This window comes from Cynocephalus volans, chromosome X (assembly GCF_027409185.1).
Source record: "Cynocephalus volans isolate mCynVol1 chromosome X, mCynVol1.pri, whole genome shotgun sequence".
Lineage (NCBI taxonomy): Eukaryota > Metazoa > Chordata > Mammalia > Dermoptera > Cynocephalidae > Cynocephalus > Cynocephalus volans.
Genome location: NC_084478.1, coordinates 114,259,310 through 114,320,257, shown reverse-complemented (window position 1 = coordinate 114,320,257; position 60,948 = coordinate 114,259,310). Strand labels below are relative to the sequence as shown.

The window sequence follows — 60,948 nt, the reverse complement described above, 5'->3', positions numbered from 1 at the left end:
TGGAAATTTGTGCTAGAGCAGAGAAAACACCTTCCACTTTCTGTAACCCCAGTGAGTATTTAAGGATGTGAGCCCCTAGAAAGAGGGAGGTAAGATAATAGTTGAGGTTGCAAATAGGTATGGACGGTATAATCCCTTATGGTGGGAAGATACCTATAGTAATAGATCACAGAGGGGCCCAGCCCTTGTAGCCTCATTTAACCTTAATGACTTCCTAAAAAGTCTATCTCCAGGTAGAGTCGCATTGAGGGGTAGACCTTCAAAATATGAATTTGGTGTGGTGGGGGTGGGGGAACACCATACGGTCCACAGCACTTATGCTCACCATGAAACCAAAAATGCTTGCTTCAGGAGACAGTAAATTCTGTTCAGTAGAAGAACCAGATCAGAGGTTCAGTGTTACAGGTCATCAGTGGGCATCAGATATCTGAGTTGACGCTCAACTGAAGATGTGATGTGCTCAGTACAGTGCGTGTTAACAAGTGCCTCCCGCGCCCTTTCCATCCAACCCCAAGCTTAGGTGCCCCCTCCCATTCAGTCGGAAAACACTTTCCAGAAGGCAAGACAGCCCAGCTTGAATTTCAGTTCTTATTCAGCTTGAGTGGGTCACTTCAGACCCTGTGTTTGTCTTTCTTCACTCTGAGATAAGGGGCTTAGTCCACTGCTGAAGAGGTTTTCCTTCAACCGTTTTGTTTGGCGAAAAAGGGTACCCTTGTGTACTTTTCCTTCCTTAGAAGAAATGAAGTCGAGAGCCGCCAGATAATGACTGTATTTATTATTTCATTACTACATTGGAAATAAAAACAAACTGTGAGAAGTTGCAGAAGCATGCAACTTCATGAAGATAATGAAGCAATGGAGGCACCCATTGCAGAAGGTTAAACCTGGCTTATCCTGCTGGGGGTGAAAGGGCTACACACACAAGGGTCAACACTGGTGAGATTATTCGCAACATCTGCCATCTGGAATTTACACACCAACGGCAAGTTTGAAAGCACACTTCAGGAAACTTTGGTTCCACCTGACCTTTTAGCCAGGGAATAGAAATGAGAGGACAGCAGAAGATGCCTAAAATCGCTACAAACACAACGGTTTGCAAAAAACAAGCATAAAACCAAGGCTCTCGGGCAATGTTGAAATTTCCTCTTGGGAGGAGATCCCGTTTTACGATGTCTGAGCACACTGTTTCTCCTGCTGGATCGCTGAGGGGAAAAACAAAACAAAACAAAACAAATATATATCACTAAGAGTATTTTCCTAAGATTTAATTCAGTTTCTTACAAAACAGCTTTAGGTAAGTCATGGAAGGCTGCCATACATGCTTTTAATTGAGAATGCTAAGGCACTAACCACAAATGCTCACAGCGGGGTGCATGTGTGCACGTGTGTGCATGTTTACCACTCGAACATTCATTAGAATCTACTTCAATTGCAGTTTTTTTGGTTTTTGCTTTCATTCGAGAGGCAGATTTGTGTTGTTGACAGTTTTTCGATAGATTATTTGAGACCGAGGAGGAAGTGAAGCATTTTGCTCACGTTTATCTCTGACGATACCATTTGGAAGTTATACACTTTGAGATAATTTTCACTAATTTCGGAACTCTCAAATAACGCACACATGACAGAAAATGCCCCTCAGCTGTTGTGAATATGCTTGGAGTTTCTCCAGCTGTCTGTTACTCTGGAGGGCAAAACTGATCCCTTAAGTCTGGGAGCCTCAAGTGCACCCAAGATCGAAACTCGTTCTGCATCCCTATCTTGTCATCAGATTGGAGAAGGCCCAGACCGCAGAGCTGGCATGGTTCTTTAGGCATGAGATAATGGACTCAAATTTCTAGATGCAGAAAAATGCCAAATAACTAAAAGTAGACAGAAGTAAGGTTTTTCTAGTGCTAAGTCCAATGTTTAAGATTGGTTTCAATGTGTGTTTTAGTAATTTTCCAACAGGGAAGTGGTTTTTACTTCCCCATTACTACTAGGGCCTATCATGTGCGAACCATTTATATAATCCAAAGAAGGAGACAACTCTTTGATAGTTGTCATGGCTGCATAAAATAAAATGGTACTCTAATAATTACTTCCTCGATAGTAAAAATTACTAGAAGATAGGTTTATTCACGGAAGATACCAACTTTCACCATTGTCTGTCTCAGCTAGAAACCCTCCATGACTTACTTTCCTTTGAGGGAAGAGTATTTTTTTCCTCGGTATGAGTTTTCTTCAGTTTTGACTTGTCAAACTTCTCCACCTCCGACAAGTCTGGCTTATCACTCATCTTGACTAAAAGAAAGACCGAAAACAATTTCTTTTAAGAAACTTCCCTGGCAGAACTATCGTCAGACAAAGTAGTAACAGTCATAAATGTTCAAACGTAATAGTCATGTATATTTTACCTACTGATCTTCCACAGGAAAACACCAGCGCATCTTAGAAGAATTCTATTTTCATTACTTTGAAATTCACTTCAATACCCCTATTCTGATAAGCAGAAAATGCCCTTAGATCAGGATACACTAGAAACCAAGACGCTCTAGAAACCCGGAGCCAACATGTCCGACTCTTTTAAAATCACAGCAAAGGTACAATGGAGGTAAGAGAAGCACAGGAACAATTAGGGGTCGAAGAATATAATAAAAACTTGGTTCAACCAGTCAATGATTTTCTAATAGATCACAGCACTATCTAAGAATCTTCGCTGTCTGTTCAATTACCGGGGGGTGGGGGGGGGGGGGTGGCGACGGCATTTTTCTTGGAGGATGGGGAGCAGCACACAAAAAGGGGTGGCCGAAGTTGTACTAATTTCTTTCCATTTTAAATGCCCCCAAACAGTAGATTAAGGTGCTGCAATAAGAGAGGGGAGAGGATTTAATCCGGTCGTAACTGGTTACTCGTCCTATACTAGCCCCTTGTGGCAGCGGTTTGTAAACACTGTAAGAAGGGGCAGCTAATTAGGATCAGACTCACGACTTCAGCAGAATGGGATACGCTAAATACACAGAGTCTTATTTCACCACGTTTTCTCTGTCAAGGGCGAGGCAAGGAGACAAGGCTCAGAAGAGTCTTGCTGTGGACCTGATGAAATGCCTTGCGGCGGCCTCTGAACATTCTAGGTTCGTCCAGAACAAAGAATAAGAGACCCCAGAAACCGGAAGGCGGAGCTCTCCTGCTCATGTCTGTTCCCACCCTGGTGGGGCGAGACACGTCTAGCGACCAGAGTAGAACAGAGACGCCCCCAAGCGGCCAGTAGTTTCAAACACGTCCCCTCCATTCAGTTGACCTTACCCTATGACCCTCCCGTGCCAAGCGCTCAGAAGCCAACCTCAAAGCTGGGGAAACCGGGACAAACAAATAACAGGGCCGGGCGCACAGGCCACTTTGACAGGAGCATCTTGCTTTCATTGGAAAATAACTGTCATCCTGGTCGGGCGCCCAGCCGAAGGGCCACGGGAGGGGAGGGAGCGAGGGGCCAGGCCCAGAGGGCCCATTCCGGGCGAGCCCTCAACTCCGCTTCGTCCTCGAAGCCTCCGACCTGCACTTCTTCCGCGGACCGGCCGGCCGCTTTGGGGGTCCGCCCCTCGGGCCTTCCAGGGCCCGACCCCCGGGAGGGCTCGGCATCTCGCACAGGAGGCGCGCCGAGGGCAGACAGAGGCACGAGTCTCGCCCCGCGGCGCTGACGGGAAAAGCCAACCCCAATCCGGGCCCCTAGGGCTCCCGAAGGCGCGACAGCCCCGCCACGGAGTCCCTGCGTGCTCCCGTCCCCATCGTCCTCTGGCCCCAGCGGGACCGCACCACCTCACCTGAGGGCTTGAAGACGCCTGAAGGATGCCCCTGGGGTGGAGAGAGCTGCTCACTGCCTTCGTGGTGTGCGTTCCCGCGCAGAAACCCGCACTTACAAGGCCCGGAGCAGGCCCCGCCCGCCCCCGCCCCCACCCCTATCATTGGCCGAGGTGTCCGGGTGAAAGGACGAGTCGACACCAGTTGATGACCCACCGGAGAGGGCTCGTTTATTAGGCGGCACACAAACATATACATAGGGTTTTTAGGGAAAGCTGATTGGCTTAAGATACAGTCCCTACTTAGCATACCGCATGGGGCTTGGGGGGTGAGCTGATTGGTGTACGATTCGCGCCGGTAGGAAGGAGAATACGGAAGGAAAGGGCAACCAGCGCCATGATGGGGTGTGGCCGAGAAGGACTTATGTGATCAGGGTGTGATCCCTTGGGGCATTTGGGTTCTTACACCGGGCCTCATTTCCCAGCCCCTACCTCCGCTTTAGCCTTGCAGGCCCGTTCCCCCATGTCTTCCCTCTACTTAGGACCTCACCCCAGGAACAGGGGCTTCATGATGTCCTAGCCGACCTCACCTTCCCAGACCCCATCACGGCCCTCTCTGATTGGCTCAGGGACCGCGGGCTCACATTCCTTGCCTCTCCCACTGCTTTAGGCCCGAGGGTCCTTATTCCTTTCATCCCGAGTACACTCACTCCTCCAAGATAATAGGGGCCTCTACCAGAAGCAGGCACATTTTGCCCAGTTACCTTTGAAGGTCTGGAACTCTGAGATCCAAGCCAGATGAGCTGTAGTCAAGCTCGCACAACTGTTTATAGCCATCGGACCCTAAGTAGGCCATGATGACCAAACAGTGGTATGGAAGCGTTGCTCAGCGCTGTCTGTTCTAATCCTTGCCCGGGTCATGGAGGAGGTGAGCGTGGGTGGTTCAGAGTCATTCACTCCCACAGCTGGACGTCTCTACGACAATGAGGCTCTCCTGGGCCAAAGCCACATTTTCAACTTTCTCAGCCACTGAACAAGAGAACAGTCACTTGATAATAACCACAGGAGAATCTACTAAGGCTATCCGTCTTTATATCTCCAATCCCTAGCACTTTGTTTGGCCCACAAGTGACCCTCGATGTAGACATGTCCGTAGATTAAAGTAACATAATAAATGCGTGATTTAGAGTCAGAAATTAACCCTGATATCTGTGTATAGTCGATTTTCAGTACAGGTTCCAAGACCATTCAGTGGGGGAAAAGAATAATCCCTGTCACAAATGGTGCTGTGACAACTGGATATCCACATGCAAAAGAGTGAACTTGGACTTCTATCTCACACCATGTATAAAAATTCATTCAAAATGGATGACAGATCTAAGGGCTGACACTCAAAAACTCTTAGAAAAATCACATCAAGGTACACCTCCATGACCAGGCCCTGGCAAGCATCACTCTCCTGTCGCAGGAAGAGGCGGACAGCCTGAGTGAGGGCCAGCTCCTCCATGGCCGGTGGAAGAGCGCCTGCTGGAAGCGTGCTACCGCCAGCTGGCAACAGGCCACATAGACAGCCACTCCTGGGCGCAGCCCCGGGACACCTGCCACGGTCCTGTCGCCCTGGTGATACGCAGAGAGCGGCATCTGAGGCGGGGCCTGGCCTGACCGCGCTGTTGCTAGGCTACAGCTTGCGTATCCCGGTAGCTAAGGGCGTCTCCCAGCCTCTCCCTCTGAACAAGGCCAAAACTAAACTCTTGACCCCCTGTGACCCTAGTTCCGCCTTTGGGGATTTCTGCATTGTTCCCACCCATCAATCACTCCTCTCTCTGGCAGTCAACGTCCCTGCCCCACTTGAGCCCTTGACTTGAGCTCCCATGCCACCTGAGGCTCCGTCCCCCTCCATAACATAACCCCTTTTGACATTCATCCTACCAGGACACCTCAGTCTTGGCCTTGAGCTCCACCCCAATGAACACCATCGTTCCGGTGACTAGCTCAGGGTCCACGTGGGAGCCTCCTGTGCCCCCGTCCCAGACAGCACCTCCCACACGGGGACACCAACCCCCATTGTCACCACGAGAGTCTGCTCCCCTGTGCCCTCCCTGTTCCCTGACCCTCGCCACTCCCTGCCCGTCCGTCCAACATTGGGTGTCTCACACCCCACTCTGACACAAAATTTATAGAGCAAGCCTGTGGGTACTTTCAAACACTTTAATGACACAAGGCGCCGAAGGCACAAGACAGGCCAGGGCTGTCCCGGCTGGCTGTGACGGAAGGGGCTGGCGCCGGGCTAGCAGGAGTAGACGGAGGATCGGTGGGCTGGTGAGGCCCCCTGGGTGCCAGGCGTCCACAGCTAGGCTGGGGCCACCTGGGAGATGGTTGTAGTCACGAAGAAGCCACTGAGCAGCGCGTTGCTGTGCACGGCCACGTCCAACAGCTCCAAGGTGATGCATCTCCTGCTGCTCCTCCGGGCCTCGTCGCTCGCCAGCTCCAAGACCTTGGCCGTCACGTACTCGACGATGGCACCTAGAAAGACCGGCGCACACGAACTCTGGCACTGGGCGTAGTGGCCCTCCCGCAGGAGGCGCTCCGTGTGGCTCACGGAGAATGTCAGCTCGGCTCGGTGGGCGCGAGAGCGGCGGCACGGCACCTATTGAGACCGGACGACCGTGGACGGCTCGTCCTCCTGCTCGGCATGCCGGGCCTTGGAGACGACCGATCAATCTGCGAGGTCTGGCTCGACTGGATGCCTCTCAAGATGTCGGTACTTGGCCCGTACTCCGTAACCTAGCTACCGCGACCCGGCCCCTCATTGGTCCGGAACAGGCTCGTGGCCGCGCACACTGGTGACGTCACTGCCCTCCAGTTGACCCCGAGGGAGCGGGCCTGGGCCTACAAACGGCCGGCCAGGGCAGGTGCAAGGCACCCGCACGCTCTCGCCCCTGGGCCCTCCCTCTGTGGCAGCGCTCGCCTTCTGTAGGACCCGAACATCGCAGGCAAGATAAAGAAAGAGGGGTGGGGGACGGGTACGACATGGTGTCAAGTACATTCTTGATGTCGTGGAACAATCACAACCGTCTGCTTCCAAAGCATTTTCACCACCCCGCCAAGAAACCCCTGTACCCGTTAAGCACTCACTCCCCATGCTCGTCGTCCCCCCACCCCCGAGCACACACATACACACGCTCCCAATAAATAGCTCTTGGCAACCACTTATCTGCTTTCTGTCGACAGAGGTTTCCCCCATGTGGAGCTCTCCCTCCCATGGAACTCAACGCATGGCCTTCTGTGTCTGGCGGCTTTCACATAGTGTAATGTTTTCCTCATGGTACATCTACGTGGTAGCGTGAATCGGTACTTGCTTCCTTCCTTTTCACAGCTGAATAATAATCCATGGTATGGATGGACGACATTTAGTTTATCTATTTGTCCATTGATGGGCATTTGGGTTGTTTCCCCCTTTTGGCTATTGAGAATAGGGCACCTCTGAACGTTCATGTAGGAATCTTTGTTTGAACACCTGTTTCCATTTTTGAGAGACTACATCTAGTGCTATCCCTCCCTCTTCCAGGTCAGTGCTTCAGGGTCCATTAGCTGTCTCTTCGGTCCCTGCAGATCTTCCAGAGGCCCCACCCAGACCACAGGGCTGCTAAGAATGTTCCCACACACGTCTCCTTGTGTTCAGGCCACTAGGTAGTGTACCCAGCAATGGAACTGCTGCTGTCAGCAGTGTGTGCATCCTGCGCATTAATTAGTATTGCCAGATTGCTCTCCAAGATGGTCAGACCAATTTGTCCTCCTAATACCAGAGTGTGAGTCCCCACTAGTCACCAACATTTGATGCGGTCTGACCTTTCTAATTCTCACTGCTCCGACGGTGTGAAATAGTATGTCACTGTGGTTGTAGTAGGCATTTTCCAGGAGACTTGAGCGAGGTGGCACCTCTTCAATCGTGCTTCTTGTTGTTCTTTGTGATCGTTTGTGCTTGGTCTTCCGTAAAATGCCTGATCAAGGCTTCCTTCTTTTTAATCTTTTTAATCAGCACGTGGGCCATAAAATCCTCTCTCAGTAGCACTCACGCATGCCCCACAAATTTTATTCTCACGCATCAATAAATATTTTTCAGTCCCTGTAATGATTTGTCCTTTGGCCCATTATTTCTTTAGAGTGATTTGTGTCATCCCAAACATTTGGTTTTGACAACATGGTTTGTCATTGATTCTTAAATGTACTGTAGTCAGAGAATGTGATATGTATTTGATACTTCTGGAATCTTGCTTGATGGCCGAGTACATGTTCTATGTTCATAAATATACATCAGGTGGATAAAACACATTCTCTAATTTCCGGGTTCATATTATCGCATTACTCCATTTCGTCAAGCAAGCTTGGTAGGTGTTTTATTTCAAAGTCCTTGTTACGTTTCGGCCACTTGCTTACAGGTGGCTGCAAATGTCTATATTTGGTGGTGACCTTCGCTACTCCTTATTGTCATTCAGTCAAGTGTTGACTTAAATAGTTTGAAGCTACCCTACCCAGTATAGGTCATCTTAAATTTATAATACCTCCCACATGAATTGAACATTTTATCCCAGGGGGACTATCTTTATCCTCAAGGAATCTCCGTTGACTTCAAGTCTATTTTTGCAATATGATATAGCTATGACAGCTTTCTTCAGCAAAGACCTGACTTAACGCTTATTCCACCATTAAAAAAAAAATTGGTGGGTTATTTTCTCTTCTTAATATTTTTTCTAGCTACGTTGGTACTCGTAATGTGTTATTTAAGCAGTAAAGGCACTTCCCGTAGCTTGTCTACGTAGTAAACCACACCACTGGATCCTAGATGTTCACTCAGTAAGTGCCCTTTTTCCTCACGCCCCTCCTGAAGTGAGTAATCAGATGCACTTGATTCCACTTAGGATCTTGAACCTCAAACCCCACTTTTCTTCTCTCTTTCTCAAATTTCATTAATATCGCTAGAGTGAGCAGGACCAAAGCCATGTTGGGACCTAAAACCACATGGGCTGTAAAAGAATGTAAAAGGACACAGTTTTTCCTTGGTAAGCATTTATTGGGGTTCCCTCCTTTCCCACAGTTATGTGATCTGTTGAACTGTGGTTATGGGGCAAGATGACAGTATTTACGTGGATGTAAAGTTGTTTTCCAGTCGGCCTGTGGCTGCAGACTTGCACGTACTTTTCAGACCCTGGGAAACCAAGGAAGACATCAGTAAAGCTATGGTGATTCCACTCTTCCAGCAGGACTCTGAGAAAACAGCAATGGCAAGAGGAGAATCCAGACAGAGTCTTGTTGAGAACAGGGACACAGGTCTGGGGGATGAGGCCATCATCTCCTTGATCCCATAGATGGAGTCCGCTTTCTCCATTCTAGATGGCTAGTGCCACCTCTTCTGTAACAAACCAGGCTGGGGAAGAGGTCCCCACTGCCCAGGGCTGAGAGTTTCATGCTGCTATCCCAGAGGGTCCAGAGGGCAGAGCAATGATTAAAGAGGACTGTTTTCAATCCCTTAAATCTAATGGAATTAGCCCTACTATGGTGCAAACCTGCTTAGGGCCCATAAACTCTAGTTTTCTTCTGATTTCTCACATTTGGAATGGTAATGTCTATTCTATGCCTGTCCCGCTACTGTTTTTGGAAACTGGTAATTTGCTGTCTGTTTTCGCAGGTTCAGGGATAAGGATAAATTCTGCCTCAGCATCAGTCACAACTGGAGTCTCACCCGTAGCAGATATATAAGATTTGTAGATGAGATTTTGGACTTAAAGTTGAACTGCAATGGGTTAAGATTTGGGGGCTGTAGGGAAGGTGTGAATGTATTTTTCATGGAAGTACATTAATTTTTTGGAGGGGCAGAAAGCTTAATATTCTTTATTGAATTGTACCCTCTCAAAATTCTTGTGTTGACCTTGTGACCCCCCAGTACTTCAGGAGGTGACCCTATTTTGGAGATAGTCTCTATAGAGGTAACTGTGTTTAAAGTGAAGTCGTGAGGGTCGGTCCTAACCCAATATGACTGGTGTGCTTATGAAGAGGGGCTATTTGGCATCCAGAACTGTGAGATGATAAATATATATTTTTTAAGTCACCGAGACTCTCGAATTTATTTACGACAGCTTTAGAAACTAATATAATATCTGTAAATCAACATGATTAAAAGCATAAAACCATTCAAACAAAACAACAAACAGCAGTCAAGGACTCAGACCTATTTAATGACACAATTCCCCTCAACTGCAAGTCCAAACATTTCAGGAGGCTTCTAATTGGTTCAGCCTGGGACACCTCATCCAACAGGTCCCTCCCATCATCCCCATTGCACATAGACGCAAAACATGATGTTTTACCTTTCTAAAAAAAAAAAAATGTATATATATTTCCACACACATTATATTGCCTGGCAATGAACAGAATTGGTAAAATCTGAATGAATTAAACTAGTAACTTCAGTTTCTAAAGAAGGTGGATTAGATATTGTTTCTTGACATTTTTGACTCAGTTATTTCTCTCCTGTGTTTCAGTCCTCAAATATATATCCACAGTCACACACACACACACACACACACACACACACACACAAACACATAGTATTTATACACACACACACAAACACACATATACACATACACATATACATATGTGTCTGTATACATGTAAAAATGAATATATATGTGTGTACATACAAATATATACATATACATATATATATATATATATTTATATTTATATATACATTTGTTTTTTTTTTAATTTCTGGCCGGTGCTGGAATCCTCAAACTCATGGAGAATAAATAACGAACTGTAAGCATCCATATGGGGAACATAGTAGGAGCAGGACAAACATCCTGCATCAAACGTTTTTCGGCATTCTCAGTATTATGGAGTACATACAGAAACACAAAGGAGGACCCAACCGATCACAGAAATAACTAAGGAGAAAATTTCAAGAAGCAATACCTATCCCTAGGCTTTCTAGAAACTGAAGTTACTATTTTAACTCGTTCAGTTTTATCCAGTTATGTTCCTCTCCAGTCTATAATCTTTGGGTTTAGAAAGCACAAACCTTCATGACTTGCATTTATGCATAATAGGGATGATGGAAGGTCCAATCAGAGCAGCTCAAGCCCCAGTCTGTTCTCAGTCAGGCAATGAGGAACCTGTAGCCACGGAGTCATAGCCACCGGCTCACCATGGAACCGGGTTTCCCAAGAGAGCCAATCAAAATTTTCCTGGACTCTTCAGCCTTGGAGTTGAGGTGGAAGCAGCTCCTGATGGAATGGGTGTGATTCTTTGCCTGAGGGCTCATTTACTGTGAATTGTACTATATGGTTGTTTATTGTCTTTTCTTTCTTTCTTTCTTTCTTTCTTTCTTTCTTTCTTTCTTTCTTTCTTTCTTTCTTTCTTTTCTTTCTTTCTTTCTGTGACAAGTTCCTTGATGACCTCCATTTCTCTAATTCTTCTTCATTCTGTACTGGTTCCGTATTTGGGGTTCATTTTTCCACAAATACATTTAAGGAATAAATTTTCTCGAACTGTCCGATTTTTGAAAAGCACGTGATTTTAAACTATTTCTTGACTGTCTCTTACCTTTTGGGTGACTTACTGCAAAATTAGACCAATACCTTTTTTCTCTTTCAATCAAGGGCTGTTCTATGTATTCAGCAATGCTAGAATGTAGGGTACTTTTTCGGATCTAAGTATCATTAGGAGTGTGACTACAAACCTGGTAAATGCTGAATTTTCTTATGTAGGTCTAAATACCCCAGTTGTGTTTGATTTCACTCTTTACAAACGGTAGTTTTTTACTCCGTTATCCTGATTCATTGAGGGTTTCAATCAGAACCGGAGGCGGGAGGTGGACCGACACATCTCCACGTCCAGGAGCCCTCTGCTGGCCGTGCCACAGCCTTCCTGTGTGGGTTCTCTTGCTGTGAATTTCTGTATGGGACCAGACAGGCAGCTTGCAGGGCTCCAGACGCTCACTGTGATTGGTGGAGGGACCGCCAGCAGGAGGACCGTGCAGTCCCAGCGCACTCCGCTAGGCTCACTCACGCGCTCCCTGTGTGCCCTGACACCCAGTCAGAAGTCGAGGTCACGCATGACGTGAGGCAAGGCAGCGACTATAAAAAGGGCTCCCCGCCTGGCAGCAGCGCCATCGTCGGTGCCTCCTAGCTCTTGGGGGTTGCCTGAGGGATGGCGGAGCCTGCCTCTGCCCCGTCTCCGGAGGAAGGTGTCAGCACCCAGGCGCCTGAGAAGGGCGCTCCGACGGCCCTGAAACAGAAGAAGCCCAGGCGCCATCGCCGCCGCAGCCGCCGTCACACCCGCTGCCGCCGCGGCCGCCGCGGCGAGGACAGTTTCGCCACCTATTTCCCCAGGGTTCTGAAGCTGGTCCACGACGGCCTCAGCCTGTCCCAGCAGGCCGTGAACGTCATGGACTCGTGCATTAGCGACCTCTTCGAGCGCCTCGCCGAAGAGGCCGGCCGCCTGGCCCGTTACAACCAGCGCTGCACCCTCACCTCACAGGACATCCAGGCCGCCGTGCACCTGCTGCTGACCGGGGAGCTCCGCAAGCATGCCGTGACCGAGGGCACCAGGGCTGTGCTCAGGTTCACCATGAGCACATGAGCCGCCTCCTGCCCCCGGGCACGGCCCCCCAAAGGCTCTTTTCAGAGCCGCCTCAGATGACCCGAAAGACCTGTAACCACTTAATTTATCGTGCTATTTGTGGCTTCCTCAAAATCCGAGTAAATTTTCTGTTCTTCTGTTGCTTTTTGTTCTGTGTGGCCTAAAATAATTTTCTAGAGTTTTCCGTGAGTACTGATCTCCTACATATCCTCTAAGGAAAAGTGATTTTAAGAAATCAACACGATTAGGAAATGATGACTGCGCTATGGGTGTTTGTGGTTTCCGTTTGGAAATTCAGAAATCAAGTAGAAACATCAGCAAAGCACCAAAATGACGTTGGGAATTGTAGACAGGGAACAAAATGGGACTGACACAGATGAAATGTCTGTGGGACAAGGGACGACTGGGTTTGAGGACTAGAAGGGAACAGAACGCATGACTACTTTCTTCAGTAGTTGATGGACGAAAATGTGGCACCTCCTGGTGCGGTTTGCAGAGAAAACCAACTGAAGGGAAGAGTCAGCGCTTACGTAATTGACAAACTGTTGATATTCATTACATATAGAAATTATAATTTTGCTATGTTGGATTAAATAAAATATATTATTAAAACTTTAAAATAAATAACACATCCTAAGCATCTATATGCGGAATAGAGTATTAACAGGACGATAACACTCCAGTCAACCTTTTTTTCCGCATTAACTTTATTACTTAGCCCATTAGAAACACACGTGAGGAAACAAAACACAGCATAGAAAAAATTAAATCCAAGAGTTCCACAACAGTACTTACTCCTAGGCTTTCTAGAAACTGAAGTCACTACTTTACTAGTAACTAGCAACTAGTTCCTAGCAGCTAGTTACTACGAACTGGTGACTAGCGCTCCTGGACGTCAAGGGACCTGGCTGCCCATCCCCTACATCCAGTCCTTATTTAAAACCCTCAATGAATCTGGAACAAAAAGTGGAAAAGCCCAGGTTTTCATAGTGAAAACTAACCGATAGGGGATATTTTAAAATATGCAACCTGTGTAAAGTGTAAAATAAATCTATTCAAAACTCTTAGATGCTGAAAAGGAGAGCACATTTTAGAACTGGTGACTACATATTAGAGCTCCTGTGTAAAAAAAAACTTTTTCTAAATGCTTTCAAATTTACTTTTCAATGAAAACTCCTAACAGAGGAAAAGGGAATCGATTATGTGGCAATGTTTTAAAATCAAAAGATTCTGTGGTAATTTAATTCAATCACAGGACTTCCATACACTTGTGCACATATAAATTACAGAAATCGATCCAATTATATGATATACAAACTCGAGCGTTATGTATAATAAAAACAATGAAGGACAGTTATATTAGTGTTGACAATGTGGTTCACAGTAAAGAATGCTGGGAAGCCAGCAGCAAGCCACCTGCCACCTGCCAGAAAACTACCCACTGCAGGGAGAGGAGCAAATGGGAACAAGGAGGTCAAGGGGTACAAATCAGGAATTGGGCCAATGAATACGTCTGGAGATCCAAAGTACAGCAGGACGACTATTGTTAATAATGTTGTGTTTGATTCTGAAACTTTACCAAGACAGTAGATTTTAGATTCTCTTAGCATACAAGGGTAGAAGGTGATGAAGATGGTCATTTGTTTGACTGTAGTAATCTCTTCACTATGTATATGCGTACGAGCCAGAGCCATCGTGTCGTACACTTTAACTATAAGGAAGAAAGAAATAAAAAAAGGAAGACTAATACACATTGGCAGCACGCCCCCTGACCCCTGCCCTCAAACTGCCACGGGCACACCTTCGGAGGGCTCCAGGATTTACGGGCCGACTGGGGTGGCTCTGAAAACAGCCTTCGGGGGCGATGCTCGGGGGCGGGAGGCAGCTCAGGTGCTCATGGGGAACCTGAGCTTGGCCTTGGTGACCTCGGACATGGCGTGCTTGGCGACTGTGCCAGCATTGTGCTAAGCACTTGACGGGGAGTACCTCAACTACTTTTCACCACATCCCCTTGAAGGAAACAGTGTTATCATCTCCATTTCTATGGATGAAGAAACTGAACCACAATAGATTGTCACTTGCCCGAGATCATACCGGTTGAAACTTCCCAAGGCAAGGATCAAACATATTCCTATGCATTTGAGAGACGAAGGGCAAGATATTTTTCTCAGGTGTGAATATGCGATGGTTACATTCTAGGGCATTCCTAAAACTCACTTGCCTGTGCAGTTTCTTGAGAATTTTAAGTGATGACACTAAATGAGGTTTTTGACCCTTTGCAAAGATGAAGTCGTCGTGACATACGATTTGGCTGATTTTTGTCTTTGGATTAACTTGCAGCATATATATTATGGCTTTCCAGCTTTTTGCCATTTTCTGTTCTTTGCAATTAAGGACATGTCGGCCTATGTACACTGACAGGATACAGGTGTCAAAGCATGGACCAGGTATTTTCAAAAGATGTAGACATGCATAAGAAAATCCACTTAACTCCAGGCTTTTCTTTTTTCCCGTAAATGTAACTGCTACAAGAAGACCTTCGGATGGTTGGTTTTGCAAATAATAAATGGATTCAGGGCTCTGAAACCTCAATCCCGGATGCTTGGGAAAAAAACCTCCCTCTGCTTGGAAAGACAAGTGAACCTAGTCACTCACTACAAGATTAGGCCCATGTGATTTACTTGAGAAATGCAGGGCAAAACTACTTCCAGTGAGCAATCGTTCTTCCCGTCTTATTTCTGTAGGAGCGTTCACTTAGAAACTATGTGACTTCCCCTCCCACCACATACCTCTCACTTGCTCCCACTCAGTTTATCATTTACACTGCCCTGGGAGGAATCAATCCTTTAAAAAAAAAAATGACGGTTACCAGGTGCAACTAAAAACTGGGAGTTTTCGTCCCATCCCCAGCTCACCTGACATGCTTTCCTTTAGGCATCTGAAATGGGCCTAATCTTGAGCTGGATTAGTGTGCTAATGCACACGTTACTGAGTCTGTCGTGGACGTACAGCATCTTTATCAAGCTGCAAATGGCAAACTGAAAGGAGAGCAAATGGGCTGGATGACAGAATCGGGATCCAGGGACCTGATAATGGCTAAACTTGTGTCCGTCCGTCTAAAGTGCAACCGTTATGGGTCCCCATCTGTGTAACTTGGGTCCAAATGCTCTGAAAAGGTCAGCTGGAGAAGACTTGGACGTATGGGGGCAGGAAAACAACAGCTGACTTCAAATACTGGAGGATGGATTAACCACGCTGTATGGGTCTCCAGCATGCTCTCCTAGGATTATGGCATAGAAGTTACAGGCAGGCAGGGAAGCGTGTAAGCAGCATGTCAGTGTAAGGGACTGAGTAACTCTACTGGGCAATTGCTTCAGGCAGATGGTAAGGTAGTGATGACCAACATGGTGACCTCCAGGGCTCAAATCTTCTGGTTACCCTAAGCTCTGAGATTGTGTCACCTCAACCACACTTTACCTTAGTTGACCCACCTGCTGTTTTGCTTGTGGAAATTTGTGCTAGAGCAGAGAAAACACCTTCCACTTTCTGTAACCCCAGTGAGTATTTAAGGATGTGAGCCCCTAGAAAGAGGGAGGTAAGATAATAGTTGAGGTTGCAAATAGGTATGGACGGTATAATCCCTTATGGTGGGAAGATACCTATAGTAATAGATCACAGAGGGGCCCAGCCCTTGTAGCCTCATTTAACCTTAATGACTTCCTAAAAAGTCTATCTCCAGGTAGAGTCGCATTGAGGGGTAGACCTTCAAAATATGAATTTGGTGTGGTGGGGGTGGGGGAACACCATACGGTCCACAGCACTTATGCTCACCATGAAACCAAAAATGCTTGCTTCAGGAGACAGTAAATTCTGTTCAGTAGAAGAACCAGATCAGAGGTTCAGTGTTACAGGTCATCAGTGGGCATCAGATATCTGAGTTGACGCTCAACTGAAGATGTGATGTGCTCAGTACAGTGCGTGTTAACAAGTGCCTCCCGCGCCCTTTCCATCCAACCCCAAGCTTAGGTGCCCCCTCCCATTCAGTCGGAAAACACTTTCCAGAAGGCAAGACAGCCCAGCTTGAATTTCAGTTCTTATTCAGCTTGAGTGGGTCACTTCAGACCCTGTGTTTGTCTTTCTTCACTCTGAGATAAGGGGCTTAGTCCACTGCTGAAGAGGTTTTCCTTCAACCATTTTGTTTGGCGAAAAAGGGTACCCTTGTGTACTTTTCCTTCCTTAGAAGAAATGAAGTCGAGAGCCGCCAGATAATGACTGTATTTATTATTTCATTACTACATTGGAAATAAAAACAAACTGTGAGAAGTTGCAGAAGCATGCAACTTCATGAAGATAATGAAGCAATGGAGGCACCCATTGCAGAAGGTTAAACCTGGCTTATCCTGCTGGGGGTGAAAGGGCTACACACACAAGGGTCAACACTGGTGAGATTATTCGCAACATCTGCCATCTGGAATTTACACACCAACGGCAAGTTTGAAAGCACACTTCAGGAAACTTTGGTTCCACCTGACCTTTTAGCCAGGGAATAGAAATGAGAGGACAGCAGAAGATGCCTAAAATCGCTACAAACACAACGGTTTGCAAAAAACAAGCATAAAACCAAGGCTCTCGGGCAATGTTGAAATTTCCTCTTGGGAGGAGATCCCGTTTTACGATGTCTGAGCACACTGTTTCTCCTGCTGGATCGCTGAGGGGAAAAACAAAACAAAACAAAAAAAATATATATCACTAAGAGTATTTTCCTAAGATTTAATTCAGTTTCTTACAAAACAGCTTTAGGTAAGTCATGGAAGGCTGCCATACATGCTTTTAATTGAGAATGCTAAGGCACTAACCACAAATGCTCACAGCGGGGTGCATGTGTGCACGTGTGTGCATGTTTACCACTCGAACATTCATTAGAATCTACTTCAATTGCAGTTTTTTTGGTTTTTGCTTTCATTCGAGAGGCAGATTTGTGTTGTTGACAGTTTTTCGATAGATTATTTGAGACCGAGGAGGAAGTGAAGCATTTTGCTCACGTTTATCTCTGACGATACCATTTGGAAGTTATACACTTTGAGATAATTTTCACTAATTTCGGAACTCTCAAATAACGCACACATGACAGAAAATGCCCCTCAGCTGTTGTGAATATGCTTGGAGTTTCTCCAGCTGTCTGTTACTCTGGAGGGCAAAACTGATCCCTTAAGTCTGGGAGCCTCAAGTGCACCCAAGATCGAAACTCGTTCTGCATCCCTATCTTGTCATCAGATTGGAGAAGGCCCAGACCGCAGAGCTGGCATGGTTCTTTAGGCATGAGATAATGGACTCAAATTTCTAGATGCAGAAAAATGCCAAATAACTAAAAGTAGACAGAAGTAAGGTTTTTCTAGTGCTAAGTCCAATGTTTAAGATTGGTTTCAATGTGTGTTTTAGTAATTTTCCAACAGGGAAGTGGTTTTTACTTCCCCATTACTACTAGGGCCTATCATGTGCGAACCATTTATATAATCCAAAGAAGGAGACAACTCTTTGATAGTTGTCATGGCTGCATAAAATAAAATGGTACTCTAATAATTACTTCCTCGATAGTAAAAATTACTAGAAGATAGGTTTATTCACTGAAGATACCAACTTTCACCATTGTCTGTCTCAGCTAGAAACCCTCCATGACTTACTTTCCTTTGAGGGAAGAGTATTTTTTTCCTCGGTATGAGTTTTCTTCAGTTTTGACTTGTCAAACTTCTCCACCTCCGACAAGTCTGGCTTATCACTCATCTTGACTAAAAGAAAGACCGAAAACAATTTCTTTTAAGAAACTTCCCTGGCAGAACTATCGTCAGACAAAGTAGTAACAGTCATAAATGTTCAAACGTAATAGTCATGTATATTTTACCTACTGATCTTCCACAGGAAAACACCAGCGCATCTTAGAAGAATTCTATTTTCATTACTTTGAAATTCACTTCAATACCCCTATTCTGATAAGCAGAAAATGCCCTTAGATCAGGATACACTAGAAACCAAGACGCTCTAGAAACCCGGAGCCAACATGTCCGACTCTTTTAAAATCACAGCAAAGGTACAATGGAGGTAAGAGAAGCACAGGAACAATTAGGGGTCGAAGAATATAATAAAAACTTGGTTCAACCAGTCAATGATTTTCTAATAGATGACAGCACTATCTAAGAATCTTCGCTGTCTGTTCAATTACCGGGGGGTGGGGGGGGGTGGGGTGGCGACGGCATTTTTCTTGGAGGATGGGGAGCAGCACACAAAAAGGGGTGGCCGAAGTTGTACTAATTTCTTTCCATTTTAAATGCCCCCAAACAGTAGATTAAGGTGCTGCAATAAGAGAGGGGAGAGGATTTAATCCGGTCGTAACTGGTTACTCGTCCTATACTAGCCCCTTGTGGCAGCGGTTTGTAAACACTGTAAGAAGGGGCAGCTAATTAGGATCAGACTCACGACTTCAGCAGAATGGGATACGCTAAATACACAGAGTCTTATTTCACCACGTTTTCTCTGTCAAGGGCGAGGCAAGGAGACAAGGCTCAGAAGAGTCTTGCTGTGGACCTGATGAAATGCCTTGCGGCGGCCTCTGAACATTCTAGGTTCGTCCAGAACAAAGAATAAGAGACCCCAGAAACCGGAAGGCGGAGCTCTCCTGCTCATGTCTGTTCCCACCCTGGTGGGGCGAGACACGTCTAGCGACCAGAGTAGAACAGAGACGCCCCCAAGCGGCCAGTAGTTTCAAACACGTCCCCTCCATTCAGTTGACCTTACCCTATGACCCTCCCGTGCCAAGCGCTCAGAAGCCAACCTCAAAGCTGGGGAAACCGGGACAAACAAATAACAGGGCCGGGCGCACAGGCCACTTTGACAGGAGCATCTTGCTTTCATTGGAAAATAACTGTCATCCTGGTCGGGCGCCCAGCCGAAGGGCCACGGGAGGGGAGGGAGCGAGGGGCCAGGCCCAGAGGGCCCATTCCGGGCGAGCCCTCAACTCCGCTTCGTCCTCGAAGCCTCCGACCTGCACTTCTTCCGCGGACCGGCCGGCCGCTTTGGGGGTCCGCCCCTCGGGCCTTCCAGGGCCCGACCCCCGGGAGGGCTCGGCATCTCGCACAGGAGGCGCGCCGAGGGCAGACAAAGGCACGAGTCTCGCCCCGCGGCGCTGACGGGAAAAGCCAACCCCAATCCGGGCCCCTAGGGCTCCCGAAGGCGCGACAGCCCCGCCACGGAGTCCCTGCGTGCTCCCGTCCCCATCGTCCTCTGGCCCCAGCGGGACCGCACCACCTCACCTGAGGGCTTGAAGACGCCTGAAGGATGCCCCTGGGGTGGAGAGAGCTGCTCACTGCCTTCGTGGTGTGCGTTCCCGCGCAGAAACCCGCACTTACAAGGCCCGGAGCAGGCCCCGCCCGCCCCCGCCCCCACCCCTATCATTGGCCGAGGTGTCCGGGTGAAAGGACGAGTCGACACCAGTTGATGATCCACCGGAGAGGGCTCGTTTATTAGGCGGCACACAAACATATACATAGGGTTTTTAGGGAAAGCTGATTGGCTTAAGATACAGTCCCTACTTAGCATACCGCATGGGGCTTGGGGGGTGAGCCGATTGGTGTACGATTCGCGCCGGTAGGAAGGAGAATACGGAAGGAAAGGGCAACCAGCGCCATGATGGGGTGTGGCCGAGAAGGACTTATGTGATCAGGGTGTGATCCCTTGGGGCATTTGGGTTCTTACACCGGGCCTCATTTCCCAGCCCCTACCTCCGCTTTAGCCTTGCAGGCCCGTTCCCCCATGTCTTCCCTCTACTTAGGACCTCACCCCAGGAACAGGGGCTTCATGATGTCCTAGCCGACCTCACCTTCCCAGACCCCATCACGGCCCTCTCTGATTGGCTCAGGGACCGCGGGCTCACATTCCTTGCCTCTCCCACTGCTTTAGGCCCGAGGGTCCTTATTCCTTTCATCCCGAGTACACTCACTCCTCCAAGATAATAGGGGCCTCTACCAGAAGCAGGCACATTTTGCCCAGTTACCTTTGAAGGTCTGGAACTCTGAGATCCAAGCCAGATGAGCTGTAGTCAAGCTCGCACAACTGTTTATAGCCATCGGACCCTAAGTAGGCCATGATGACCAAACAGTGGTATGGAAGCGTTGCTCAGCGCTGTCTGTTCTAATCCTTGCCCGGGTCATGGAGGAGGTGAGCGTGGGTGGTTCAGAGTCATTCACTCCCACAGCTGGACGTCTCTACGACAATGAGGCTCTCCTGGGCCAAAGCCACATTTTCAACTTTCTCAGCCACTGAACAAGAGAACAGTCAGTTGATAATAACCACAGGAGAATCTACTAAGGCTATCCGTCTTTATATCTCCAATCCCTAGCACTTTGTTTGGCCCACAAGTGACCCTCGATGTAGACATGTCCGTAGATTAAAGTAACATAATAAATGCGTGATTTAGAGTCAGAAATTAACCCTGATATCTGTGTATAGTCGATTTTCAGTACAGGTTCCAAGACCATTCAGTGGGGGAAAAGAATAATCCCTGTCACAAATGGTGCTGTGACAACTGGATATCCACATGCAAAAGAGTGAACTTGGACTTCTATCTCACACCATGTATAAAAATTCATTCAAAATGGATGACAGATCTAAGGGCTGACACTCAAAAACTCTTAGAAAAATCACATCAAGGTACACCTCCATGACCAGGCCCTGGCAAGCATCACTCTCCTGTCGCAGGAAGAGGCGGACAGCCTGAGTGAGGGCCAGCTCCTCCATGGCCGGTGGAAGAGCGCCTGCTGGAAGCGTGCTACCGCCAGCTGGCAACAGGCCACATAGACAGCCACTCCTGGGCGCAGCCCCGGGACACCTGCCACGGTCCTGTCGCCCTGGTGATACGCAGAGAGCGGCATCTGAGGCGGGGCCTGGCCTGACCGCGCTGTTGCTAGGCTACAGCTTGCGTATCCCGGTAGCTAAGGGCGTCTCCCAGCCTCTCCCTCTGAACAAGGCCAAAACTAAACTCTTGACCCCCTGTGACCCCAGTTCCGCCTTTGGGGATTTCTGCATTGTTCCCACCCATCAATCACTCCTCTCTCTGGCAGTCAACGTCCCTGCCCCACTTGAGCCCTTGACTTGAGCTCCCATGCCACCTGAGGCTCCGTCCCCCTCCATAACATAACCCCTTTTGACATTCATCCTACCAGGAAACCTCAGTCTTGGCCTTGAGCTCCACCCCAATGAACACCATCGTTCCGGTGACTAGCTCAGGGTCCACGTGGCAGCCTCCTGTGCCCCCGCCCCAGACAGCACCTCCCACACGGGGACACCAACCCCCATTGTCACCACGAGAGTCTGCTCCCCTGTGCCCTCCCTGTTCCCTGACCCTCGCCACTCCCTGCCCGTCCGTCCAACATTGGGTGTCTCACACCCCACTCTGACACAAAATTTATAGAGCAAGCCTGTGGGTACTTTCAAACACTTTAATGACACAAGGCGCCGAAGGCACAAGACAGGCCAGGGCTGTCCCGGCTGGCTGTGACGGAAGGGGCTGGCGCCGGGCTAGCAGGAGTAGACGGAGGATCGGTGGGCTGGTGAGGCCCCCTGGGTGCCAGGCGTCCACAGCTAGGCTGGGGCCACCTGGGAGATGGTTGTAGTCACGAAGAAGCCACTGAGCAGCGCGTTGCTGTGCACGGCCACGTCCAACAGCTCCAAGGTGATGCATCTCCTGCTGCTCCTCCGGGCCTCGTCGCTCGCCAGCTCCAAGACCTTGGCCGTCACGTACTCGACGATGGCACCTAGAAAGACCGGCGCACACGAACTCGGGCACTGGGCGTAGTGGCCCTCCCGCAGGAGGCGCTCCGGGTGGCTCACGGAGAATGTCAGCTCGGCTCGGTGGGCACGAGAGCGGCGGCACGGCACCTATTGAGACCGGACGACCGTGGACGGCTCGTCCTCCTGCTCGGCATGCCGGGCCTTGGAGACGACCGATCAATCTGCGAGGTCTGGCTCGACTGGATGCCTCTCAAGATGTCGGTACTTGGCCCGTACTCCGTAACCTAGCTACCGCGACCCGGCCCCTCATTGGTCCGGAACAGGCTCGTGGCCGCGCACACTGGTGACGTCACTGCCCTCCAGTTGACCCCGAGGGAGCGGGCCTGGGCCTACAAACGGCCGGCCAGGGCAGGTGCAAGGCACCCGCACGCTCTCGCCCCTGGGCCCTCCCTCTGTGGCAGCGCTCGCCTTCTGTAGGACCCGAGCATCGCAGGCAAGATAAAGAAAGAGGGGTGGGGGACGGGTACGACATGGTGTCAAGTACATTCGTGATGTCGTGGAACAATCACAACCGTCTGCTTCCAAAGCATTTTCACCACCCCGCCAAGAAACCCCTGTACCCGTTAAGCACTCACTCCCCATGCTCGTCGTCCCCCCACCCCCGAGCACACACATACACACGCTCCCAATAAATAGCTCTTGGCAACCACTTATCTGCTTTCTGTCGACAGAGGTTTCCCCCATGTGGAGCTCTCCCTCCCATGAACTCAACGCATGGCCTTCTGTGTCTGGCGGCTTTCACATAGTGTAATGTTTTCCTCATGGTACATCTACGTGGTAGCGTGAATCGGTACTTGCTTCCTTCCTTTTCACAGCTGAATAATAATCCATGGTATGGATGGACGACATTTAGTTTATCTATTTGTCCATTGATGGGCATTTGGGTTGTTTCCCCCTTTTGGCTATTGAGAATAGGGCACCTCTGAACGTTCATGTAGTTATCTTTGTTTGAACACCTGTTTCCATTTTCGAGAGACTACATCTAGTGCTATCCCTCCCTCTTCCAGGTCAGTGCTTCAGGGTCCATTAGCTGTCTCTTCGGTCCCTGCAGATCTTCCAGAGGCCCCACCCAGACCACAGGGCTGCTAAGAATGTCCCCACACACGTCTCCTTGTGTTCAGGCCACTAGGTAGTGTACCCAGCAATGGAACTGCTGCTGTCAGCAGTGTGTGCATCCTGCGCATTAATTAGTATTGCCAGATTGCTCTCCAAGATGGTCAGACCAATTTGTCCTCCTAATACCAGAGTGTGAGTCCCCACTAGTCACCAACATTTGATGCGGTCTGACCTTTTTAATTCTCACTGGTCCGACGGTGTGAAATAGTATGTCACTGTGGTTGTAGTAGGCATTTTCCAGGAGACTTGAGCGAGGTGGCACCTCTTCAATCGTGCTTCTTGTTGTTCTTTGTGATCGTTTGTGCTTGGTCTTCCGTAAAATGCCTGATCAAGGCTTCCTTCTTTTTAATCTTTTTAATCAGCACGTGGGCCATAAAATCCTCTCTCAGTAGCACTCACGCATGCCCCACAAATTTTATTCTCACGCATCAATAAATATTTTTCAGTCCCTGTAATGATTTGTCCTTTGGCCCATTATTTCTTTAGAGTGATTTGTGTCATCCCAAACATTTGGTTTTGACAACATGGTTTGTCATTGATTCTTAAATGTACTGTAGTCAGAGAATGTGATATGTATTTGATACTTCTGGAATCTTGCTTGATGGCCGAGTACATGTTCTATGTGCATAAATATACATCAGGTGGATAAAACACATTCTCTAATTTCCGGGTTCATATTATCGCATTACTCCATTTCGTCAAGCAAGCTTGGTAGGTGCTTTATTTCTAAGTCCTTGTTACGTTTCGGCCACTTGCTTACAGGTGGCTGCAAATGTCTATATTTGGTGGTGACCTTCGCTACTCCTTATTGTCATTCAGTCAAGTGTTGACTTAAATAGTTTGAAGCTACCCTACCCAGTATAGGTCATCTTAAATTTATAATACCTCCCACATGAATTGAACATTTTATCCCAGGGGGACTATCTTTATCCTCAAGAAATCTCCGTTGACTTCAAGTCTATTTTTGCAATATGATATAGCTATGACAGCTTTCTTCAGCAAAGACCTGACTTAACGCTTATTCCACCATTAAAAAAAAAATTGGTGGGTTATTTTCTCTTCTTAATATTTTTTCTAGCTACGTTGGTACTCGTAATGTGTTATTTAAGCAGTAAAGGCACTTCCCGTAGCTTGTCTACGTAGTAAACCACACCACTGGATCCTAGATGTTCACTCAGTAAGTGCCCGTTTTCCTCACGTCCCTCCTGAAGTGAGTAATCAGATGCACTTGATTCCACTTAGGATCTTGTACCTCAAACCCCACTTTTCTTCTCTCTTTCTCAAATTTCATTAATATCGCTAGAGTGAGCAGGACCAAAGCCATGTTGGGACCTAAAACCACATGGGCTGTAAAAGAATGTAAAAGGACACAGTTTTTCCTTGGTAAGCATTTATCGGGGTTCCCTCCTTTCCCACAGTTATGTGATCTGTTGAACCGTGGTTATGGGGCAAGATGACAGTATTTACGTGGATGTAAAGTTGTTTTCCAGTCGGCCTGTGGCTGCAGACTTGCACGTACTTTTCAGACCCTGGGAAACCAAGGAAGACATCAGTAAAGCTATGGTGATTCCACTCTTCCAGCAGGACTCTGAGAAAACAGCAATGGCAAGAGGAGAATCCAGACAGAGTCTTGTTGAGAACAGGGACACAGGTCTGGGGGATGAGGCCATGATCTCCTTGATCCCATAGATGGAGGCCACTTTCTCCATTCTAGATGGCTAGTGCCACCTCTTCTGTAACAAACCAGGCTGGGGAAGAGGTCCCCACTGCCCAGGGCTGAGAGTTTCATGCTGCTATCCCAGAGGGTCCAGAGGGCAGAGCAATGATTAAAGAGGACTGTTTTCAATCCCTTAAATCTAATGGAATTAGCCCTACTATGGTGCAAACCTGCTTAGGGCCCATAAACTCTAGTTTTCTTCTGATTTCCCACATTTGGAATGGTAATGTCTATTCTATGCCTGTCCCGCTACTGTTTTTGGAAACTGGTAATTTGCTGTCTGTTTTCGCAGGTTCAGGGATAAGGATAAATTCTGCCTCAGCATCAGTCACAACTGGAGTCTCACCCGTAGCAGATATATAAGATTTGTAGATGAGATTTTGGACTTAAAGTTGAACTGCAATGGGTTAAGATTTGGGGGCTGTAGGGAAGGTGTGAATGTATTTTTCATGGAAGTACATTAATTTTTTGGAGGGGCAGAAAGCTTAATATTCTTTATTGAATTGTACCCTCTCAAAATTCTTGTGTTGACCTTGTGACCCCCCAGTACTTCAGGAGGTGACCCTATTTTGGAGATAGTCTCTATAGAGGTAACTGTGTTTAAAGTGAAGTCGTGAGGGTCGGTCCTAACCCAATATGACTGGTGTGCTTATGAAGAGGGGCTATTTGGCATCCAGAACTGTGAGATGATAAATATATATTTTTTAAGTCACCGAGACTCTCGAATTTATTTACGACAGCTTTAGAAACTAATATAATATCTGTAAATCAACATGATTAAAAGCATAAAACCATTCAAACAAAACAACAAACAGCAGTCAAGGACTCAGACCTATTTAATGACACAATTCCCCTCAACTGCAAGTCCAAACATTTCAGGAGGCTTCTAATTGGTTCAGCCTGGGACACCTCATCCAACAGGTCCCTCCCATCATCCCCATTGCACATAGACGCAAAACATGATGTTTTACCTTTCTAAAAAAAAAAAAATGTATATATATTTCCACACACATTATATTGCCTGGCAATGAACAGAATTGGTAAAATCTGAATGAATTAAACTAGTAACTTCAGTTTCTAAAGAAGGTGGATTAGATATTGTTTCTTGACATTTTTGACTCAGTTATTTCTCTCCTGTGTTTCAGTCCTCAAATATATATCCACAGTCACACACACACACACACACACACACACACACACATAGTATTTATACACACACACACAAACACACATATACACATACACATATACATATGTGTCTGTATACATGTAAAAATGAATATATATGTGTGTACATACAAATATATACATATACATATATATATATATATATATTTATATTTATATATACATTTGTTTTTTTTTAAATTTCTGGCCGGTGCTGGAATCCTCAAACTCATGGAGAATAAATAACGAACTGTAAGCATCCATATGGGGAACATAGTAGGAGCAGGACAAACATCCTGCATCAAACGTTTTTGGCATTCTCAGTATTATGGAGTACATACAGAAACACAAAGGAGGACCCAACCGATCACAGAAATAACTAAGGAGAAAATTTCAAGAAGCAATACCTATCCCTAGGCTTTCTAGAAACTGAAGTTACTATTTTAACTCGTTCAGTTTTATCCAGTTATGTTCCTCTCCAGTCTATAATCTTTGGGTTTAGAAAGCACAAACCTTCATGACTTGCATTTATGCATAATAGGGATGATGGAAGGTCCAATCAGAGCAGCTCAAGCCCCAGTCTGTTCTCAGTCAGGCAATGAGGAACCTGTAGCCACGGAGTCATAGCCACCGGCTCACCATGGAACCGGGTTTCCCAAGAGAGCCAATCAAAATTTTCCTGGACTCTTCAGCCTTGGAGTTGAGGTGGAAGCAGCTCCTGATGGAATGGGTGTGATTCTTTGCCTGAGGGCTCATTTACTGTGATTTGTACTATATGGTTGTTTATTGTCTTTTCTTTCTTTCTTTCTTTCTTTCTTTCTTTCTTTCTTTCTTTCTTTCTGTGACAAGTTCCTTGATGACCTCCATTTCTCTAATTCTTCTTCATTCTGTACTGGTTCCGTATTTGGGGTTCATTTTTCCACAAATACATTTAAGGAATAAATTTTCTCGAACTGTCCGATTTTTGAAAAGCACGTGATTTTAAACTATTTCTTGACTGTCTCTTACCTTTTGGGTGACTTACTGCAAAATTAGACCAATACCTTTTTTCTCTTTCAATCAAGGGCTGTTCTATGTATTCAGCAATGCTAGAATGTAGGGTACTTTTTCGGATCTAAGTATCATTAGGAGTGTGACTACAAACCTGGTAAATGCTGAATTTTCTTATGTAGGTCTAAATACCCCAGTTGTGTTTGATTTCACTCTTTACAAACGGTAGTTTTTTACTCCGTTATCCTGATTCATTGAGGGTTTCGATCAGAACCGGAGGCGGGAGGTGGACCGACACATCTCCACGTCCAGGAGCCCTCTGCTGGCCGTGCCACAGCCTTCCTGTGTGGGTTCTCTTGCTGTGAATTTCTGTATGGGACCAGACAGGCAGCTTGCAGGGCTCCAGACGCTCACTGTGATTGGTGGAGGGACCGCCAGCAGGAGGACCGTGCAGTCCCAGCGCACTCCGCTAGGCTCACTCACGCGCTCCCTGTGTGCCCTGACACCCAGTCAGAAGTCGAGGTCACGCATGACGTGAGGCAAGGCAGCGACTATAAAAAGGGCTCCCCGCCTGGCAGCAGCGCCATCGTCGGTGCCTCCTAGCTCTTGGGGGTTGCCTGAGGGATGGCGGAGCCTGCCTCTGCCCCGTCTCCGGAGGAAGGTGTCAGCACCCAGGCGCCTGAGAAGGGCGCTCCGACGGCCCTGAAACAGAAGAAGCCCAGGCGCCATCGCCGCCGCAGCCGCCGTCACACCCGCTGCCGCCGCGGCCGCCGCGGCGAGGACAGTTTCGCCACCTATTTCCCCAGGGTTCTGAAGCTGGTCCACGACGGCCTCAGCCTGTCCCAGCAGGCCGTGAACGTCATGGACTCGTGCATTAGCGACCTCTTCGAGCGCCTCGCCGAAGAGGCCGGCCGCCTGGCCCGTTACAACCAGCGCTGCACCCTCACCTCACAGGACATCCAGGCCGCCGTGCACCTGCTGCTGACCGGGGAGCTCCGCAAGCATGCCGTGACCGAGGGCACCAGGGCTGTGCTCAGGTTCACCATGAGCACATGAGCCGCCTCCTGCTCGCGGGCACGGCCCCCCAAAGGCTCTTTTCAGAGCCGCCTCAGATGACCCGAAAGACCTGTAACCACTTAATTTATCGTGCTATTTGTGGCTTCCTCAAAATCCGAGTAAATTTTCTGTTCTTCTGTTGCTTTTTGTTCTGTGTGACCTAAAATAATTTTCTAGAGTTTTCCGTGAGTACTGATCTCCTACATATCCTCTAAGGAAAAGTGATTTTAAGAAATCAACACGATTAGGAAATGATGACTGCGCTATGGGTGTTTGTGGTTTCCGTTTGGAAATTCAGAAATCAAGTAGAAACATCAGCAAAGCACCAAAATGACGTTGGGAATTGTAGACAGGGAACAAAATGGGACTGACACAGATGAAATGTCTGTGGGACAAGGGACGACTGGGTTTGAGGACTAGAAGGGAACAGAACGTATGACTACTTTCTTCAGTAGCTGATGGACGAAAATGTGGCACCTCCTGGTGCGGTTTGCAGAGAAAACCAACTGAAGGGAAGAGTCAGCGCTTACGTAATTGACAAACTGTTGATATTCATTACATATAGAAATTATAATTTTGCTATGTTGGATTAAATAAAATATATTATTAAAACTTTAAAATAAATAACACATCCTAAGCATCTATATGCGGAATAGAGTATTAACAGGACGATAACACTCCAGTCAACCTTTTTTTCCGCATTAACTTTATTACTTAGCCCATTAGAAACACACGTGAGGAAACAAAACACAGCATAGAAAAAATTAAATCCAAGAGTTCCACAACAGTACTTATTCCTAGGCTTTCTAGAAACTGAAGTCACTACTTTACTAGTAACTAGCAACTAGTTCCTAGCAGCTAGTTACTACGAACTGGTGACTAGCGCTCCTGGACGTCAAGGGACCTGGCTGCCCATCCCCTACATCCAGTCCTTATTTAAAACCCTCAATGAATCTGGAACAAAACGTGGAAAAGCCCAGGTTTTCATAGTGAAAACTAACCGATAGGGGATATTTTAAAATATGCAACCTGTGTAAAGTGTAAAATAAATCTATTCAAAACTCTTAGATGCTGAAAAGGAGAGCACATTTTAGAACTGGTGACTACATATTAGAGCTCCTGTGTAAAAAAAAAACTTTTTCTAAATGCTTTCAAATTTACTTTTCAATGAAAACTCCTAACAGAGGAAAAGGGAATCGATTATGTGGCAATGTTTTAAAATCAAAAGATTCTGTGGTAATTTAATTCAATCACAGGACTTCCATACACTTGTGCACATATAAATTACAGAAATCGATCCAATTATATGATATACAAACTCGAGCGTTATGTATAATAAAAACAATGAAGGACAGTTATATTAGTGTTGACAATGTGGTTCACAGTAAAGAATGCTGGGAAGCCAGCAGCAAGCCACCTGCCACCTGCCAGAAAACTACCCACTGCAGGGAGAGGAGCAAATGGGAACAAGGAGGTCAAGGGGTACAAATCAGGAATTGGGCCAATGAATACGTCTGGAGATCCAAAGTACAGCAGGACGACTATTGTTAATAATGTTGTGTTTGATTCTGAAACTTTACCAAGACAGTAGATTTTAGATTCTCTTAGCATACAAGGGTAGAAGGTGATGAAGATGGTCATTTGTTTGACTGTAGTAATCTCTTCACTATGTATATGCGTACGAGCCAGAGCCATCGTGTCGTACACTTTAACTATAAGGAAGAAAGAAATAAAAAAAGGAAGACTAATACACATTGGCAGCACGCCCCCTGACCCCTGCCCTCAAACTGCCACGGGCACACCTTCGGAGGGCTCCAGGATTTACGGGCCGACTGGGGTGGCTCTGAAAACAGCCTTCGGGGGCGATGCTCGGGGGCGGGAGGCAGCTCAGGTGCTCATGGGGAACCTGAGCTTGGCCTTGGTGACCTCGGACATGGCGTGCTTGGCGACTGTGCCAGCATTGTGCTAAGCACTTGACGGGGAGTACCTCAACTACTTTTCACCACATCCCCTTGAAGGAAACAGTGTTATCATCTCCATTTCTATGGATGAAGAAACTGAACCACAATAGATTGTCACTTGCCCGAGATCATACCGGTTGAAACTTCCCAAGGCAAGGATCAAACATATTCCTATGCATTTGAGAGACGAAGGGCAAGATATTTTTCTCAGGTGTGAATATGCGATGGTTACATTCTAGGGCATTCCTAAAACTCACTTGCCTGTGCAGTTTCTTGAGAATTTTAAGTGATGACACTAAATGAGGTTTTTGACCCTTTGCAAAGATGAAGTCGTCGTGACATACGATTTGGCTGATTTTTGTCTTTGGATTAACTTGCAGCATATATATTATGGCTTTCCAGCTTTTTGCCATTTTCTGTTCTTTGCAATTAAGGACATGTCGGCCTATGTACACTGACAGGATACAGGTGTCAAAGCATGGACCAGGTATTTTCAAAAGATGTAGACATGCATAAGAAAATCCACTTAACTCCAGGCTTTTCTTTTTTCCCGTAAATGTAACTGCTACAAGAAGACCTTCGGATGGTTGGTTTTGCAAATAATAAATGGATTCAGGGCTCTGAAACCTCAATCCCGGATGCTTGGGAAAAAAACCTCCCTCTGCTTGGAAAGACAAGTGAACCTAGTCACTCACTACAAGATTAGGCCCATGTGATTTACTTGAGAAATGCAGGGCAAAACTACTTCCAGTGAGCAATCGTTCTTCCCGTCTTATTTCTGTAGGAGCGTTCACTTAGAAACTATGTGACTTCCCCTCCCACCACATACCTCTCACTTGCTCCCACTCAGTTTATCATTTACACTGCCCTGGGAGGAATCAATCCTTTAAAAAAAAAAATGACGGTTACCAGGTGCAACTAAAAACTGGGAGTTTTCGTCCCATCCCCAGCTCACCTGACATGCTTTCCTTTAGGCATCTGAAATGGGCCTAATCTTGAGCTGGATTAGTGTGCTAATGCACACGTTACTGAGTCTGTCGTGGACGTACAGCATCTTTATCAAGCTGCAAATGGCAAACTGAAAGGAGAGCAAATGGGCTGGATGACAGAATCGGGATCCAGGGACCTGATAATGGCTAAACTTGTGTCCGTCCGTCTAAAGTGCAACCGTTATGGGTCCCCATCTGTGTAACTTGGGTCCAAATGCTCTGAAAAGGTCAGCTGGAGAAGACTTGGACGTATGGGGGCAGGAAAACAACAGCTGACTTCAAATACTGGAGGATGGATTAACCACGCTGTATGGGTCTCCAGCATGCTCTCCTAGGATTATGGCATAGAAGTTACAGGCAGGCAGGGAAGCGTGTAAGCAGCATGTCAGTGTAAGGGACTGAGTGACTCTACTGGGCAATTGCTTCAGGCAGATGGTAAGGTAGTGATGACCAACATGGTGACCTCCAGGGCTCAAATCTTCTGGTTACCCTAAGCTCTGAGATTGTGTCACCTCAACCACACTTTACCTTAGTTGACCCACCTGCTGTTTTGCTTGTGGAAATTTGTGCTAGAGCAGAGAAAACACCTTCCACTTTCTGTAACCCCAGTGAGTATTTAAGGATGTGAGCCCCTAGAAAGAGGGAGGTAAGATAATAGTTGAGGTTGCAAATAGGTATGGACGGTATAATCCCTTATGGTGGGAAGATACCTATAGTAATAGATCACAGAGGGGCCCAGCCCTTGTAGCCTCATTTAACCTTAATGACTTCCTAAAAAGTCTATCTCCAGGTAGAGTCGCATTGAGGGGTAGACCTTCAAAATATGAATTTGGTGTGGTGGGGGTGGGGGAACACCATACGGTCCACAGCACTTATGCTCACCATGAAACCAAAAATGCTTGCTTCAGGAGACAGTAAATTCTGTTCAGTAGAAGAACCAGATCAGAGGTTCAGTGTTACAGGTCATCAGTGGGCATCAGATATCTGAGTTGACGCTCAACTGAAGATGTGATGTGCTCAGTACAGTGCGTGTTAACAAGTGCCTCCCGCGCCCTTTCCATCCAACCCCAAGCTTAGGTGCCCCCTCCCATTCAGTCGGAAAACACTTTCCAGAAGGCAAGACAGCCCAGCTTGAATTTCAGTTCTTATTCAGCTTGAGTGGGTCACTTCAGACCCTGTGTTTGTCTTTCTTCACTCTGAGATAAGGGGCTTAGTCCACTGCTGAAGAGGTTTTCCTTCAACCGTTTTGTTTGGCGAAAAAGGGTACCCTTGTGTACTTTTCCTTCCTTAGAAGAAATGAAGTCGAGAGCCGCCAGATAATGACTGTATTTATTATTTCATTACTACATTGGAAATAAAAACAAACTGTGAGAAGTTGCAGAAGCATGCAACTTCATGAAGATAATGAAGCAATGGAGGCACCCATTGCAGAAGGTTAAACCTGGCTTATCCTGCTGGGGGTGAAAGGGCTACACACACAAGGGTCAACACTGGTGAGATTATTCGCAACATCTGCCATCTGGAATTTACACACCAACGGCAAGTTTGAAAGCACACTTCAGGAAACTTTGGTTCCACCTGACCTTTTAGCCAGGGAATAGAAATGAGAGGACAGCAGAAGATGCCTAAAATCGCTACAAACACAACGGTTTGCAAAAAACAAGCATAAAACCAAGGCTCTCGGGCAATGTTGAAATTTCCTCTTGGGAGGAGATCCCGTTTTACGATGTCTGAGCACACTGTTTCTCCTGCTGGATCGCTGAGGGGAAAAACAAAACAAAACAAAAAATATATATATCACTAAGAGTATTTTCCTAAGATTTAATTCAGTTTCTTACAAAACAGCTTTAGGTAAGTCATGGAAGGCTGCCATACATGCTTTTAATTGAGAATGCTAAGGCACTAACCACAAATGCTCACAGCGGGGTGCATGTGTGCACGTGTGTGCATGTTTACCACTCGAACATTCATTAGAATCTACTTCAATTGCAGTTTTTTTGGTTTTTGCTTTCATTCGAGAGGCAGATTTGTGTTGTTGACAGTTTTTCGATAGATTATTTGAGACCGAGGAGGAAGTGAAGCATTTTGCTCACGTTTATCTCTGACGATACCATTTGGAAGTTATACACTTTGAGATAATTTTCACTAATTTCGGAACTCTCAAATAACGCACACATGACAGAAAATGCCCCTCAGCTGTTGTGAATATGCTTGGAGTTTCTCCAGCTGTCTGTTACTCTGGAGGGCAAAACTGATCCCTTAAGTCTGGGAGCCTCAAGTGCACCCAAGATCGAAACTCGTTCTGCATCCCTATCTTGTCATCAGATTGGAGAAGGCCCAGACCGCAGAGCTGGCATGGTTCTTTAGGCATGAGATAATGGACTCAAATTTCTAGATGCATAAAAATGCCAAATAACTAAAAGTAGACAGAAGTAAGGTTTTTCTAGTGCTAAGTCCAATGTTTAAGATTGGTTTCAATGTGTGTTTTAGTAATTTTCCAACAGGGAAGTGGTTTTTACTTCCCCATTACTACTAGGGCCTATCATGTGCGAACCATTTATATAATCCAAAGAAGGAGACAACTCTTTGATAGTTGTCATGGCTGCATAAAATAAAATGGTACTCTAATAATTACTTCCTCGATAGTAAAAATTACTAGAAGATAGGTTTATTCACTGAAGATACCAACTTTCACCATTGTCTGTCTCAGCTAGAAACCCTCCATGACTTACTTTCCTTTGAGGGAAGAGTATTTTTTTCCTCGGTATGAGTTTTCTTCAGTTTTGACTTGTCAAACTTCTCCACCTCCGACAAGTCTGGCTTATCACTCATCTTGACTAAAAGAAAGACCGAAAACAATTTCTTTTAAGAAACTTCCCTGGCAGAACTATCGTCAGACAAAGTAGTAACAGTCATAAATGTTCAAACGTAATAGTCATGTATATTTTACCTACTGATCTTCCACAGGAAAACACCAGCGCATCTTAGAAGAATTCTATTTTCATTACTTTGAAATTCACTTCAATACCCCTATTCTGATAAGCAGAAAATGCCCTGAGATCAGGATACACTAGAAACCAAGACGCTCTAGAAACCCGGAGCCAACATGTCCGACTCTTTTAAAATCACAGCAAAGGTACAATGGAGGTAAGAGAAGCACAGGAACAATTAGGGGTCGAAGAATATAATAAAAACTTGGTTCAACCAGTCAATGATTTTCTAATAGATCACAGCACTATCTAAGAATCTTCGCTGTCTGTTCAATTACCGGGGGGTGGGGGGGGGTGGGGTGGCGACGGCATTTTTCTTGGAGGATGGGGAGCAGCACACAAAAAGGGGTGGCCAAAGTTGTACTAATTTCTTTCCATTTTAAATGCCCCCAAACAGTAGATTAAGGTGCTGCAATAAGAGAGGGGAGAGGATTTAATCCGGTCGTAACTGGTTACTCGTCCTATACTAGCCCCTTGTGGCAGCGGTTTGTAAACACTGTAAGAAGGGGCAGCTAATTAGGATCAGACTCACGACTTCAGCAGAATGGGATACGCTAAATACACAGTCTTATTTCACCACGTTTTCTCTGTCAAGGGCGAGGCAAGGAGACAAGGCTCAGAAGAGTCTTGCTGTGGACCTGATGAAATGCCTTGCGGCGGCCTCTGAACATTCTAGGTTCGTCCAGAACAAAGAATAAGAGACCCCAGAAACCGGAAGGCGGAGCTCTCCTGCGCATGTCTGTTCCCACCCTGGTGGGGCGAGACACGTCTAGCGACCAGAGTAGAACAGAGACGCCCCCAAGCGGCCAGTAGTTTCAAACACGTCCCCTCCATTCAGTTGACCTTACCCTATGACCCTCCCGTGCCAAGCGCTCAGAAGCCAACCTCAAAGCTGGGGAAACCGGGACAAACAAATAACAGGGCCGGGCGCACAGGCCACTTTGACAGGAGCATCTTGCTTTCATTGGAAAATAACTGTCATCCTGGTCGGGCGCCCAGCCGAAGGGCCACGGGAGGGGAGGGAGCGAGGGGCCAGGCCCAGAGGGCCCATTCCGGGCGAGCCCTCAACTCCGCTTCGTCCTCGAAGCCTCCGACCTGCACTTCTTCCGCGGACCGGCCGGCCGCTTTGGGGGTCCGCCCCTCGGGCCTTCCAGGGCCCGACCCCCGGGAGGGCTCGGCATCTCGCACAGGAGGCGCGCCGAGGGCAGACAAAGGCACGAGTCTCGCCCCGCGGCGCTGACGGGAAAAGCCAACCCCAATCCGGGCCCCTAGGGCTCCCGAAGGCGCGACAGCCCCGCCACGGAGTCCCTGCGTGCTCCCGTCCCCATCGTCCTCTGGCCCCAGCGGGACCGCACCACCTCACCTGAGGGCTTGAAGACGCCTGAAGGATGCCCCTGGGGTGGAGAGAGCTGCTCACTGCCTTCGTGGTGTGCGTTCCCGCGCAGAAACCCGCACTTACAAGGCCCGGAGCAGGCCCCGCCCGCCCCCGCCCCCACCCCTATCATTGGCCGAGGTGTCCGGGTGAAAGGACGAGTCAACACCAGTTGATGACCCACCGGAGAGGGCTCGTTTATTAGGCGGCACACAAACATATACATAGGGTTTTTAGGGAAAGCTGATTGGCTTAAGATACAGTCCCTACTTAGCATACCGCATGGGGCTTGGGGGGTGAGCTGATTGGTGTACGATTCGCGCCGGTAGGAAGGAGAATACGGAAGGAAAGGGCAACCAGCGCCATGATGGGGTGTGGCCGAGAAGGACTTATGTGATCAGGGTGTGATCCCTTGGGGCATTTGGGTTCTTACACCGGGCCTCATTTCCCAGCCCCTACCTCCGCTTTAGCCTTGCAGGCCCGTTCCCCCATGTCTTCCCTCTACTTAGGACCTCACCCCAGGAACAGGGGCTTCATGATGTCCTAGCCGACCTCACCTTCCCAGACCCCATCACGGCCCTCTCTGATTGGCTCAGGGACCGCGGGCTCACATTCCTTGCCTCTCCCACTGCTTTAGGCCCGAGGGTCCTTATTCCTTTCATCCCGAGTACACTCACTCCTCCAAGATAATAGGGGCCTCTACCAGAAGCAGGCACATTTTGCCCAGTTACCTTTGAAGGTCTGGAACTCTGAGATCCAAGCCAGATGAGCTGTAGTCAAGCTCGCACAACTGTTTATAGCCATCGGACCCTAAGTAGGCCATGATGACCAAACAGTGGTATGGAAGCGTTGCTCAGCGCTGTCTGTTCTAATCCTTGCCCGGGTCATGGAGGAGGTGAGCGTGGGTGGTTCAGAGTCATTCACTCCCACAGCTGGACGTCTCTACGACAATGAGGCTCTCCTGGGCCAAAGCCACATTTTCAACTTTCTCAGCCACTGAACAAGAGAACAGTCACTTGATAATAACCACAGGAGAATCTACTAAGGCTATCCGTCTTTATATCTCCAATCCCTAGCACTTTGTTTGGCCCACAAGTGACCCTCGATGTAGACATGTCCGTAGATTAAAGTAACATAATAAATGCGTGATTTAGAGTCAGAAATTAACCCTGATATCTGTGTATAGTCGATTTTCAGTACAGGTTCCAAGACCATTCAGTGGGGGAAAAGAATAATCCCTGTCACAAATGGTGCTGTGACAACTGGATATCCACATGCAAAAGAGTGAACTTGGACTTCTATCTCACACCATGTATAAAAATTCATTCAAAATGGATGACAGATCTAAGGGCTGACACTCAAAAACTCTTAGAAAAATCACATCAAGGTACACCTCCATGACCAGGCCCTGGCAAGCATCACTCTCCTGTCGCAGGAAGAGGCGGACAGCCTGAGTGAGGGCCAGCTCCTCCATGGCCGGTGGAAGAGCGCCTGCTGGAAGCGTCCTACCGCCAGCTGGCAACAGGCCACATAGACAGCCACTCCTGGGCGCAGCCCCGGGACACCTGCCACGGTCCTGTCGCCCTGGTGATACGCAGAGAGCGGCATCTGAGGCGGGGCCTGGCCTGACCGCGCTGTTGCTAGGCTACAGCTTGCGTATCCCGGTAGCTAAGGGCGTCTCCCAGCCTCTCCCTCTGAACAAGGCCAAAACTAAACTCTTGACCCCCTGTGACCCCAGTTCCGCCTTTGGGGATTTCTGCATTGTTCCCACCCATCAATCACTCCTCTCTCTGGCAGTCAACGTCCCTGCCCCACTTGAGCCCTTGACTTGAGCTCCCATGCCACCTGAGGCTCCGTCCCCCTCCATAACATAACCCCTTTTGACATTCATCCTACCAGGACACCTCAGTCTTGGCCTTGAGCTCCACCCCAATGAACACCATCGTTCCGGTGACTAGCTCAGGGTCCACGTGGGAGCCTCCTGTGCCCCCGCCCCAGACAGCACCTCCCACACGGGGACACCAACCCCCATTGTCACCACGAGAGTCTGCTCCCCTGTGCCCTCCCTGTTCCCTGACCCTCGCCACTCCCTGCCCGTCCGTCCAACATTGGGTGTCTCACACCCCACTCTGACACAAAATTTATAGAGCAAGCCTGTGGGTACTTTCAAACACTTTAATGACACAAGGCGCCGAAGGCACAAGACAGGCCAGGGCTGTCCCGGCTGGCTGTGACGGAAGGGGCTGGCGCCGGGCTAGCAGGAGTAGACGGAGGATCGGTGGGCTGGTGAGGCCCCCTGGGTGCCAGGCGTCCACAGCTAGGCTGGGGCCACCTGGGAGATGGTTGTAGTCACGAAGAAGCCACTGAGCAGCGCGTTGCTGTGCACGGCCACGTCCAACAGCTCCAAGGTGATGCATCTCCTGCTGCTCCTCCGGGCCTCGTCGCTCGCCAGCTCCAAGACCTTGGCCGTCACGTACTCGACGATGGCACCTAGAAAGACCGGCGCACACGAACTCTGGCACTGGGCGTAGTGGCCCTCCCGCAGGAGGCGCTCCGTGTGGCTCACGGAGAATGTCAGCTCGGCTCGGTGGGCGCGAGAGCGGCAGCACGGCACCTATTGAGACCGGACGACCGTGGACGGCTCGTCCTCCTGCTCGGCATGCCGGGCCTTGGAGACGACCGATCAATCTGCGAGGTCTGGCTCGACTGGATGCCTCTCAAGATGTCGGTACTTGGCCCGTACTCCGTAACCTAGCTACCGCGACCCGGCCCCTCATTGGTCCGGAACAGGCTCGTGGCCGCGCACACTGGTGACGTCACTGCCCTCCAGTTGACCCCGAGGGAGCGGGCCTGGGCCTACAAACGGCCGGCCAGGGCAGGTGCAAGGCACCCGCACGCTCTCGCCCCTGGGCCCTCCCTCTGTGGCAGCGCTCGCCTTCTGTAGGACCCGAGCATCGCAGGCAAGATAAAGAAAGAGGGGTGGGGGACGGGTACGACATGGTGTCAAGTACATTCGTGATGTCGTGGAACAATCACAACCGTCTGCTTCCAAAGCATTTTCACCACCCCGCCAAGAAACCCCTGTACCCGTTAAGCACTCACTCCCCATGCTCGTCGTCCCCCCACCCCCGAGCACACACATACACACGCTCCCAATAAATAGCTCTTGGCAACCACTTATCTGCTTTCTGTCGACAGAGGTTTCCCCCATGTGGAGCTCTCCCTCCCATGGAACTCAACGCATGGCCTTCTGTGTCTGGCGGCTTTCACATAGTGTAATGTTTTCCTCATGGTACATCTACGTGGTAGCGTGAATCGGTACTTGCTTCCTTCCTTTTCACAGCTGAATAATAATCCATGGTATGGATGGACGACATTTAGTTTATCTATTTGTCCATTGATGGGCATTTGGGTTGTTTCCCCCTTTTGGCTATTGAGAATAGGGCACCTCTGAACGTTCATGTAGGAATCTTTGTTTGAACACCTGTTTCCATTTTCGAGAGACTACATCTAGTGCTATCCCTCCCTCTTCCAGGTCAGTGCTTCAGGGTCCATTAGCTGTCTCTTCGGTCCCTGCAGATCTTCCAGAGGCCCCACCCAGACCACAGGGCTGCTAAGAATGTTCCCACACACGTCTCCTTGTGTTCAGGCCACTAGGTAGTGTACCCAGCAATGGAACTGCTGCTGTCAGCAGTGTGTGCATCCTGCGCATTAATTAGTATTGCCAGATTGCTCTCCAAGATGGTCAGACCAATTTGTCCTCCTAATACCAGAGTGTGAGTCCCCACTAGTCACCAACATTTGATGCGGTCTGACCTTTTTAATTCTCACTGCTCCGACGGTGTGAAATAGTATGTCACTGTGGTTGTAGTAGGCATTTTCCAGGAGACTTGAGCGAGGTGGCACCTCTCCAATCGTGCTTCTTGTTGTTCTTTGTGATCGTTTGTGCTTGGTCTTCTGTAAAATGCCTGATCAAGGCTTCCTTCTTTTTAATCTTTTTAATCAGCACGTGGGCCATAAAATCCTCTCTCAGTAGCACTCACACATGCCCCACAAATTTTATTCTCACGCATCAATAAATATTTTTCAGTCCCTGTAATGATTTGTCCTTTGGCCCATTATTTCTTTAGAGTGATTTGTGTCATCCCAAACATTTGGTTTTGACAACATGGTTTGTCATTGATTCTTAAATGTACTGTAGTCAGAGAATGTGATATGTATTTGATACTTCTGGAATCTTGCTTGATGGCCGAGTACATGTTCTATGTGCATAAATATACATCAGGTGGATAAAACACATTCTCTAATTTCCGGGTTCATATTATCGCATTACTCCATTTCGTCAAGCAAGCTTGGTAGGTGTTTTATTTCTAAGTCCTTGTTACGTTTCGGCCACTTGCTTACAGGTGGCTGCAAATGTCTATATTTGGTGGTGACCTTCGCTACTCCTTATTGTCATTCAGTCAAGTGTTGACTTAAATAGTTTGAAGCTACCCTACCCAGTATAGGTCATCTTAAATTTATAATACCTCCCACATGAATTGAACATTTTATCCCAGGGGGACTATCTTTATCCTCAAGGAATCTCCGTTGACTTCAAGTCTATTTTTGCAATATGATATAGCTATGACAGCTTTCTTCAGCAAAGACCTGACTTAACGCTTATTCCACCATTAAAAAAAAAATTGGTGGGTTATTTTCTCTTCTTAATATTTTTTCTAGCTACGTTGGTACTCGTAATGTGTTATTTAAGCAGTAAAGGCACTTCCCGTAGCTTGTCTACGTAGTAAACCACACCACTGGATCCTAGATGTTCACTCAGTAAGTGCCCTTTTTCCTCACGCCCCTCCTGGAGTGAGTAATCAGATGCACTTGATTCCACTTAGGATCTTGAACCTCAAACCCCACTTTTCTTCTCTCTTTCTCAAATTTCATTAATATCGCTAGAGTGAGCAGGACCAAAGCCATGTTGGGACCTAAAACCACATGGGCTGTAAAAGAATGTAAAAGGACACAGTTTTTCCTTGGTAAGCATTTATTGGGGTTCCCTCCTTTCCCACAGTTATGTGATCTGTTGAACTGTGGTTATGGGGCAAGATGACAGTATTTACGTGGATGTAAAGTTGTTTTCCAGTCGGCCTGTGGCTGCAGACTTGCACGTACTTTTCAGACCCTGGGAAACCAAGGAAGACATCAGTAAAGCTATGGTGATTCCACTCTTCCAGCAGGACTCTGAGAAAACAGCAATGGCAAGAGGAGAATCCAGACAGAGTCTTGTTGAGAACAGGGACACAGGTCTGGGGGATGAGGCCATCATCTCCTTGATCCCATAGATGGAGGCCGCTTTCTCCATTCTAGATGGCTAGTGCCACCTCTTCTGTAACAAACCAGGCTGGGGAAGAGGTCCCCACTGCCCAGGGCTGAGAGTTTCATGCTGCTATCCCAGAGGGTCCAGAGGGCAGAGCAATGATTAAAGAGGACTGTTTTCAATCCCTTAAATCTAATGGAATTAGCCCTACTATGGTGCAAACCTGCTTAGGGCCCATAAACTCTAGTTTTCTTCTGATTTCTCACATTTGGAATGGTAATGTCTATTCTATGCCTGTCCCGCTACTGTTTTTGGAAACTGGTAATTTGCTGTCTGTTTTCGCAGGTTCAGGGATAAGGATAAATTCTGCCTCAGCATCAGTCACAACTGGAGTCTCACCCGTAGCAGATATATAAGATTTGTAGATGAGATTTTGGACTTAAAGTTGAACTGCAATGGGTTAAGATTTGGGGGCTGTAGGGAAGGTGTGAATGTATTTTTCATGGAAGTACATTAATTTTTTGGAGGGGCAGAAAGCTTAATATTCTTTATTGAATTGTACCCTCTCAAAATTCTTGTGTTGACCTTGTGACCCCCCAGTACTTCAGGAGGTGACCCTATTTTGGAGATAGTCTCTATAGAGGTAACTGTGTTTAAAGTGAAGTCGTGAGGGTCGGTCCTAACCCAATATGACTGGTGTGCTTATGAAGAGGGGCTATTTGGCATCCAGAACTGTGAGATGATAAATATATATTTTTTAAGTCACCGAGACTCTCAAATTTATTTACGACAGCTTTAGAAACTAATATAATATCTGTAAATCAACATGATTAAAAGCATAAAACCATTCAAACAAAACAACAAACAGCAGTCAAGGACTCAGACCTATTTAATGACACAATTCCCCTCAACTGCAAGTCCAAACATTTCAGGAGGCTTCTAATTGGTTCAGCCTGGGACACCTCATCCAACAGGTCCCTCCCATCATCCCCATTGCACATAGACGCAAAACATGATGTTTTACCTTTCTAAAAAAAAAAAAATGTATATATATTTCCACACACATTATATTGCCTGGCAATGAACAGAATTGGTAAAATCTGAATGAATTAAACTAGTAACTTCAGTTTCTAAAGAAGGTGGATTAGATATTGTTTCTTGACATTTTTGACTCAGTTATTTCTCTCCTGTGTTTCAGTCCTCAAATATATATCCACAGTCACACACACACACACACACACACACACACACACATAGTATTTATACACACACACACAAACACACATATACACATACACATATACATATGTGTCTGTATACATGTAAAAATGAATATATATGTGTGTACATACAAATATATACATATACATATATATATATATATATATTTATATTTATATATACATTTGTTTTTTTTTAAATTTCTGGCCGGTGCTGGAATCCTCAAACTCATGGAGAATAAATAACGAACTGTAAGCATCCATATGGGGAACATAGTAGGAGCAGGACAAACATCCTGCATCAAACGTTTTTGGCATTCTCAGTATTATGGAGTACATACAGAAACACAAAGGAGGACCCAACCGATCACAGAAATAACTAAGGAGAAAATTTCAAGAAGCAATACCTATCCCTAGGCTTTCTAGAAACTGAAGTTACTATTTTAACTCGTTCAGTTTTATCCAGTTATGTTCCTCTCCAGTCTATAATCTTTGGGTTTAGAAAGCACAAACCTTCATGACTTGCATTTATGCATAATAGGGATGATGGAAGGTCCAATCAGAGCAGCTCAAGCCCCAGTCTGTTCTCAGTCAGGCAATGAGGAACCTGTAGCCACGGAGTCATAGCCACCGGCTCACCATGGAACCGGGTTTCCCAAGAGAGCCAATCAAAATTTTCCTGGACTCTTCAGCCTTGGAGTTGAGGTGGAAGCAGCTCCTGATGGAATGGGTGTGATTCTTTGCCTGAGGGCTCATTTACTGTGATTTGTACTATATGGTTGTTTATTGTCTTTTCTTTCTTTCTTTCTTTCTTTCTTTCTTTCTTTCTTTCTTTCTGTGACAAGTTCCTTGATGACCTCCATTTCTCTAATTCTTCTTCATTCTGTACTGGTTCCGTATTTGGGGTTCATTTTTCCACAAATACATTTAAGGAATAAATTTTCTCGAACTGTCCGATTTTTGAAAAGCACGTGATTTTAAACTATTTCTTGACTGTCTCTTACCTTTTGGGTGACTTACTGCAAAATTAGACCAATACCTTTTTTCTCTTTCAATCAAGGGCTGTTCTATGTATTCAGCAATGCTAGAATGTAGGGTACTTTTTCGGATCTAAGTATCATTAGGAGTGTGACTACAAACCTGGTAAATGCTGAATTTTCTTATGTAGGTCTAAATACCCCAGTTGTGTTTGATTTCACTCTTTACAAACGGTAGTTTTTTACTCCGTTATCCTGATTCATTGAGGGTTTCGATCAGAACCGGAGGCGGGAGGTGGACCGACACATCTCCACGTCCAGGAGCCCTCTGCTGGCCGTGCCACAGCCTTCCTGTGTGGGTTCTCTTGCTGTGAATTTCTGTATGGGACCAGACAGGCAGCTTGCAGGGCTCCAGACGCTCACTGTGATTGGTGGAGGGACCGCCAGCAGGAGGACCGTGCAGTCCCAGCGCACTCCGCTAGGCTCACTCACGCGCTCCCTGTGTGCCCTGACACCCAGTCAGAAGTCGAGGTCACGCATGACGTGAGGCAAGGCAGCGACTATAAAAAGGGCTCCCCGCCTGGCAGCAGCGCCATCGTCGGTGCCTCCTAGCTCTTGGGGGTTGCCTGAGGGATGGCGGAGCCTGCCTCTGCCCCGTCTCCGGAGGAAGGTGTCAGCACCCAGGCGCCTGAGAAGGGCGCTCCGACGGCCCTGAAACAGAAGAAGCCCAGGCGCCATCGCCGCCGCAGCCGCCGTCACACCCGCTGCCGCCGCGGCCGCCGCGGCGAGGACAGTTTCGCCACCTATTTCCCCAGGGTTCTGAAGCTGGTCCACGACGGCCTCAGCCTGTCCCAGCAGGCCGTGAACGTCATGGACTCGTGCATTAGCGACCTCTTCGAGCGCCTCGCCGAAGAGGCCGGCCGCCTGGCCCGTTACAACCAGCGCTGCACCCTCACCTCACAGGACATCCAGGCCGCCGTGCACCTGCTGCTGACCGGGGAGCTCCGCAAGCATGCCGTGACCGAGGGCACCAGGGCTGTGCTCAGGTTCACCATGAGCACATGAGCCGCCTCCTGCTCGCGGGCACGGCCCCCCAAAGGCTCTTTTCAGAGCCGCCTCAGATGACCCGAAAGACCTGTAACCACTTAATTTATCGTGCTATTTGTGGCTTCCTCAAAATCCGAGTAAATTTTCTGTTCTTCTGTTGCTTTTTGTTCTGTGTGACCTAAAATAATTTTCTAAAGTTTTCCGTGAGTACTGATCTCCTACATATCCTCTAAGGAAAAGTGATTTTAAGAAATCAACACGATTAGGAAATGATGACTGCGCTATGGGTGTTTGTGGTTTCCGTTTGGAAATTCAGAAATCAAGTAGAAACATCAGCAAAGCACCAAAATGACGTTGGGAATTGTAGACAGGGAACAAAATGGGACTGACACAGATGAAATGTCTGTGGGACAAGGGACGACTGGGTTTGAGGACTAGAAGGGAACAGAACGCATGACTACTTTCTTCAGTAGTTGATGGACGAAAATGTGGCACCTCCTGGTGCGGTTTGCAGAGAAAACCAACTGAAGGGAAGAGTCAGCGCTTACGTAATTGACAAACTGTTGATATTCATTACATATAGAAATTATAATTTTGCTATGTTGGATTAAATAAAATATATTATTAAAACTTTAAAATAAATAACACATCCTAAGCATCTATATGCGGAATAGAGTATTAACAGGACGATAACACTCCAGTCAACCTTTTTTTCCGCATTAACTTTATTACTTAGCCCATTAGAAACACACGTGAGGAAACAAAACACAGCATAGAAAAAATTAAATCCAAGAGTTCCACAACAGTACTTATTCCTAGGCTTTCTAGAAACTGAAGTCACTACTTTACTAGTAACTAGCAACTAGTTCCTAGCAGCTAGTTACTACGAACTGGTGACTAGCGCTCCTGGACGTCAAGGGACCTGGCTGCCCATCCCCTACATCCAGTCCTTATTTAAAACCCTCAATGAATCTGGAACAAAAAGTGGAAAAGCCCAGGTTTTCATAGTGAAAACTAACCGATAGGGGATATTTTAAAATATGCAACCTGTGTAAAGTGTAAAATAAATCTATTCAAAACTCTTAGATGCTGAAAAGGAGAGCACATTTTAGAACTGGTGACTACATATTAGAGCTCCTGTGTAAAAATAAACTTTTTCTAAATGCTTTCAAATTTACTTTTCAATGAAAACTCCTAACAGAGGAAAAGGGAATCGATTATGTGGCAATGTTTTAAAATCAAAAGATTCTGTGGTAATTTAATTCAATCACAGGACTTCCATACACTTGTGCACATATAAATTACAGAAATCGATCCAATTATATGATATACAAACTCGAGCGTTATGTATAATAAAAACAATGAAGGACAGTTATATTAGTGTTGACAATGTGGTTCACAGTAAAGAATGCTGGGAAGCCAGCAGCAAGCCACCTGCCACCTGCCAGAAAACTACCCACTGCAGGGAGAGGAGCAAATGGGAACAAGGAGGTCAAGGGGTACAAATCAGGAATTGGGCCAATGAATACGTCTGGAGATCCAAAGTACAGCAGGACGACTATTGTTAATAATGTTGTGTTTGATTCTGAAACTTTACCAAGACAGTAGATTTTAGATTCTCTTAGCATACAAGGGTAGAAGGTGATGAAGATGGTCATTTGTTTGACTGTAGTAATCTCTTCACTATGTATATGCGTACGAGCCAGAGCCATCGTGTCGTACACTTTAACTATAAGGAAGAAAGAAATAAAAAAAGGAAGACTAATACACATTGGCAGCACGCCCCCTGACCCCTGCCCTCAAACTGCCACGGGCACACCTTCGGAGGGCTCCAGGATTTACGGGCCGACTGGGGTGGCTCTGAAAACAGCCTTCGGGGGCGATGCTCGGGGGCGGGAGGCAGCTCAGGTGCTCATGGGGAACCTGAGCTTGGCCTTGGTGACCTCGGACATGGCGTGCTTGGCGACTGTGCCAGCATTGTGCTAAGCACTTGACGGGGAGTACCTCAACTACTTTTCACCACATCCCCTTGAAGGAAACAGTGTTATCATCTCCATTTCCATGGATGAAGAAACTGAACCACAATAGATTGTCACTTGCCCGAGATCATACCGGTTGAAACTTCCCAAGGCAAGGATCAAACATATTCCTATGCATTTGAGAGACGAAGGGCAAGATATTTTTCTCAGGTGTGAATATGCGATGGTTACATTCTAGGGCATTCCTAAAACTCACTTGCCTGTGCAGTTTCTTGAGAATTTTAAGTGATGACACTAAATGAGGTTTTTGACCCTTTGCAAAGATGAAGTCGTCGTGACATACGATTTGGCTGATTTTTGTCTTTGGATTAACTTGCAGCATATATATTATGGCTTTCCAGCTTTTTGCCATTTTCTGTTCTTTGCAATTAAGGACATGTCGGCCTATGTACACTGACAGGATACAGGTGTCAAAGCATGGACCAGGTATTTTCAAAAGATGTAGACATGCATAAGAAAATCCACTTAACTCCAGGCTTTTCTTTTTTCCCGTAAATGTAACTGCTACAAGAAGACCTTCGGATGGTTGGTTTTGCAAATAATAAATGGATTCAGGGCTCTGAAACCTCAATCCCGGATGCTTGGGAAAAAAACCTCCCTCTGCTTGGAAAGACAAGTGAACCTAGTCACTCACTACAAGATTAGGCCCATGTGATTTACTTGAGAAATGCAGGGCAAAACTACTTCCAGTGAGCAATCGTTCTTCCCGTCTTATTTCTGTAGGAGCGTTCACTTAGAAACTATGTGACTTCCCCTCCCACCACATACCTCTCACTTGCTCCCACTCAGTTTATCATTTACACTGCCCTGGGAGGAATCAATCCTTTAAAAAAAAAAATGACGGTTACCAGGTGCAACTAAAAACTGGGAGTTTTCGTCCCATCCCCAGCTCACCTGACATGCTTTCCTTTAGGCATCTGAAATGGGCCTAATCTTGAGCTGGATTAGTGTGCTAATGCACACGTTACTGAGTCTGTCGTGGACGTACAGCATCTTTATCAAGCTGCAAATGGCAAACTGAAAGGAGAGCAAATGGGCTGGATGACAGAATCGGGATCCAGGGACCTGATAATGGCTAAACTTGTGTCCGTCCGTCTAAAGTGCAACCGTTATGGGTCCCCATCTGTGTAACTTGGGTCCAAATGCTCTGAAAAGGTCAGCTGGAGAAGACTTGGACGTATGGGGGCAGGAAAACAACAGCTGACTTCAAATACTGGAGGATGGATTAACCACGCTGTATGGGTCTCCAGCATGCTCTCCTAGGATTATGGCATAGAAGTTACAGGCAGGCAGGGAAGCGTGTAAGCAGCATGTCAGTGTAAGGGACTGAGTAACTCTACTGGGCAATTGCTTCAGGCAGATGGTAAGGTAGTGATGACCAACATGGTGACCTCCAGGGCTCAAATCTTCTGGTTACCCTAAGCTCTGAGATTGTGTCACCTCAACCACACTTTACCTTAGTTGACCCACCTGCTGTTTTGCTTGTGGAAATTTGTGCTAGAGCAGAGAAAACACCTTCCACTTTCTGTAACCCCAGTGAGTATTTAAGGATGTGAGCCCCTAGAAAGAGGGAGGTAAGATAATAGTTGAGGTTGCAAATAGGTATGGACGGTATAATCCCTTATGGTGGGAAGATACCTATAGTAATAGATCACAGAGGGGCCCAGCCCTTGTAGCCTCATTTAACCTTAATGACTTCCTAAAAAGTCTATCTCCAGGTAGAGTCGCATTGAGGGGTAGACCTTCAAAATATGAATTTGGTGTGGTGGGGGTGGGGGAACACCATACGGTCCACAGCACTTATGCTCACCATGAAACCAAAAATGCTTGCTTCAGGAGACAGTAAATTCTGTTCAGTAGAAGAACCAGATCAGAGGTTCAGTGTTACAGGTCATCAGTGGGCATCAGATATCTGAGTTGACGCTCAACTGAAGATGTGATGTGCTCAGTACAGTGCGTGTTAACAAGTGCCTCCCGCGCCCTTTCCATCCAACCCCAAGCTTAGGTGCCCCCTCCCATTCAGTCGGAAAACACTTTCCAGAAGGCAAGACAGCCCAGCTTGAATTTCAGTTCTTATTCAGCTTGAGTGGGTCACTTCAGACCCTGTGTTTGTCTTTCTTCACTCTGAGATAAGGGGCTTAGTCCACTGCTGAAGAGGTTTTCCTTCAACCGTTTTGTTTGGCGAAAAAGGGTACCCTTGTGTACTTTTCCTTCCTTAGAAGAAATGAAGTCGAGAGCCGCCAGATAATGACTGTATTTATTATTTCATTACTACATTGGAAATAAAAACAAACTGTGAGAAGTTGCAGAAGCATGCAACTTCATGAAGATAATGAAGCAATGGAGGCACCCATTGCAGAAGGTTAAACCTGGCTTATCCTGCTGGGGGTGAAAGGGCTACACACACAAGGGTCAACACTGGTGAGATTATTCGCAACATCTGCCATCTGGAATTTACACACCAACGGCAAGTTTGAAAGCACACTTCAGGAAACTTTGGTTCCACCTGACCTTTTAGCCAGGGAATAGAAATGAGAGGACAGCAGAAGATGCCTAAAATCGCTACAAACACAACGGTTTGCAAAAAACAAGCATAAAACCAAGGCTCTCGGGCAATGTTGAAATTTCCTCTTGGGAGGAGATCCCGTTTTACGATGTCTGAGCACACTGTTTCTCCTGCTGGATCGCTGAGGGGAAAAACAAAACAAAACAAAAAAAATATATATCACTAAGAGTATTTTCCTAAGATTTAATTCAGTTTCTTACAAAACAGCTTTAGGTAAGTCATGGAAGGCTGCCATACATGCTTTTAATTGAGAATGCTAAGGCACTAACCACAAATGCTCACAGCGGGGTGCATGTGTGCACGTGTGTGCATGTTTACCACTCGAACATTCATTAGAATCTACTTCAATTGCAGTTTTTTTGGTTTTTGCTTTCATTCGAGAGGCAGATTTGTGTTGTTGACAGTTTTTCGATAGATTATTTGAGACCGAGGAGGAAGTGAAGCATTTTGCTCACGTTTATCTCTGACGATACCATTTGGAAGTTATACACTTTGAGATAATTTTCACTAATTTCGGAACTCTCAAATAACGCACACATGACAGAAAATGCCCCTCAGCTGTTGTGAATATGCTTGGAGTTTCTCCAGCTGTCTGTTACTCTGGAGGGCAAAACTGATCCCTTAAGTCTGGGAGCCTCAAGTGCACCCAAGATCGAAACTCGTTCTGCATCCCTATCTTGTCACCAGATTGGAGAAGGCCCAGACCGCAGAGCTGGCATGGTTCTTTAGGCATGAGATAATGGACTCAAATTTCTAGATGCATAAAAATGCCAAATAACTAAAAGTAGACAGAAGTAAGGTTTTTCTAGTGCTAAGTCCAATGTTTAAGATTGGTTTCAATGTGTGTTTTAGTAATTTTCCAACAGGGAAGTGGTTTTTACTTCCCCATTACTACTAGGGCCTATCATGTGCGAACCATTTATATAATCCAAAGAAGGAGACAACTCTTTGATAGTTGTCATGGCTGCATAAAATAAAATGGTACTCTAATAATTACTTCCTCGATAGTAAAAATTACTAGAAGATAGGTTTATTCACTGAAGATACCAACTTTCACCATTGTCTGTCTCAGCTAGAAACCCTCCATGACTTACTTTCCTTTGAGGGAAGAGTATTTTTTTCCTCGGTATGAGTTTTCTTCAGTTTTGACTTGTCAAACTTCTCCACCTCCGACAAGTCTGGCTTATCACTCATCTTGACTAAAAGAAAGACCGAAAACAATTTCTTTTAAGAAACTTCCCTGGCAGAACTATCGTCAGACAAAGTAGTAACAGTCATAAATGTTCAAACGTAATAGTCATGTATATTTTACCTACTGATCTTCCACAGGAAAACACCAGCGCATCTTAGAAGAATTCTATTTTCATTACTTTGAAATTCACTTCAATACCCCTATTCTGATAAGCAGAAAATGCCCTGAGATCAGGATACACTAGAAACCAAGACGCTCTAGAAACCCGGAGCCAACATGTCCGACTCTTTTAAAATCACAGCAAAGGTACAATGGAGGTAAGAGAAGCACAGGAACAATTAGGGGTCGAAGAATATAATAAAAACTTGGTTCAACCAGTCAATGATTTTCTAATAGATCACAGCACTATCTAAGAATCTTCGCTGTCTGTTCAATTACCGGGGGGTGGGGGTGGGGTGGGGTGGCGACGGCATTTTTCTTGGAGGATGGGGAGCAGCACACAAAAAGGGGTGGCCGAAGTTGTACTAATTTCTTTCCATTTTAAATGCCCCCAAACAGTAGATTAAGGTGCTGCAATAAGAGAGGGGAGAGGATTTAATCCGGTCGTAACTGGTTACTCGTCTTATACTAGCCCCTTGTGGCAGCGGTTTGTAAACACTGTAAGAAGGGGCAGCTAATTAGGATCAGACTCACGACTTCAGCAGAATGGGATACGCTAAATACACAGAGTCTTATTTCACCACGTTTTCTCTGTCAAGGGCGAGGCAAGGAGACAAGGCTCAGAAGAGTCTTGCTGTGGACCTGATGAAATGCCTTGCGGCGGCCTCTGAACATTCTAGGTTCGTCCAGAACAAAGAATAAGAGACCCCAGAAACCGGAAGGCGGAGCTCTCCTGCTCATGTCTGTTCCCACCCTGGTGGGGCGAGACACGTCTAGCGACCAGAGTAGAACAGAGACGCCCCCAAGCGGCCAGTAGTTTCAAACACGTCCCCTCCATTCAGTTGACCTTACCCTATGACCCTCCCGTGCCAAGCGCTCAGAAGCCAACCTCAAAGCTGGGGAAACCGGGACAAACAAATAACAGGGCCGGGCGCACAAGCCACTTTGACAGGAGCATCTTGCTTTCATTGGAAAATAACTGTCATCCTGGTCGGGCGCCCAGCCGAAGGGCCACGGGAGGGGAGGGAGCGAGGGGCCAGGCCCAGAGGGCCCATTCCGGGCGAGCCCTCAACTCCGCTTCGTCCTCGAAGCCTCCGACCTGCACTTCTTCCGCGGACCGGCCGGCCGCTTTGGGGGTCCGCCCCTCGGGCCTTCCAGGGCCCGACCCCCGGGAGGGCTCGGCATCTCGCACAGGAGGCGCGCCGAGGGCAGACAAAGGCACGAGTCTCGCCCCGCGGCGCTGACGGGAAAAGCCAACCCCAATCCGGGCCCCTAGGGCTCCCGAAGGCGCGACAGCCCCGCCACGGAGTCCCTGCGTGCTCCCGTCCCCATCGTCCTCTGGCCCCAGCGGGACCGCACCACCTCACCTGAGGGCTTGAAGACGCCTGAAGGATGCCCCTGGGGTGGAGAGAGCTGCTCACTGCCTTCGTGGTGTGCGTTCCCGCGCAGAAACCCGCACTTACAAGGCCCGGAGCAGGCCCCGCCCGCCCCCCGCCCCCACCCCTATCATTGGCCGAGGTGTCCGGGTGAAAGGACGAGTCGACACCAGTTGATGATCCACCGGAGAGGGCTCGTTTATTAGGCGGCACACAAACATATACATAGGGTTTTTAGGGAAAGCTGATTGGCTTAAGATACAGTCCCTACTTAGCATACCGCATGGGGCTTGGGGGGTGAGCCGATTGGTGTACGATTCGCGCCGGTAGGAAGGAGAATACGGAAGGAAAGGGCAACCAGCGCCATGATGGGGTGTGGCCGAGAAGGACTTATGTGATCAGGGTGTGATCCCTTGGGGCATTTGGGTTCTTACACCGGGCCTCATTTCCCAGCCCCTACCTCCGCTTTAGCCTTGCAGGCCCGTTCCCCCATGTCTTCCCTCTACTTAGGACCTCACCCCAGGAACAGGGGCTTCATGATGTCCTAGCCGACCTCACCTTCCCAGACCCCATCACGGCCCTCTCTGATTGGCTCAGGGACCGCGGGCTCACATTCCTTGCCTCTCCCACTGCTTTAGGCCCGAGGGTCCTTATTCCTTTCATCCCGAGTACACTCACTCCTCCAAGATAATAGGGGCCTCTACCAGAAGCAGGCACATTTTGCCCAGTTACCTTTGAAGGTCTGGAACTCTGAGATCCAAGCCAGATGAGCTGTAGTCAAGCTCGCACAACTGTTTATAGCCATCGGACCCTAAGTAGGCCATGATGACCAAACAGTGGTATGGAAGCGTTGCTCAGCGCTGTCTGTTCTAATCCTTGCCCGGGTCATGGAGGAGGTGAGCGTGGGTGGTTCAGAGTCATTCACTCCCACAGCTGGACGTCTCTACGACAATGAGGCTCTCCTGGGCCAAAGCCACATTTTCAACTTTCTCAGCCACTGAACAAGAGAACAGTCACTTGATAATAACCACAGGAGAATCTACTAAGGCTATCCGTCTTTATATCTCCAATCCCTAGCACTTTGTTTGGCCCACAAGTGACCCTCGATGTAGACATGTCCGTAGATTAAAGTAACATAATAAATGCGTGATTTAGAGTCAGAAATTAACCCTGATATCTGTGTATAGTCGATTTTCAGTACAGGTTCCAAGACCATTCAGTGGGGGAAAAGAATAATCCCTGTCACAAATGGTGCTGTGACAACTGGATATCCACATGCAAAAGAGTGAACTTGGACTTCTATCTCACACCATGTATAAAAATTCATTCAAAATGGATGACAGATCTAAGGGCTGACACTCAAAAACTCTTAGAAAAATCACATCAAGGTACACCTCCATGACCAGGCCCTGGCAAGCATCACTCTCCTGTCGCAGGAAGAGGCGGACAGCCTGAGTGAGGGCCAGCTCCTCCATGGCCGGTGGAAGAGCGCCTGCTGGAAGCGTGCTACCGCCAGCTGGCAACAGGCCACATAGACAGCCACTCCTGGGCGCAGCCCCGGGACACCTGCCACGGTCCTGTCGCCCTGGTGATACGCAGAGAGCGGCATCTGAGGCGGGGCCTGGCCTGACCGCGCTGTTGCTAGGCTACAGCTTGCGTATCCCGGTAGCTAAGGGCGTCTCCCAGCCTCTCCCTCTGAACAAGGCCAAAACTAAACTCTTGACCCCCTGTGACCCCAGTTCCGCCTTTGGGGATTTCTGCATTGTTCCCACCCATCAATCACTCCTCTCTCTGGCAGTCAACGTCCCTGCCCCACTTGAGCCCTTGACTTGAGCTCCCATGCCACCTGAGGCTCCGTCCCCCTCCATAACATAACCCCTTTTGACATTCATCCTACCAGGAAACCTCAGTCTTGGCCTTGAGCTCCACCCCAATGAACACCATCGTTCCGGTGACTAGCTCAGGGTCCACGTGGCAGCCTCCTGTGCCCCCGCCCCAGACAGCACCTCCCACACAGGGACACCAACCCCCATTGTCACCACGAGAGTCTGCTCCCCTGTGCCCTCCCTGTTCCCTGACCCTCGCCACTCCCTGCCCGTCCGTCCAACATTGGGTGTCTCACACCCCACTCTGACACAAAATTTATAGAGCAAGCCTGTGGGTACTTTCAAACACTTTAATGACACAAGGCGCCGAAGGCACAAGACAGGCCAGGGCTGTCCCGGCTGGCTGTGACGGAAGGGGCTGGCGCCGGGCTAGCAGGAGTAGACGGAGGATCGGTGGGCTGGTGAGGCCCCCTGGGTGCCAGGCGTCCACAGCTAGGCTGGGGCCACCTGGGAGATGGTTGTAGTCACGAAGAAGCCACTGAGCAGCGCGTTGCTGTGCACGGCCACGTCCAACAGCTCCAAGGTGATGCATCTCCTGCTGCTCCTCCGGGCCTCGTCGCTCGCCAGCTCCAAGACCTTGGCCGTCACGTACTCGACGATGGCACCTAGAAAGACCGGCGCACACGAACTCGGGCACTGGGCGTAGTGGCCCTCCCGCAGGAGGCGCTCCGGGTGGCTCACGGAGAATGTCAGCTCGGCTCGGTGGGCGCGAGAGCGGCGGCACGGCACCTATTGAGACCGGACGACCGTGGACGGCTCGTCCTCCTGCTCGGCATGCCGGGCCTTGGAGACGACCGATCAATCTGCGAGGTCTGGCTCGACTGGATGCCTCTCAAGATGTCGGTACTTGGCCCGTACTCCGTAACCTAGCTACCGCGACCCGGCCCCTCATTGGTCCGGAACAGGCTCGTGGCCGCGCACACTGGTGACGTCACTGCCCTCCAGTTGACCCCGAGGGAGCGGGCCTGGGCCTACAAACGGCCGGCCAGGGCAGGTGCAAGGCACCCGCACGCTCTCGCCCCTGGGCCCTCCCTCTGTGGCAGCGCTCGCCTTCTGTAGGACCCGAGCATCGCAGGCAAGATAAAGAAAGAGGGGTGGGGGACGGGTACGACATGGTGTCAAGTACATTCGTGATGTCGTGGAACAATCACAACCGTCTGCTTCCAAAGCATTTTCACCACCCCGCCAAGAAACCCCTGTACCCGTTAAGCACTCACTCCCCATGCTCGTCGTCCCCCCACCCCCGAGCACACACATACACACGCTCCCAATAAATAGCTCTTGGCAACCACTTATCTGCTTTCTGTCGACAGAGGTTTCCCCCATGTGGAGCTCTCCCTCCCATGGAACCCAACGCATGGCCTTCTGTGTCTGGCGGCTTTCACATAGTGTAATGTTTTCCTCATGGTACATCTACGTGGTAGCGTGAATCGGTACTTGCTTCCTTCCTTTTCACAGCTGAATAATAATCCATGGTATGGATGGACGACGTTTAGTTTATCTATTTGTCCATTGATGGGCATTTGGGTTGTTTCCCCCTTTTGGCTATTGAGAATAGGGCACCTCTGAACGTTCATGTAGTTATCTTTGTTTGAACACCTGTTTCCATTTTCGAGAGACTACATCTAGTGCTATCCCTCCCTCTTCCAGGTCAGTGCTTCAGGGTCCATTAGCTGTCTCTTCGGTCCCTGCAGATCTTCCAGAGGCCCCACCCAGACCACAGGGCTGCTAAGAATGTCCCCACACACGTCTCCTTGTGTTCAGGCCACTAGGTAGTGTACCCAGCAATGGAACTGCTGCTGTCAGCAGTGTATGCATCCTGCGCATTAATTAGTATTGCCAGATTGCTCTCCAAGATGGTCAGACCAATTTGTCCTCCTAATACCAGAGTGTGAGTCCCCACTAGTCACCAACATTTGATGCGGTCTGACCTTTTTAATTCTCACTGGTCCGACGGTGTGAAATAGTATGTCACTGTGGTTGTAGTAGGCATTTTCCAGGAGACTTGAGCGAGGTGGCACCTCTTCAATCGTGCTTCTTGTTGTTCTTTGTGATCGTTTGTGCTTGGTCTTCCGTAAAATGCCTGATCAAGGCTTCCTTCTTTTTAATCTTTTTAATCAGCACGTGGGCCATAAAATCCTCTCTCAGTAGCACTCACGCATGCCCCACAAATTTTATTCTCACGCATCAATAAATATTTTTCAGTCCCTGTAATGATTTGTCCTTTGGCCCATTATTTCTTTAGAGTGATTTGTGTCATCCCAAACATTTGGTTTTGACAACATGGTTTGTCATTGATTCTTAAATGTACTGTAGTCAGAGAATGTGATATGTATTTGATACTTCTGGAATCTTGCTTGATGGCCGAGTACATGTTCTATGTGCATAAATATACATCAGGTGGATAAAACACATTCTCTAATTTCCGGGTTCATATTATCGCATTACTCCATTTCGTCAAGCAAGCTTGGTAGGTGCTTTATTTCTAAGTCCTTGTTACGTTTCGGCCACTTGCTTACAGGTGGCTGCAAATGTCTATATTTGGTGGTGACCTTCGCTACTCCTTATTGTCATTCAGTCAAGTGTTGACTTAAATAGTTTGAAGCTACCCTACCCAGTATAGGTCATCTTAAATTTATAATACCTCCCACATGAATTGAACATTTTATCCCAGGGGGACTATCTTTATCCTCAAGAAATCTCCGTTGACTTCAAGTCTATTTTTGCAATATGATATAGCTATGACAGCTTTCTTCAGCAAAGACCTGACTTAACGCTTATTCCACCATTAAAAAAAAAATTGGTGGGTTATTTTCTCTTCTTAATATTTTTTCTAGCTACGTTGGTACTCGTAATGTGTTATTTAAGCAGTAAAGGCACTTCCCGTAGCTTGTCTACGTAGTAAACCACACCACTGGATCCTAGATGTTCACTCAGTAAGTGCCCGTTTTCCTCACGTCCCTCCTGAAGTGAGTAATCAGATGCACTTGATTCCACTTAGGATCTTGTACCTCAAACCCCACTTTTCTTCTCTCTTTCTCAAATTTCATTAATATCGCTAGAGTGAGCAGGACCAAAGCCATGTTGGGACCTAAAACCACATGGGCTGTAAAAGAATGTAAAAGGACACAGTTTTTCCTTGGTAAGCATTTATCGGGGTTCCCTCCTTTCCCACAGTTATGTGATCTGTTGAACCGTGGTTATGGGGCAAGATGACAGTATTTACGTGGATGTAAAGTTGTTTTCCAGTCGGCCTGTGGCTGCAGACTTGCACGTACTTTTCAGACCCTGGGAAACCAAGGAAGACATCAGTAAAGCTATGGTGATTCCACTCTTCCAGCAGGACTCTGAGAAAACAGCAATGGCAAGAGGAGAATCCAGACAGAGTCTTGTTGAGAACAGGGACACAGGTCTGGGGGATGAGGCCATGATCTCCTTGATCCCATAGATGGAGGCCACTTTCTCCATTCTAGATGGCTAGTGCCACCTCTTCTGTAACAAACCAGGCTGGGGAAGAGGTCCCCACTGCCCAGGGCTGAGAGTTTCATGCTGCTATCCCAGAGGGTCCAGAGGGCAGAGCAATGATTAAAGAGGACTGTTTTCAATCCCTTAAATCTAATGGAATTAGCCCTACTATGGTGCAAACCTGCTTAGGGCCCATAAACTCTAGTTTTCTTCTGATTTCCCACATTTGGAATGGTAATGTCTATTCTATGCCTGTCCCGCTACTGTTTTTGGAAACTGGTAATTTGCTGTCTGTTTTCGCAGGTTCAGGGATAAGGATAAATTCTGCCTCAGCATCAGTCACAACTGGAGTCTCACCCGTAGCAGATATATAAGATTTGTAGATGAGATTTTGGACTTAAAGTTGAACTGCAATGGGTTAAGATTTGGGGGCTGTAGGGAAGGTGTGAATGTATTTTTCATGGAAGTACATTAATTTTTTGGAGGGGCAGAAAGCTTAGTATTCTTTATTGAATTGTACCCTCTCAAAATTCTTGTGTTGACCTTGTGACCCCCCAGTACTTCAGGAGGTGACCCTATTTTGGAGATAGTCTCTATAGAGGTAACTGTGTTTAAAGTGAAGTCGTGAGGGTCGGTCCTAACCCAATATGACTGGTGTGCTTATGAAGAGGGGCTATTTGGCATCCAGAACTGTGAGATGATAAATATATATTTTTTAAGTCACCGAGACTCTCGAATTTATTTACGACAGCTTTAGAAACTAATATAATATCTGTAAATCAACATGATTAAAAGCATAAAACCATTCAAACAAAACAACAAACAGCAGTCAAGGACTCAGACCTATTTAATGACACAATTCCCCTCAACTGCAAGTCCAAACATTTCAGGAGGCTTCTAATTGGTTCAGCCTGGGACACCTCATCCAACAGGTCCCTCCCATCATCCCCATTGCACATAGACGCAAAACATGAGGTTTTACCTTTCTAAAAAAAAAAAATGTATATATATTTCCACACACATTATATTGCCTGGCAATGAACAGAATTGGTAAAATCTGAATGAATTAAACTAGTAACTTCAGTTTCTAAAGAAGGTGGATTAGATATTGTTTCTTGACATTTTTGACTCAGTTATTTCTCTCCTGTGTTTCAGTCCTCAAATATATATCCACAGTCACACACACACACACACACACACACATAGTATATATACACACACACACAAACACACATATACACATACACATATACATATGTGTCTGTATACATGTAAAAATGAATATATATGTGTGTACATACAAATATATACATATATATATATATATATATATATATTTATATATACATTTGTTTTTTTTTTAATTTCTGGCCGGTGCTGGAATCCTCAAACTCATGGAGAATAAATAACGAACTGTAAGCATCCATATGGGGAACATAGTAGGAGCAGGACAAACATCCTGCATCAAACGTTTTTCGGCATTCTCAGTATTATGGAGTACATACAGAAACACAAAGGAGGACCCAACCGATCACAGAAATAACTAAGGAGAAAATTTCAAGAAGCAATACCTATCCCTAGGCTTTCTAGAAACTGAAGTTACTATTTTAACTCGTTCAGTTTTATCCAGTTATGTTCCTCTCCAGTCTATAATCTTTGGGTTTAGAAAGCACAAACCTTCATGACTTGCATTTATGCATAATAGGGATGATGGAAGGTCCAACCAGAGCAGCTCAAGCCCCAGTCTGTTCTCAGTCAGGCAATGAGGAACCTGTAGCCACGGAGTCATAGCCACCGGCTCACCATGGAACCGGGTTTCCCAAGAGAGCCAATCAAAATTTTCCTGGACTCTTCAGCCTTGGAGTTGAGGTGGAAGCAGCTCCTGATGGAATGGGTGTGATTCTTTGCCTGAGGGCTCATTTACTGTGAATTGTGCTGTATGGTTGTTTATTGTCTTTCTTTCTCTTTCTTTCTTTCTTTCTTTCTTTCTTTCTTTCTTTCTTTCTTTCTTTCTTTCTTTCTTTCTTTCTTTCTTTCTTTCTTTCTTTCTTTCTTTCTTTCTTTCTTTCTTTCTTTCTCTCTCTCTCTGTCTCTCTCTCTCTCTCTCTCTCTCTCTTTCTTTCTTTCTTTCTTTGTAATGGTGACAAGTTCCTTGATGACCTCCATTTCTCTAATTCTTCTTCATTCTGTACTGGTTCCGTATTTGGGGTTCATTTTTGCACAAATACATTTAAGGAATAAATTTTCTCGAACTGTCCGATTTTTGAAAAGCACGTGATTTTAAACTATTTCTTGACTGTCTCTTACCTTTTGGGTGACTTACTGCAAAATTAGACCAATACCTTTTTTCTCTTTCAATCAAGGGCTGTTCTATGTATTCAGCAATGCTAGAATGTAGGGTACTTTTTCGGATCTAAGTATCATTAGGAGTGTGACTACAAACCTGGTAAATGCTGAATTTTCTTATGTAGGTCTAAATACCCCAGTTGTGTTTGATTTCACTCTTTACAAACGGTAGTTTTTTACTCCGTTATCCTGATTCATTGAGGGTTTCGATCAGAACCGGAGGCGGGAGGTGGACCGACACATCTCCACGTCCAGGAGCCCTCTGCTGGCCGTGCCACAGCCTTCCTGTGTGGGTTCTCTTGCTGTGAATTTCTGTATGGGACCAGACAGGCAGCTTGCAGGGCTCCAGACGCTCACTGTGATTGGTGGAGGGACCGCCAGCAGGAGGACCGTGCAGTCCCAGCGCACTCCGCTAGGCTCACTCACGCGCTCCCTGTGTGCCCTGACACCCAGTCAGAAGTCGAGGTCACGCATGACGTGAGGCAAGGCAGCGACTATAAAAAGGGCTCCCCGCCTGGCAGCAGCGCCATCGTCGGTGCCTCCTAGCTCTTGGGGGTTGCCTGAGGGATGGCGGAGCCTGCCTCTGCCCCGTCTCCGGAGGAAGGTGTCAGCACCCAGGCGCCTGAGAAGGGCGCTCCGACGGCCCTGAAACAGAAGAAGCCCAGGCGCCATCGCCGCCGCAGCCGCCGTCACACCCGCTGCCGCCGCGGCCGCCGCGGCGAGGACAGTTTCGCCACCTATTTCCCCAGGGTTCTGAAGCTGGTCCACGACGGCCTCAGCCTGTCCCAGCAGGCCGTGAACGTCATGGACTCGTGCATTAGCGACCTCTTCGAGCGCCTCGCCGAAGAGGCCGGCCGCCTGGCCCGTTACAACCAGCGCTGCACCCTCACCTCACAGGACATCCAGGCCGCTGTGCACCTGCTGCTGACCGGGGAGCTCCGCAAGCATGCCGTGACCGAGGGCACCAGGGCTGTGCTCAGGTTCACCATGAGCACATGAGCCGCCTCCTGCCCCCGGGCACGGCCCCCCAAAGGCTCTTTTCAGAGCCGCCTCAGATGACCCGAAAGACCTGTAACCACTTAATTTATCGTGCTATTTGTGGCTTCCTCAAAATCCGAGTAAATTTTCTGTTCTTCTGTTGCTTTTTGTTCTGTGTGGCCTAAAATAATTTTCTAGAGTTTTCCGTGAGTACTGATCTCCTACATATCCTCTAAGGAAAAGTGATTTTAAGAAATCAACACGATTAGGAAATGATGACTGCGCTATGGGTGTTTGTGGTTTCCGTTTGGAAATTCAGAAATCAAGTAGAAACATCAGCAAAGCACCAAAATGACGTTGGGAATTGTAGACAGGGAACAAAATGGGACTGACACAGATGAAATGTCTGTGGGACAAGGGACGACTGGGTTTGAGGACTAGAAGGGAACAGAACGCATGACTACTTTCTTCAGTAGTTGATGGACGAAAATGTGGCACCTCCTGGTGCGGTTTGCAGAGAAAACCAACTGAAGGGAAGAGTCAGCGCTTACGTAATTGACAAACTGTTGATATTCATTACATATAGAAATTATAATTTTGCTATGTTGGATTAAATAAAATATATTATTAAAACTTTAAAATAAATAACACATCCTAAGCATCTATATGCGGAATAGAGTATTAACAGGACGATAACACTCCAGTCAACCTTTTTTTCCGCATTAACTTTATTACTTAGCCCATTAGAAACACACGTGAGGAAACAAAACACAGC

The 60,948-nt window shown here is 47.3% G+C and overlaps 12 protein-coding genes across 12 annotated transcripts; 4 read left to right on the top strand and 8 right to left on the bottom strand.

Annotated features, from left to right (window-relative positions):
• Positions 1-1,164: 1,164 nt before the first annotated feature.
• Positions 1,165-2,275, bottom strand: LOC134367775 (thymosin beta-15A). Its single transcript, XM_063084483.1, has 2 exons — positions 2,176-2,275; positions 1,165-1,202 (listed from the first exon to the last, which is right to left on the bottom strand). The coding sequence occupies exons 1-2, from the start codon at positions 2,273-2,275 to the stop codon at positions 1,165-1,167; spliced, it is 138 nt and encodes a 45-aa protein (XP_062940553.1).
• A 3,848-nt stretch (positions 2,276-6,123) lies between these two features.
• Positions 6,124-6,583, bottom strand: LOC134368255 (histone H2A-Bbd type 2/3-like). The gene is made up of 2 exons (XM_063084802.1): positions 6,539-6,583; positions 6,124-6,420 (listed from the first exon to the last, which is right to left on the bottom strand). The coding sequence occupies exons 1-2, from the start codon at positions 6,581-6,583 to the stop codon at positions 6,124-6,126; spliced, it is 342 nt and encodes a 113-aa protein (XP_062940872.1).
• Positions 6,584-11,984: 5,401 nt separating this feature from the next.
• Positions 11,985-12,416, top strand: LOC134368254 (histone H2B-like). The gene has a single exon (XM_063084801.1). The coding sequence runs from the start codon at positions 11,985-11,987 to the stop codon at positions 12,414-12,416; it is 432 nt and encodes a 143-aa protein (XP_062940871.1).
• Positions 12,417-17,086: 4,670 nt separating this feature from the next.
• On the bottom strand, positions 17,087-18,197 carry LOC134367565 (thymosin beta-15A). The gene is made up of 2 exons (XM_063084310.1): positions 18,098-18,197; positions 17,087-17,124 (listed from the first exon to the last, which is right to left on the bottom strand). Exons 1-2 carry the CDS (start codon positions 18,195-18,197, stop codon positions 17,087-17,089), a joined length of 138 nt encoding a protein of 45 aa, XP_062940380.1.
• A 3,849-nt stretch (positions 18,198-22,046) lies between these two features.
• Positions 22,047-22,506, bottom strand: LOC134368253 (histone H2A-Bbd type 2/3-like). The gene is made up of 2 exons (XM_063084800.1): positions 22,462-22,506; positions 22,047-22,343 (listed from the first exon to the last, which is right to left on the bottom strand). The coding sequence occupies exons 1-2, from the start codon at positions 22,504-22,506 to the stop codon at positions 22,047-22,049; spliced, it is 342 nt and encodes a 113-aa protein (XP_062940870.1).
• A 5,364-nt stretch (positions 22,507-27,870) lies between these two features.
• Positions 27,871-28,302, top strand: LOC134368252 (histone H2B-like). The gene has a single exon (XM_063084799.1). It carries the CDS (start codon positions 27,871-27,873, stop codon positions 28,300-28,302), a length of 432 nt encoding a protein of 143 aa, XP_062940869.1.
• Positions 28,303-32,973: 4,671 nt separating this feature from the next.
• On the bottom strand, positions 32,974-34,084 carry LOC134367566 (thymosin beta-15A). Its single transcript, XM_063084312.1, has 2 exons — positions 33,985-34,084; positions 32,974-33,011 (listed from the first exon to the last, which is right to left on the bottom strand). Exons 1-2 carry the CDS (start codon positions 34,082-34,084, stop codon positions 32,974-32,976), a joined length of 138 nt encoding a protein of 45 aa, XP_062940382.1.
• A 3,847-nt stretch (positions 34,085-37,931) lies between these two features.
• Positions 37,932-38,391, bottom strand: LOC134368251 (histone H2A-Bbd type 2/3-like). The gene is made up of 2 exons (XM_063084798.1): positions 38,347-38,391; positions 37,932-38,228 (listed from the first exon to the last, which is right to left on the bottom strand). Exons 1-2 carry the CDS (start codon positions 38,389-38,391, stop codon positions 37,932-37,934), a joined length of 342 nt encoding a protein of 113 aa, XP_062940868.1.
• A 5,361-nt stretch (positions 38,392-43,752) lies between these two features.
• LOC134368250 (histone H2B-like) lies at positions 43,753-44,184 on the top strand. Its single transcript, XM_063084797.1, has one exon. The coding sequence runs from the start codon at positions 43,753-43,755 to the stop codon at positions 44,182-44,184; it is 432 nt and encodes a 143-aa protein (XP_062940867.1).
• A 4,670-nt stretch (positions 44,185-48,854) lies between these two features.
• LOC134367520 (thymosin beta-15A) lies at positions 48,855-49,965 on the bottom strand. The gene is made up of 2 exons (XM_063084261.1): positions 49,866-49,965; positions 48,855-48,892 (listed from the first exon to the last, which is right to left on the bottom strand). The coding sequence occupies exons 1-2, from the start codon at positions 49,963-49,965 to the stop codon at positions 48,855-48,857; spliced, it is 138 nt and encodes a 45-aa protein (XP_062940331.1).
• A 3,851-nt stretch (positions 49,966-53,816) lies between these two features.
• LOC134368249 (histone H2A-Bbd type 2/3-like) lies at positions 53,817-54,276 on the bottom strand. Its single transcript, XM_063084796.1, has 2 exons — positions 54,232-54,276; positions 53,817-54,113 (listed from the first exon to the last, which is right to left on the bottom strand). The coding sequence occupies exons 1-2, from the start codon at positions 54,274-54,276 to the stop codon at positions 53,817-53,819; spliced, it is 342 nt and encodes a 113-aa protein (XP_062940866.1).
• Positions 54,277-59,762: 5,486 nt separating this feature from the next.
• Positions 59,763-60,194, top strand: LOC134368248 (histone H2B-like). Its single transcript, XM_063084794.1, has one exon. The coding sequence runs from the start codon at positions 59,763-59,765 to the stop codon at positions 60,192-60,194; it is 432 nt and encodes a 143-aa protein (XP_062940864.1).
• The last annotated feature ends 754 nt before the right edge of the window (positions 60,195-60,948 follow it).

What these genes read in the sequence shown, in the direction of transcription:
- LOC134367775 (XM_063084483.1), bottom strand. Translation starts at nt 2,275, where the DNA reads ATGAGTGATAAGCCAGACTTGTCGGAGGTGGAGAAGTTTGACAAGTCA. An exon ending in TACTCTTCCCTCAAAGGAAA is followed by an intron (nt 1,203 to 2,175) that starts GTAAGTCATGGA and finishes TTTTCCCCTCAG; the next exon opens with CGATCCAGCAGGAGAAACAG.
- LOC134368255 (XM_063084802.1), bottom strand. Translation starts at nt 6,583, where the DNA reads ATGAGGGGCCGGGTCGCGGTAGCTAGGTTACGGAGTACGGGCCAA. An exon ending in GGTTACGGAGTACGGGCCAA is followed by an intron (nt 6,421 to 6,538) that starts GTACCGACATCT and finishes CGGTCTCAATAG; the next exon opens with GTGCCGTGCCGCCGCTCTCG.
- LOC134368254 (XM_063084801.1), top strand. Translation starts at nt 11,985, where the DNA reads ATGGCGGAGCCTGCCTCTGCCCCGTCTCCGGAGGAAGGTGTCAGCACC.
- LOC134367565 (XM_063084310.1), bottom strand. Translation starts at nt 18,197, where the DNA reads ATGAGTGATAAGCCAGACTTGTCGGAGGTGGAGAAGTTTGACAAGTCA. An exon ending in TACTCTTCCCTCAAAGGAAA is followed by an intron (nt 17,125 to 18,097) that starts GTAAGTCATGGA and finishes TTTTCCCCTCAG; the next exon opens with CGATCCAGCAGGAGAAACAG.
- LOC134368253 (XM_063084800.1), bottom strand. Translation starts at nt 22,506, where the DNA reads ATGAGGGGCCGGGTCGCGGTAGCTAGGTTACGGAGTACGGGCCAA. An exon ending in GGTTACGGAGTACGGGCCAA is followed by an intron (nt 22,344 to 22,461) that starts GTACCGACATCT and finishes CGGTCTCAATAG; the next exon opens with GTGCCGTGCCGCCGCTCTCG.
- LOC134368252 (XM_063084799.1), top strand. Translation starts at nt 27,871, where the DNA reads ATGGCGGAGCCTGCCTCTGCCCCGTCTCCGGAGGAAGGTGTCAGCACC.
- LOC134367566 (XM_063084312.1), bottom strand. Translation starts at nt 34,084, where the DNA reads ATGAGTGATAAGCCAGACTTGTCGGAGGTGGAGAAGTTTGACAAGTCA. An exon ending in TACTCTTCCCTCAAAGGAAA is followed by an intron (nt 33,012 to 33,984) that starts GTAAGTCATGGA and finishes TTTTCCCCTCAG; the next exon opens with CGATCCAGCAGGAGAAACAG.
- LOC134368251 (XM_063084798.1), bottom strand. Translation starts at nt 38,391, where the DNA reads ATGAGGGGCCGGGTCGCGGTAGCTAGGTTACGGAGTACGGGCCAA. An exon ending in GGTTACGGAGTACGGGCCAA is followed by an intron (nt 38,229 to 38,346) that starts GTACCGACATCT and finishes CGGTCTCAATAG; the next exon opens with GTGCCGTGCTGCCGCTCTCG.
- LOC134368250 (XM_063084797.1), top strand. Translation starts at nt 43,753, where the DNA reads ATGGCGGAGCCTGCCTCTGCCCCGTCTCCGGAGGAAGGTGTCAGCACC.
- LOC134367520 (XM_063084261.1), bottom strand. Translation starts at nt 49,965, where the DNA reads ATGAGTGATAAGCCAGACTTGTCGGAGGTGGAGAAGTTTGACAAGTCA. An exon ending in TACTCTTCCCTCAAAGGAAA is followed by an intron (nt 48,893 to 49,865) that starts GTAAGTCATGGA and finishes TTTTCCCCTCAG; the next exon opens with CGATCCAGCAGGAGAAACAG.
- LOC134368249 (XM_063084796.1), bottom strand. Translation starts at nt 54,276, where the DNA reads ATGAGGGGCCGGGTCGCGGTAGCTAGGTTACGGAGTACGGGCCAA. An exon ending in GGTTACGGAGTACGGGCCAA is followed by an intron (nt 54,114 to 54,231) that starts GTACCGACATCT and finishes CGGTCTCAATAG; the next exon opens with GTGCCGTGCCGCCGCTCTCG.
- LOC134368248 (XM_063084794.1), top strand. Translation starts at nt 59,763, where the DNA reads ATGGCGGAGCCTGCCTCTGCCCCGTCTCCGGAGGAAGGTGTCAGCACC.